Here is a 64,496-nt window from a genome sequence, read left to right on the forward strand (position 1 = left end):
CGACCTTCTGATCAGCAAGCCCTAGGCTCAGTGGTTTAACCCACAGCGCCACCTGGGTCCCTAATGCCTATTGCGTGTTTCCAGTTCCAAGAAAATAAAACGGTTCAAATTTATCATTCCCCTTGCAACTGCAACACACTGCTTTTATAAATTATCTGCTATGAAAGGACCATATCTCAGCAGTACAGCATGCAGAAGGTTTAAGAGTCAACACCAGGCATCTGCAGGGAGGGCTGTTCCCTCACTTTCAGGCACAATCTGGTGCTAGTCGACATTAAAAGGTTTGGGGTGTACGGTGTACCAACCTGAGTTAGCACAGCGGTATGTTCATCTCCACAGCTGACGTGAATCACATCAAGTTTCCTCAGAGCAGCTATTGAGTGCGGTTTGAAGATTTGCTCTGTTGGAGAGGCATATTTGCTTATCATAATGAAATGTGTTATGTCCATTTTTTAAAAAAAATGTCATTATGCTGCTTTCTGGTCAGATTTCAAATTCACTTCCTATCAAGGCAACCACCACCACTTTAGGCTAGATTAGAGCCAGAACAGCAAATTTTGGAAGACTTTTTATTTTAAAAACTTAATATGCTTTTGTTTTGGTTGTTTTTGTTTTTTTAGTGAAAAAACAGGGCCTCAAACAGAGACATAACTAAATAGGACAGATGTACAGTATACTATTTAAAGGTCTGGTGAAGTGGTTTGAACACTAATTTTAAAGGAAGCTTCCGTATAGGGGCTTAATATCACAAGGGAGTTGTTGCTAACAGGTTCTCTCAACCAGAATTGGGGAAATCTAGATTGAGGGAAAATATGGCTTGTCTTCTGATGCCAACAAGATTGTGTGGACACTGGAGCAGAGGGAGCCTTGCATGTGCACCTATCCTACAACCATCTTTTGAAGCACCCTAACTTGTTTATGCTCTGCAGGATGTTGTGGAATCATCAAAACTTCTTCCACTTCAGTTTTCCACCTCAATAGTCCTTGCTTCCTTGGGCAACCATTTCCCGAACCATTACACAACCCGCAAGTGGAAGCAACCAAGAGCTGGTCATCAAGGAAACAGGACTTTAAAGACCATGCTTACCTTTGGGGTCGGCCTGACTCAATCCCAGCTGGTGTGCGTTATTCTTTCCCCATCCATACACAACTCCGGAAAGGGACAGGGCAAAACTCTGTGACCCGCCGGCAGCCACTTGAGCCAACGGGATGCCGTCAAGAGCAGAAATTTGCTGTGGCCCAGCCTGGTACGTGACTCCTTTACCAAGACCAAGCTGGCCGTGAGTGTTCTGCCCCCACGAGAAAACTCTGCCATCTTCATTTGAGAAAGAAGGGGAGGAAGAAAACAGGTTGCGTATTTACATGGCAGCCTCCTCACAAGCTGGAAAGACTGGGAAACCTTTCTTCGTTGAGGGTATTTTCACACCAAGCTGCCTGCTGAAGAGCCCTTGGAAACACCGAGGATTTCAGGGTCTATTCCAGAGCAGCTTTTCCCAACCTTGACAATCCTTCACCTCCCTTTGGGCTAAAGCTGGAGCTGAGATATCTCTCATATGTGGGCCTGGTTAGTCCCACCAAGCCTCCCCACTTGGCCCCACAAAAGGTCATTTCAGCCATGCCACGCCCACCTATACTACATCAGGTTTGGGGCAGGTGGAAATAAGTGCCTGCAACGCCCTATGCCAGTGATGGCGAACCTATGACACGCGTGTCAGACGTGACACACAGAGCCCTCACTGCTGGCACACGCCCCATTGGCCGACGCGCTGTTGTTGTTGCCCCCCCAATTTGCTCTTCCGCTCCTCCAACAGCAGGCACCCCCAAACTTCGGCCCTCCAGATATTTTGGACTACAATTCCCATCTTCCCCGACCACTGGTTCTGTTAGCTAGGGATCATGGGAGGTGTAGGCCAAAACATCTGGAGGGCCGCAGTTTGGGGATGCTTGTCTCCGCTGTTGCTGGTAGCCAGAGATTGTTTTTTAACCCTTTCTGTGCTGTTTTTTCTGGCGCTTTGGCTTTTTAACCCGTTCTGTGCTGGGTTTTTTGGTGCTTTGGCAGACTATAGCAGTGCTGCGTGTTAGTTCCAGCGAAGGTATTATTCATCATTTATTTTTGTTCTCTTTCCCCCCAAAAAAGCGCAGCAGCTTTGGGGCACCCCCCCCAAAAAGCAACGCAACTTTTGCACCCCCCAAAAAAACCTCCAAAGGTTAGCAGCTCCCCCCCAAAAGCTCAACAACTCTGGGGTTTTTGGTTTCGTTTGGTTAAATAATTGGTTTTTGGTTTATTAAATACAGTTATATATTACAATTATACATTTTTGTTATTTAAACTATAAATATTGCGAAATTGTGGTTTTTTCCTCAAAGTGACACACCACCTGAGTTATGCTCGGTTTTTTGGCGAATATTGACACACCAAGCTCAAAAGGTTGCCCATCACTGCCCTAGGCAAAGCACTGGGCAAGACAGCAATATGAAAGAGGAGAAAAAGGTCGCCTGAAGTCATTGTAGTGTCAGGTGATTGATAGGTGGGAGGCTCCACCCACCTATCAAGCTCCACCCACAAAGGGTCAGGGAGGTAACTTTTTTGCCCACTAGTCATGGCCAGTTCCATACTCTGGGACTAAGGCCTGCCTAAGATACCATTGAAGCCATAGCTCTATTGGTTAGAGAGCATGGTGCTGATAACTCCAAGGTTGCAGGTTCGAATCCCTGTATGGGACAGCTGCATATTCCTGCATTGCAGAGGGTTGGATTAGATCAGGGGTCGGCAAAGTTTATCTTGCCTGGGCCGGATCGGTCCCACAGAGATCCCTCCATGGGCGGATTGTGTGTGTACTTGAGTGCGCCCGCCGGTGATTTCTGGTGAGTCCCCGCACTGCCCTGCGCTGGTTTAGCGCAGTGTGCAAGTGGGCATCTCATTTTGGGGCATCTCGTGGTCAAACAATCTCCGCGGGCCGCTTCCGGCCCATGGGCCTTAGATCGCTGACCCCTGGATTAGATGATCCTCAGGGTCCCTTCCAACTCTACAATTCTATGACATTTTGAGACTCTATTATTACAACCAAGCATTTGAAGCAAATCATAGAAATGGAGCAAAGTTTGAAGGGAATGGTTACCTTTCGCCAGGGCTACTGAGTGATAGTTCCCACAAGCAACTTGTATTATTTTGTATTTAGACAAACCATCTACCTTCCTGTAAAAGTTATGGAAAGATTAGTTTAGATTTTACAATTCAGAAAAAAAAAGTATTGAGAGAATAAATTTATGAAGTCAACATGCTTAGGGTTATATATTAATTCAGTTTATTTATTAAACATGCTTAGGGGAAGCAGTCTTATTGTAATTGACACTTTTAGAATGGGGGTTTAGGCAATTAAACAGGTTGATGTTGTTTTCTTTTTTAAAAAAAGGGTTGACCAATTGGCATGGCAAATAATGGTAAACTATTTTTAAAGCATTTTTTTAAAAAAGACAACCAGAAATTTGCTAATGTGCCAATGACAAAATAAATCATTGCTATTTTAAATCAATGATTATAACTGAATGTTATGCTAAATTTCCAGAAATGCAGATGACTCATTGAAGCAGTCGTTCTCTTTAGCTTGTAACCAAAACACCAGTTTGACTTCCAAAACGTTCAGAAACCAAGGCATGGCTTCCGAGCCGGACGTTCGGGTTCCAAAGAACGTTTGCAAACCAGAACACTCACTCCCGGGTTTGTGGCGTTTGGGAGCCAAAACGTTCGACTCGCAAGGCGTTTGTCAACCAAGGTACGACTGTACTCCCACATTTACTACACAGCTCTGTTTTGGCAAGCACTGAGAGTATTATTAGCTGCTTACTTTGGAATTAAACACTCTTTTAATTCTCCAGTGCCCAGCTGTCCAAAATCTCCAGCTCCCCACGAGAAAACTCTCCCATTGTTGCAAACGGCCAGTGAGTGCTCCTTCCCACAGCTTACGTGGACAATGGTTTGTGTTTCCAGTGCTTGGATTTGCTCTTTCAGAGGTGGACACATAAAAAAAGAATATTCATTTGTATAGCCAGAGGTGTCATTGACATATTTAAGCAGCCTAGAAAGGTAAATGGTGGGTTCATGAACTACCCCATTTGTGAGTCAAGATATCCAGTTTGATCTTGGTTTATTTTAGGTGACTATAGTTAGAACAAATTACAGTATAGGTCCTCAAGTTTGAAGGACACAAGTTATACCAAGAGTGGAGGACCCCAGGCTTGTTTCTATTAATGCTAAACCATGGTTTAACACCTGAACACGCCACTCAATGTGATTTTTAAAAAATGATTAGCAGCCTCATACCTGGTGTTGCTTGGTAATTCTAAGAACACCCCCCCCAAAAAAAACAACAACACCCAGTGCAGTTTTGAAGTAAGTGGTTAAATTCAAAAGCAATATTCAAAGGTTCAGTCTGGCATCTTCAATCAAAATGGCATCCAATTGCACCCAAATATAGACAAAATCCTCCTCCTCGACTTCAGAAACCATCATGCAAAGTTTGAAGCAACGAATTAGCAGGTGTCCGAGTGAATAGCAAACAGATGAATAAACAACTTTCCAAAATATATAAATCTATTATTTATTGCACGATCTATATAAACGACATTTGAAAATGGAAACAAAAGCAGCAGCAGCAGCAACAAAAGCATTCTAAAAGCGTTCTAAAAAAACAATGCCCATGTAAAGCACCTAAAAGCAGTTAAAAACATTATTCCTTTCACGGGATAAAATTGCAACAATAGATGAATGGCAGATTAAATTAGTAGAGTACATGAATCTAGCAAAGATGACAGCAGCAATTAGAAATATTCCAAAACGAAGAGTTAAAGCTGAGTGGAAATATGTGGAGGTCTATTTGAAAAAAGAAGGTATAAAAATTGAGTTGGTGATTTGTTTGGATTGAGATACACAAGGGGAAATATATATACATATGTACTAAAGAGTGATTTATGCTTTATTTTTATTCTTATTTGTGAGGAAGAGCATGTCTGGTTTAAGGGATGAGGGAAACAATATATAAACGATGGGAAGTTAATTTTAAATTGTGATGTTTTTCTTTTTTCCTTTTGTTATGATTTGTATTTTTTGTTTATGTTTGTTATTTGTATTTTTTTGTATGTTTGGGCGTTTGTATGAATGTATTTTAACAATCTAAATAAAGAATATTTGAATTCGGGGGGAAACAAAACAAAAACATTATTCCTTTCAGTGATCTCACAAGTTGACAGGTTCACTGAGACTGCAGTTTGGTGCAGGGAAATAAATCAGGGAATGGCCCATGGGGTATGTATGGGGTTAAAGAGATCCCCACCCGCTTCTCTAATGTGTGTGCAGGAAGGTAAGAAAGCAAACTTGAACCATGGCAGGTGAAAACAACCTTGCTTGTGCAGATTTGGTGAGAAGAAGAGAGAGGAAAATCTTCCTCTTCCTAAGAGATGAGGGCGTAACAAAAGTGATCAACAAGAAGTTGCATTTGTTCCAGACCCTTTCCTAAAGGATTACTGCTTCTGTGCTCCTTGTGAAAGCAATATTTCCCAGGAAACCTATTTGCTGAAAAGAGCGTCATGCGAAATGATGGCAAAGGATTATCAAGCCTCCACTTGCAGAGCCGTCTAGGTTGTGTGTGTCCCCCCCCCCGGAAGCCTAATTTCAGCTTGGACAAGTGCCCGGAGCAGACAAAAAAAACATCATTATCTCAAATAACAGGGAGATCAGCTGGTGGCAGAGCGCGCAGGAGAAAGAGAGAAAAGGAAACTGAAAGTGTCTTTGCAAAACGCGCCTCCCCACCAGAGGCTCTTTGAGAAGGATGGGAGTACTGTAAAGACAGAGAAGCGGAAACTGAAACTTAAAATAAAAAAAATTCCTTCAGTAGCACCTTAAAGACCAACTAAGTTTTTATTTTGGTATGAGCTTTCGTGTGCATGCACACTTCTTCTGAAGAATCTGAAGAAGTGTATCTGAAGAAGTGTGCATGCACACGAAAGCTCATACCAAAATAAAAACTTAGTTGGTCTTTAAGGTGCTACTGAAGGAATTTTTTTTATTTTACTTCGATCCAGACCAACACGGCTACCTACCTGTAACTGAAACTTAAAAGGCTTTCTCAGGTACAGCGGTGACTCATCTCTACGTGGCCGGGAAAGGGCTTAAATCTTTTCTCTCGGTGGGCGAGAAGAAATGCCCCACCCCACCCCAAACCACTTTAGAAGCAACCGAGTGGGGCAGCGGTAAAACTGCTAGCACATTTGCTAAGTAAGGTCCGGTATGGGTTCAAACTGGATGGGGTGAACCAGGAGTTGGAATAGATGGTCCTTGGGGATCCCTTCCGACTCTACTATTCTAGGATTCTATGTAATTTCAAGCCCCCAACCCCGAGGGTGGCCCCTGGTGGGAAGGGAATGGCTTGCGTTTTCCCACAACATCCAGATGTTTGCCCCCGTCGCAGGGAGGTGTGTGTGTGTGTGTTTCCAGTCTACAAACAGAAAAAGTTGGAAGGAAGGATCCTTGGGATCGAATATCCCACAAAGAGGGTTGAATATCCCAGCGGTTCGCAACATAAAGTGACAAAATGAAAACGCAAAATAAGACAAGAAAACAAAAGCAAAACAAACCAACCCCCCCCCCCTCGAAAAAGCAGCATTAAAAATAGTCTGTCTGGCTTCCTTGGGAAGGAAGTGCAAGGAGGAAGATGCTCCTGCGTTCACTCGACGGATCTCTTAAGATCGGGGCCTCCCCTCCTTCTCTCCCCTTTGTGATGGAAAGAGATTTCTCATACTGTATTTAGAAACTGCAAAGTGATAAGAGGGTTAGAGATGGTCGCTCGGGTAGAAAAAGACAGGCGCCCCCCGCCCCGCCCCTCCCCTTCGCGTAGTCCCTACCTGGCACGTGGGCGCGCCGCTGCCCCGGGGGGAGCCTCCTGCCCAGCTGCCCCTGGGCGTTGTCCCCGCAAGAAGCCACGCTGCCATCAGCCCGAAGCAGCAGCGAGTGCCGCTCCCCGCAGGCCACCAGCACCACCTCCGGCCCGCCGGGGGCTTCGGGGGCCAGACGGAAAGGCAGCGGCTCCGAGACCCCGTCCTCGCCCAGCCCCAGCTGCCCGAAGGAGCCGTTCCCCCAGCAGCACAGCGTCGTCGGCATCCTTGCTTGCTCCCTCCCTGCCCAACTTCGGTTCAACTTTCCTCCAGCTGACTGAGCGCCTCTTGCGCGCAACTGAGCTATGGGCCTGAATGGTGGCCAAACCGCCCCGCCTCTCCCAGACGGCCCCGCCCACAAAAATATTCGGAGGGTCGGAATCGGAGAGTGAAGCTTAGAATCACAGCATTGTGGAGTTGGAAGGGAACCCCAGGGTCATCTATTCCAACCCCCTTCATTGCATCCCTCTCCTTGCTGGAGGAGCAGGGAATTTCCTTTGTGCTTGTCACACAGCTCTTAAAACAACAGGAGGGAGGATAAGAAAGACCTTTAAAAAAACAAACGCAGGTATTGTTGTTGTGTCCCCCCCCCCCCCCCGTTGGCAAGCATACTGTATTTTTTAAAGCCCTGCACACTTTAGGTTGCAGTGTGTCAGTCCCCTGCTTTAATACTTGTTGCCGCGAGAAGTCACGCTAACTGATTTTCAGCCTGTTACGCAGGTGTTAAATGCGCAGGAGCCTTGTTGTTTTAAGAAGCAAAGCAGATGCAACTGAAAACTAATAAAAATGATTATCAAAAATTATTGCACTCAATTGAATACGTTGGTAGGATTGCAAGAAGCTTTGTAAGTTATGAAAAAGGAGAATCATTGTAATTTGGATTTTAGTAATAATTTAAGTCAGTGATTAATTAATGTATAGAAATTAGAGAGGAAAGTGAGAAAATCGTAAGAAGGGTTTGATGGAAGTCAATGGCCTTAAAAAGACCAAAGAGATAGAATATGGGAAATAATGTGATGAATGTTATTATTGTATTGATAAAAATTAATAAAAATTATATGGCAAAAAAATATTATCAAAAAAAGAAGCAACAAAGTGTTGTTTTCAAACTATAACCCCACTGTGCTCTCTGCAGCAACTTAGTGCCGTTTTGGGCAAAAGATTCCTACATTGGAGGGGGTTGGACTAGATGACCCCCCGGGTCACTTCCAACTCTAGAAATTCCCTTATTCCTTTCTCTGTTACACTCCCCCTTTTATCCTCCTTTCCCACCTCATATCTATTGGTCCCCTTTCCCCACATCTCTTAATTTCCCCTGTTCTTCCCACAGTCTTTTTTTTTTTTTGCCGTTTCAGTCATCATCCCTATCTCTTGCCTTATTTACTCTTTGCTGGATCCTGCAGCATAGCTAGCTGTCACATCTTGCCTGGCTGGCTGCCCCTGACTGTAAAATGAATGCCACCTCAGGATGGCCAGATATGGTTGGGGAAAGGGCAGGGCAAACTTGAATGGTAGCACAGAAGGAATTCAGCAGGAGCAGTTTGTCATGCAAAAGACATTTGATGAAATTCCCTCTTCCACACTCCTATTAGAGGTGCAGGAGACGTCTTTACTTTTCCATCTGGCTGCCGATGTGCTCCAGTTGGAGAACAGCCTTTACCAAAGGTGTCATGGACTTTGAGGACGCTCAAACTCAGGATGAAAGGGAGAAACATGCTAAGAGGAAGGCACTAGGGTGATGACTTTTTTACAACCTCATTTCCCTGTATCATAATTTGACGAGCTTTCATTAAAGATTAGATAAAATCTTACTTTCAAAGAGATTTGATTAAAAAAAACCTCACGCACAAAATAATTTTAAAAAATTTATTTATCAGTTTTTTGACCATTTTTGAAGTCACTGTAAGCAGATATAAAATTGAACCCAAGCTATAGAGTCACATATATACAACATTATATAGGGTCATCAAACACACAAGGAAGCTTTTTTTAGCTGCAGTAACAGTATAGACGCCGCTAGAGGACGATGTTTTGCTACCTCTCCTGTAGGATCTTTTCCCAGCATGTCCGGCAGGGTCTGCTGGCTGAGTTTTGAGGTCCCCAAAAGAGGCTTTTACCTTGCGCAGGTGTGACATTTGTATACCCTATGTTGCTAAGAACACTCCCCATTGTGGAATGTGGTGTTGTGTCCAAATTTAATACAAAATATATATAGAATTGTTAATACAGTTTTATGAAATGGTAAAACGGCATACAAGAAAAATTAAAAACAGTTTGTGCGTAAACTTTTTTTAAATATTTCAATGGAATATACCTCATTTTAGTCATTAATAGGCAAAAGTCCATCCATTTGTGCTACAGGAATTAATTTTTGAGAAAAAAAATGAAAAAGTCATCAGCCTAGAAGGCACATTTGGCAAACCCTCACCATGATCAGCTCCCTTCCAGATACCTATGTCTCCGCCATGGAAGGATCCAGAATTGGCCTCCACAGTCACTTACAGACTCACAGTTAAGAACGTGTTCATGGAAGACAATCTTACTCGGCTATGAGTGATCGCCAAAGAAGAACAAGAAAGAGGGGTGTGTGGGCAGGGGCAGCTGCCCCCCCCAAAATAAATAAAAATCAATAAAAATACATAACAAAGTGAGGTTCTGCCCCCCCCCAACAAAAGGCCTCCCCCCCAAAAAAATATTGGCTATGCCCATGGCAGTATGCCAACATTACTGCGGGTTGCGTACAACACGGGTTATGAACGTGCCGAACCCGGAAGTAACGGAACGGGTTACTTCCGGGTCCGGCGGTTCATGCATGCGCAGAAGCGTCGAATGACATCATGCGCATGTGTAGAAGCGCTGAATCGCAAACCGTGCATGCGCAGAAGTGCTGGCGTGGGTTGCGTACTGCTCATGTTGCGAACGGGGCTCTGGAATGGATCACCGTTCGCAACCAGGGGGAAAAGCCCTCTCAGAGTTAGCAGAGACAAAAGGACAGAGTTTCAGGAGGGAGGGGCAGAACTGCAGTGGACCATGAGGCTGTTGGCATCTGTCTCAAGAGACAATGGAGTGCGCCTCTGTGGGTGAAGTCAAACTGCTGTGTTAGCGGCACTGAAGTGCTGGCTCAAGCCTGGGCAATATGTATGGAGGCCCTGGACTGCCCAGATGACAAGATCCCCCCTTGGCCTCACTGAGGTGGTCCAAAGGAAAGCAGAGCAATGTGTTTGGCACCAGCTCGGCTGCAGGAGTTGCCAGGAGGAGGCCTACAAGGCACCACCCAACTGTTGGCTCCCAGTACGTTTCCGAGCACAATTCAAAGTGTTGGTGCTAACATTTAGAGCCCTAAATGGCCTCGGCCCTGAATACCTGAAGGAGCCTCTCCACCGCCATCATTCAGCCAGGACACTGAGCAACACCGAGGGCCTTCTGGCAGTTCCCACACTGTGAGAACTTCTTCTTCTTCTTCTTCTTCTTCTTCTTCTTCTTCTTCTTCTTCTTCAGCAATCACTCATAGCAGAGTAAGATTGTCTTCCATAAACACGGTTTTAAAAGTGAGTCCATAACTGACTGTGGAGGCCAACTGTGGATCCACACGTCCTTCCACAGTGGGGACATAGCTACAGGGAACCAGGCAGAGGGCCTTCTTGGTAGTGGCACCCACCCTTCCATTGGATGTTTAGGAGATGAGTAATTATATAACATTTAGGAAACATCTGAAGGCAGCCGGGTATAGGGAATCTGTTTAAGGTTTAATGTTCTACTATTTATATATATATATATATATACTGGAAGCTGCCCAGAGTGGCTGGGGCAACCCAGTCAGGTTGGTGGGGTACAAATAAATTATTATTATTATTATTATTATTATTATTATTATTATTATTATTATTATCCTGAAGATACCAAGGACTAAAGCAGGGACTTTTGGTGTGTAGAGCAGGTGAGACGCAACATGAGAGCGCCTCTATTCTGTTCAGGGCTGGCCGAGGCAAAAGACCAGGTTACAGCCCCTCACGCCAATTCAGATGCCAACCAAACCAGCCGCTGAACCTTCTTCAACATTGGAGATGGGACTGGATCCTCCATCCCATTCAATGGCAACAGGCTAGTTCGGGGTGCTGAGGCCTGGCAGCGTAGCACATTTGTGGCTGTCACCCAACAGAGTGGAATGCCTAGCAGATTCAGAAGGATCCACAAGCTGAGGCAGAATCCGGGCCTCTCTAATGGAAGGGCAAGTGCTGATTCTAGCATTAGACTAGCAGTGTTGTTTTTATCATTGCACAGTATTTAATGATGCATTGCTCCAGCAGAGGGCAGTGCACACCCAAAATATTTCAACGTGGTGGAAGTCTTACAACAAATTCAGCTACCGTGTTTCTCCTAAAATAAGACACGTCTTATATTTATTTTTCCTCCAAAAAAACACACCACGGCTTATTTTCAGGGGATGTCTTATTTTTTAATTAAGTATTTTTTATTAACCAGGCATTTTGTAAAGTAGGCAAGGCAAGAAAAGAAAGTAGGGTACCGTACCGGTAGTGTTTTGAAACTGGGCTTTGGGACTCGGCACGGTGCGCTGCACACTGTGGCTCTTGCCGTCGGGGCTTGGCGCTGCGCACGCTGCGGCTGTTGCCGGCTCCCGCTCGGTTGGGGCTCGGCTCTGTGATCGCTGGGCCTCTTGCCGGCTCCCCTCGGTCGGGGCTCGGTTCCGCGAGCGCTGCACCGCTTGCCGGCTTTTGCTCAGTCGGGGCGGGCTGTTGCTGGCTCTCACCAGGTCCTGGGTCTCACCGGCTCTCACCTCGGGGAGGCGCGCTGTTCAGGCTCCCGCTGAGTTCAAGTTAAATGCAAATGCATATTGAATTGTGGCTATAATCCTGGGGCACTAAAAAAACAGTTAAGCCAACTGAATTCTGTGGAATTTACTTCCAAGTAAATGTGCCTGCTAGTGGGCTGCACATAACTTAAGATGTGCATCATCACTTGTTTCCATCTTGCAGGAGGGAAATTGGGCTGAGAGAGTTCTTGTGCTTAGCAGGTGAGAAGGGAATCTTGACTGATGAGGTCATGGATGCTTTAGGTGAGATTCCTGCATGGTGTGAACAGCACCTATCACACACAGAGACCCATAGGCTGTGTGCTCATCACCACCGACTATACACCTGATGCTCTCACACTGCTAGTTTTTTAAAAAACCGCATACACATGACGTTAGCCACAATCCACATTGATCCTGTAGTTTCTTGAGAAACATTGCTATCTGATGTCTTTTATCCTCAACCCAGCTTCAGTCCGACTAGAAAACTTAAGACCACCTGTTTCTCAAAAGCCCCCTACTTATGAAAATGTTGTCTCTGATAGTTTTTGCTATGCAAATAGTGACACCTTACCCTCCAATATGTCCTAGCACAAAACTGAGACGCGCTGCAAGTCATGTGGTCCACGCATTTTTGGACACCATGCTCTCACGTGAAAACACAGCCTGCTAAAATGGGGTGTCCCGGACAGTTGGTGGGTATGTTCCACCCTCAGTGCTATTTTTCTAGAAAAAGAGGTGCCGGAACTCACCACAAATGCCTCCCTTGTTCTCTTATCATGGCAATAATGCCCACTTGAGAGGAGCCGGAATTGAGTTCCAGTGAGTTCTGGCTGAAAAAAAAAAAGCCCCAGTTAAACTCCATAGGATTTACTTTTGAGGAGGGTTTTTTTTTAAGATTGCACTGTCAGGTAATTTATTTCCTGTAACTCCAACCTGAATAAGATAAATCAGAATTAAATCCCACCAGATATAATCCTCTTTACTTCCAGGCAAGTATGCCTGGGGATGCAGCCACTTATGTGCATTTTGAAACCGAGGCAGGCTTTATTTTCGTCAGCGTGTACAACCCAGAACTTTCATACCATTGACTTGGTGGGCTAAAAGCTTATGTCATTTCGGCTGCTGATTTGATTTTTGCTTGTTTGCTTGTTTGTTGTTGTGTTTTTGTTTTTTTGCAGGGGTGTATTACTCTCTCTCCCAGGGACACTATTCCATTACTGACAAAACATCCCTTCAAATATGCAGCTGGTAAAAATAAACTTCCAAATAACTACCTAGAAAGAATCCTAGAAGGTTTGTGAGAGGGGGGTTGATTTCATCATGTTTCACACCCCTAATATCTTTATGTGGTTGACATGTGTCCTTCAGCTCTTGTTTGTGTTACAAGAATAAAAACTGCTCCTTTTCCCTTATGGGGTACCCAAGAGCCCATATAGAGTCCTTTTTTAGGTTCTCTGTCGGTAGGAGAAAATAACATTGGCAAACCTGAGAATAAAGGTAAAGGACCCCTGACCATTAGGTCCAGTCAGGGCCGGCTCTAAGGCAAGGCTGGGTGGCACAAGGTGCCAGGCCGCCGGGGGGGGGGGGCGCCGCACTGCTGTGCCCACCAGACAGCTGTACTGGGAAACAGGGTGGGGGCGGCGGAGGGATCTTCGCACCAGGGCGCCAGGTATGCTTAAGACAGCCCTGGGTCCAGTCGTGACTGACTCTGGGGTTGCGCGCTCATCTCGCATTATTGGCCGAGGGAGCCGGCATACAGCTTCCAGGTCATGTGGCCAGCATGACAAAGCCGCATCTGGCGAACCAGAGCAGCTCACGGAAACGCCGTTTACCTTCCCGCTGTACCTATTTATCTACTTGCACTTTGACGTGCTTTCAAACTGCTAGGTTGGCAGGAGTTGGGACTGAACAACGGGAGCTCACCCCGTCGCAGGAATTCGGACTACCTACCTTCTGATCAGCAAGCCCTAGGCTCTGTGGTTTAACCCACAGCACCACCTGCGTCTAAAACCAGAGAATACTAAGAAGCAAAGCAGCTAGTAAGCCTGAACTTTATTAAAGCTGTTGCAACAGGGTGCTCCCACACACACACAGGAGGGGGGGAGGGACCTCGAGCCCAGGCGCACAAGCGCTTATATAGACACTTGAAATTTCCCACCCTGGAGAACAAGACCACCCCCAGAAACATTATACATACATCACAGAAGGGGTATAGCCCAAGACCACCCCCTAGATACATCATACCTACTTCACAGAAAAGGCAGTCTACAACAGAAATATGAGTGTGTTGTTTTTCTCATGTCTGCCAGGTTACCTGTTAATGGTCACTGGACTGGATTACCTGGCGAGCCTGCCCATTCTTTTGTTATGAGAACTACTGGGCTCACACCCTATTCATATTGTAAACGTGCCCTTAAGACAGGATTTGTGAGCAAAGAGACAATGGGGAGATTTCCCATTTCCTTCAACCTGGCAGAGAAATATTTGAGGTCATTTTGGGAGAGAGAAAATGGTCTCAGGAGTTTTCTGTGGGTTTCAAACATATGGTTTACATATTTGTATGTGTTTGATTGGTACATTTATGAACATCATGTGTGTGTGTGTGTGTGTGTGTGTGTGTGTGTGTGTGTAGTTGTTGTTGTTTAGTCATTTAGTCGTGTCTGACTCTTCGTGACCCCATGGACCAGAGCACGCCAGGCACTCCTGTCTTCCACTGCCTCCCGCAGTTTGGTCAAACTCATGTTCGTAGCTTCGAGAACACTGTCCAACCATTTCATCCTCTGTCGTCCCCTTCTCCTTGTGCCCTCCAACTTTCCCAACATCAGGGTCTTTTCCAGGGAGTCTTCTCTTCTCATGAGGTGGCCAAAGTATTGGAGCCTCAGCTTCAGGATCTGTCCTTCCAGTGAGCACTCAGGGCTGATTTCCTTAAGAATCATAGCTGCCAAGTACCCCGTATTTCCCGGGAAACCCCCGTTTTTCCTTACCGTTTCCCGGAGTTCTCCCGCTGCAGCTCCTCTCCCGTTAATCTCCCTTATTTTGGTTCCTGTCGGCGGCCATTTTTCTGGTGTCGCTTTGCCCATCTATGGGCACAGAAAATGGCCAGCGCCAACACCGGACGTTGCATCTACGCACTTCCGGACATGCGTAGACGCAACTTCTGGTGCCAGCACCAGCCATTTTCGGTGCCCATAGATGGGCAAAGCGACACCGGAAGTTGCGCGGCTGCCGATCCCGGATTTCTCCACAAGAGACTTGGCAGGTATGTTAAGAATGGATAGGTTTGGTCTTCTTGCAGTCCATGGGACTCTCAAGTCTCCTCCAGCACTATATATATATATATATATATATATATATATATATATATATATATACACTATGTATATATATATACACCATATATACCATATATATACTGGTATATAGCACCATACATATACCTTAAAATTCTTATAACACTTTCCTTGTTGGATAATAGAGAATAGAGGGGAGGGGGTGACTCCATGTAGAAACTACACTACCGCACAAAAGTAAAATGTATATTTTTTCCTCTAGCCACCTTTGCTTCTGTGCCATTCACCCTAGGCGCATGGGCCTCAGAAGGTCACCCAGAAGGGTTAAAAGAAAAAACTCCCCCCTCCCCAGTTTACAGCATATCAAGACCCTCATCTATGCATACCACTACCAAAATCTCCCCTTCTTGCGTTTGTACCATGTCCAGCACCTGTTACTGATGTCACTTGCAAATTTATTGCGTATTCCCCCCCCCCCATCTCGTGCTTGTTGGCTGCAGTCAGTTATACGGAGGGTTATATGGGGACTAGGTCCTCCTCTGTGGCGATGTAATTTCAGCTTCAGACTACGCTTCACTCATGAGGCACTATGACAGCAAGGAACATAGAGCTGAAGATTCCACAGGGACAGCAGATTCCATAGTTTAACTCTGCGTTGTGCAAAGAACTTTCTCTCTCCTGAGCCTAGCGGCATTCAGCTTCATGGAAAGACCTGTATCTGTATTATTATGACAGAAGCAGGGGAAATAATAATTCTCTGCTTTCAATTCATATATGACCAGAGATTTAATTAAGGGGGGAGGGAGTGTGGTGTGCCTGCCTTGTATTATTTTTCCTGGTAGTCAGAAAAGCTCCCTGTTGTAATTAGATCTCCTCTCTCTCCTTCTCTGTGTCTAAAATCAACGTGTGATCTCCACAGACAGGACCAGCGAGGGACTTGGGTTGTCAGGGGCTGGCTGGATGAGGAGGAGGGGTGGGAGGCTCCAGCCAGGGAGCCCCCAAGTCGCTAAGGTGGTTGGACGGCGCCTTGTATGCTTCCTTATGTCAACTCCTGCAGCCAAGCTGGTGCCAAACATATTGCTCTGCTTTCCTTTGGACCACATCGGCAAGAACCAAAATGGGGGCTTTTCGTCTGGGCAACCCAGCACCTCCATAGACACTTGCACCCCGGGAAGGTCACTTCACTGCTGCTTATGCACACTGCATTGTCTCTTGAGACAGACGGATGCCAACAAGTTGTTTAGGGCATAGGTAATGAAATATATTCGGAGTCGAGAGTGAATTTGATGCTCTTTATTCAGCTTGTACTAGCAAAAGAAGAAGAAGAAGAAGAAGAAGAAGAAGAAGAAGAAGAAGAAGAAGAAGAAGAAGAAGAAGAAGAAGAAGAAGAAGAAGAGAGGAGGAGGAGGAGGAGGAGGAGGAGGAGGAGGAGGAGGAGGAGGAGGAGGAGGAGGAGGAGGAGAATGGCTCTTTCCCCAAAACGTCTGCTTATATACATTATTTACACAATGGGCCTTGTGTGATTGGCTACTTCAGGGCTGCACCTGTAGGCCAATCAGGTTGCGGATTCACTTCTGCCAGCAGCCTGATTGGCTGCTCCTACAGGCCAATCAGGTTGCCGATTCACTTCCACCTGGAGCTGGATTGGATGGCTCCTGCGGACCAATCAGACTGCTGCATTCTGGATCCTATTGTTCTAGGATTCAGCTCAGTACATAACAGGTAGGCAAACTAAGGCCCAGGGGCCGGATCCAGCCCAATCGCCTTCTAAATCCAGCCCGCGGACGGTCTGGGAAGCAGCGTGTTTTTACATGAGTAGAATGTGTACTTTTATTTGAAATGCATCTCTGGGTTATTTGTGGGGCATAGGAATTTGTTAATCCCCCCCCAATATAGTCTGGCCCCCCACAAGGTCTGAGGGACAGTGGACCGGCCCCCTGCTGAAAAAGTTTGCTGACCCCTGGTTTAGAGCTTTAAACACTAATGTAAGCACCTCGAATTGGGCCTGGAAACAAAGTGGCAACTAGCAACAGCTGTATCAAAAGAGAAGTTGTGTGGAATTCTGAATTTATCCTCAGTCTGTAATCTTGAGTGCTGCATTTCGGATTAGCTGAAGTTTCGGACCCAGAGTCTTTACATAAACACTGCCTTATCTTTATTAGCAAAGAATGAGGCGGTTTCAACATGACACGTCAGTGAGTCATCCACAGTTACTAGAGATTATGAGCAATTTAAGCTTTCACTGACAGCAAGACATGAGGAATGTAAACTCTCCTTTTCTCCTCAGTTGCTCATGTTTAATCTTTAAATCATATATTTACTGCTGCTCTATTGTAAGAGGTGTGGAGAGATCCGGCGGGGGGGGGGGAGGGGGACAACAGCTGGAGACACAACCTTCCCTGCTCTGTTTTTCAGTAAACAGGAATGCTTTGAATCTGTGCAAAACCAAAACAACCTTCTTATGCATGCTGAACAACTCTCTATAGAAAAGACATTCCGTGTGGAATTAAGCGGAATAAGTCCAAATTTATAGAAGACGGCAAACTGTATTACAGGTATCTGCCTTGTTGATGCAATTTTCAGGAGCAGCTGTTACAGAGAGAGGAAAGACTTTGTCATTGGGTAAAGAACTGGCCAATAGCAATCCATGCCAGTTGCTACACCCATTCTGTGCTCTGATATTCTATTTTCAGAAGAAAGGAGGCAATTATCTGTGTGAAGTAGAGTCCAGTAGGTACTGAAGGGTATTTATAAAACAGACAAACAAGGACACCTATTTACCTGGAGTATATTAAACATCACAATCTGGGCTGAAACCAAGCTGTATCAAAGAGGGATGCAAGTGTTAACTGCATATTGGACTGCAGCCTGGAGTTCAGCTTCCTTCTCTAAGGCTGAGAACTTGAGCCAAACAGCTTTATAAAGGAATTCTCTAAGGAGACATGCATGTTAAGTAAGATGACCAGAAGAGCTTAGCCTTCTCTGCTATTGCTTTTTAAAAATATTCTTCTTGGGCAGCATTCTTTGGCTTAGAAAACAAATCCAAAGTGCCCTCAATCATTAAATTGCTTACCGCACAGAAACCTATTACTTTACCGGTCCTGCCTGATAGTCAAGCATTGGGGACTTGTTGCCCTTGGCATGTTGTTGAATCATAGAATCATAGAGTTGGAAGAGACCACAAGGGCCATCCAGTCCAACCCCCTGCCAAGCAGGAAACACCATCAAAGCATTCCTGACATATGCCTGTCAAGCCTCTGCTTAAAGACCTCCAAAGAAGGAGACTCCACCACACTCCTTGGCAGCAAATTCCACTGCCGAACAGCTCTTACTGTCAGGAAGTTCTTCCTAATGTTTAGGTGGAATCTTCTTTCTTGTAGCTTGAATCCATTGCTCCGTGTCCGCTTCTCTGGAGCAGCAGAAAACAACCTTTCACCCTCCTCTATATGACATCCTTTTATATATTTGAACATGGCTATCATATCACCCCTTAACCTTCTCTTCTCCAGGCTAAACATGCCCAGCTCCCATAGCCGTTCCTCATAAGGCATCGTTTACAGGCATTTGACCATTTTGGTTGCCCTCCTCTGGACATGTCCCAGCTTGTCAGTATCCTTCTTGAACTGTGGTGCCCAGAACTGGACACAGTACTCCAGGTGAGGTCTGACCAGTACTATTACTTCCCTTGATCTACATAGATGCTATACTCCTATTGATGCAGCCCAGAATTGCATTGCCTTTTTAGCTGCTGCATCACACTGTTGACTCATGTCAAGTTTGTGGTCTACCAAGACTCCTAGATCCTTTTCACACGTACTGCTCTCAAGCCAGGTGTCACCCATCCTGTATTTGTGCCTTTAATATTTTTTTTTGCCCAAGTATAGTACTTTACGTTTCTCCCTGTTAAAATTCATCTGGTTTGCTTTGGCCCAGTTGTCTAATCTGACCCAGGAGAAAAGCTTTGGCAGGCATATATTAAAGAGTCCTGCCCTGAAATGGAATAAAAGATGAAAAAATGAAAGGCACAAATACAGGATGGGTGACACCTGGCGTGAGAGCAGTATATGTGGTCTCTTCCAACTCTTATGATTCCAGAGGTTCCCAAACTCTGGTCCATGGACCACCCATGGTCTGTGAGCTTCATGCTGGTGGTCCAGGGCATGTGTATGGATTTGGGGTTGAAGGTGGGAGGCGATGCATCCATTGCATTAAACATCCTTATTTTTAACTGTATTTTTATTGCATCTTCCATTTCTTATGTTCTATTTTATCGCATTACAGTTTGAATTCTATGCAATTTAAATTGTAATGCAAAAACATAAAATCCATAAGAAACAAAGGAAGCAAAAAGGTACAGTTAAAAATCATACGGCTCTCAAAAAGCCCAATACTGTACAATTGTTACAGCAGGTCAGGTGGAAACATCATTAAGTGGTCTACCAAGAACTTGAGCAATTTCCCAGTGTGCCATGGAACAAAAAGTATGGGAAGCACTGAGGTAGGCCCTGGGAAGACTGTGAAAGAGGAGTTGGGGTTATTTGGCAATGGTGCACAGTATTTCACTGTGCCTGATTGTATGTGGCCAATTTCCCATAAACCCTATACTGTATATGTACTGTCCTAAATTCAATGGAAGCAGAGATACATACATGTAGCCTTTTGGAGTAACATCAACCTCGTTTTTTTCTTACAGATAATTACTGCAGCTTGAACACTTCTTTGCATTTCTGCTTCAGGATCAGAGAAAAGAATCCCATGGAAACATATCATGTTACAGAACTGGGAGAGCCAAGCAAATAAGGAACAGAATGAATGGAAAATAGAGCGGTGCCGTTTCTATGGTAGTTTAAGAGATTAACCCCTAGAACATTGCTATGCACTCCTCACTTTCACAAGTGGACTGGAGATTTAAGTGCCTAGGTAATATTTGCTTGTTGTTGTTGTTTTTAATATACAAAGAGGCTGTAAGTAGAAGCAGATGACACTCCTCCACTGCAGCTGATCTGCTCTCATGTGCTTTAACTTTGTCAACTTACACCTGTCTTCAAAACTGCTTGCACAATCTGCTGAGCACTAGTCACAACCCTCTGTATTTGCAGGAAACATCCACAGCCATGAAGCTTAAGGAATGTTTAATTTCTGCCTCCAGGGTCCCAAAAGTTTAAACATACCCACTGTGATAGACCAGCTCTCAGTAACCAGGACAGCAAACATACCAATGTGTTGCTACTTGCTTGCATTTCAGTGGCAAGATCAGAGCACTATTGCATCAGGCCCTGTCTAAAATGGCACATAATTTGTACACCTTGTGGAGATGGTGATCGTCACTGCCTCTTGTAACAGCAAATTCTGTAGTTGAACTGTGCACTGTATGAAGTACAGTCGTACCTTGGAAGTCGAACGCCTTGCGACTCGAACGTTTTGGCTCCTGAACGCCGCAAACCCGGAAGTGAGTGTTTTGGTTTGTGGACGTTCTTTGGAACCCGAACAGGTTCCGTGGGTTCTGATTGGCTGCAGGAGCTTCCTGCAGCCAGTCAGAAGACATGCCTTGGTTTCTTCCTCTCTTGGTTCCAAAAATGCTAAACTAGACGGGCCATAGGCCTCATCCAGCAGAATATAATAACATAACATGAGCTGTGCTGGATCAGGCCAAAGACCCATCTGATCCAGGATCCCCTTTTTTCAGTGGCCAACCAAATGCCTATGAGAAACCCCAGGGCTGGCCCTAACATTAGGCAGAGTGTGGTGCTCAACCTCAGGCAGTAAGGGTGTCACAAAAGGGGATTAAGTTATTTAATTTATTGTTGTAATTTTTTACTGCCAAAAAGTGCACCTAGCAGGACATGGGTGCAACTGCACACCCCACACTCATGCCCCCTGGCAACCGATATTCAGAGGGCTACTGACTCCAATACTGGAGATAGGATGCAGCTATAATGACTTGTAGCCATTGATAGCCTTATCCTTCATCACTTTATCTAATCCCCTATAATAAATTTATCTAATCTCCTTTTAAAGTCCAGGTTGGTGGCCATGACTACATCTTGTGCTACTGCATTCCAAAGTTTAATTAAGTGCTGTGTGAAGAAATACTTCCTTTCATCCTTCTTTAACTCTTCCAACATTCAGGTTATCTGGATAATGCCTGAGCTTCTAGCATTATTCCATTATAAGAATTTTAAGGTCACACACACACACCATAGTTGTCAACCCTCCCTTATTCCAAGCCACAGCTGTCAACCTTCCCTTTTTTTGCTGGAAATTCCCTTATTCCAGCGCCGTTTCCCGCTGCTATCCTGGATTGTTAGATATACCGTAGACTGTCCCTGGGACAGGTCCCCGGGACAGGTGAGGCTGATGATCCCTTATTTTCAAATCTGAAAGTGGACAGCTATGGCACACACACATAAAATGTTCATAACTGTATATATAAACCACGTGTCTGAAACTCCATAGAAAAGGTCCTGAACAAATTGACCCATAGCTGCCAAGTTTTCGCTTTTCTCGCGAGGAAGCCTATTCAGCATAAGGGAAAATCCCTGTAAAAAAGGGATAACTTGGCAGCTATGAATTGACCTCAAATATTTCTCTGCAAGGTCAAAGTGGGAAACCACCCCATTGTCTCTTTCCTCGCAAATCCTGTCTTAAGGGCACATTCAAGATATGATTCAGGAATTAAAGGTAAAGGGAGCCCTGGCCATTAGGTCCAGTCGTGACCAACTCTGGGGTTGCGGCGCTCATCTCGCTTTATTGGCCGAGAGAGCCGGTGTACAGCTTCCAGGTCATGTGACCAGCATGACAAAGCAGCTTCTGGAGAACCAGAGCAGCACACGGAAACACCGTTTACCTTCCCGCCGGAGCGGTACCTATTTATCTACTTGCACTTTGACATGCTTTCGAAATGCAAAGGTTGGCAGGAGCAGGGACCGAGCAACGGGAGCTCACCCCGTCGCGGGGATTCGAACCGCCGGCCTTCTGATCGGCAAGCCCTAGGCTCTGTGGTTTAACCCACAGCGCCACCCGCGTCCCTAGATTCAGGAATTAAGTAGTTATATTAACAAAAGAGTGGCCAAAACCCAGATAATGCAATTAAGTAACTTGCCAGACAGGAGATAAACACACTCAGATTTCTGTTGTAGAAAAGTCGGTATGTTTCTTGAAGGCAAACATACTTGGTACACTTTGACCTGTGAATCTTTGCTGACGAAGAATAGTCGAAACAGGGCCTTGTCCTGATTTTTACTGGAATTTATCTTTATTTGCCTTCAACATTGGGATTGATTCCCATTTAAACTCTGCATCAAATCAATAAAACCTGGTGAAGATTTTTTTGAAATCCATCTTCTTTTGGCCTGAGTTCTTGCAATTTATCGTATGTTTCTGGGGGTGGTCTTGGACTACAGGGCGGTCTATACAAGGTCAGGCACACCTTTGTTCTGGGTCCTCCTCCTCTCTCCTGCGTGTGGGGGAGCACCCTGTTGCAACAGTTAATAAAGATCAGGCTTACTAGCTGCTTTGATTCTCAATATTCTCTGGTTGGTTTCTGTTATTTTCTCCTACCCATAGAGAACCTACAAAAGGCCTCTATATGGGCTCCTGGGTACCCCAAAAGGGGGAAAGAGCAGGGTTTGTTTTTTTTTACTTATATCATCCCTAAAGGAGAAAAAAACCCACAAGTGCTGTATCTTTTCTCAACCTCATGCACAATATTACACATTTCTATCATGCCCCTCTCCTTATTTGCTTTATTTCTAGACCGAAAAGCTCTAAGTGCTGCAGCTTTTCTTCACAGGGGAATTGTTCCAGATGCATAATAATAATAATAATACCCTGCCTATCTGGCTGGGTCGATCACTATGGTTGCTGTTTTCTGAACCTTTCAAAAGTTCTACAGTATCCCTCTTGGGGTGCTGCGATCAGAACTGTACACAGTACAGTATTATTCCAAGTGTGTTCACACTGTTGGAGAAATTTAAAAGGACGTTCCTAGACTGGAGGTTACCGACACAGAAACCCAAAAGGAAAGGATGCAGGCTTCAAGTGAAAAGATAGGCCTGCCCTCTACTGAAATACAAATGTGCACATGCACAGCCTCAAAAATAAGGAGGAGGCTGCTAAGAACCACATCCAAAGCAATGTTTTTTATACACTTCCAGATCAAACGCGTCATTTCATTTCACCGAAGGATCACACAGCAACCTTATATCAAATCGTTGCAACACACGCCATAGATCCGTAAAGGAAAAGCTTGCAAATTATCCTGCGGATCAAAACTCCAACGCGACGCAGCCCCCCCCCCCCGCCTTGGGTTGCTATTTCCCCGCGTCCTGCTGCTCACTTGGCAAGCGCAGCAGGCTTGCCGCTTCTGCGATGCTCACTCACACGTGGGAACGTTTCTAGCCCAAAGGAAGCTGGCTGTATAGCCGGCTTCTAGCTAGGATTTGCAAGCGAGCGCTTTAACCCTCCACCCCACCTCGCACCCCTCCTAAGTGGCATGCAAATAAATACTGTATCAGGAAAGAGAGGGAGAAAACTGCCCAACGCGCAAATGTAAGAGCTGCTACTATTGGCCTGTGCAGAGGGCGGAGAGGACCGGTGTCATTTTGCCGCGTTGCATCACGCGCCCCCGAGCCTCAAGCAAAAGAGCCCGCCTACTCCGAGGCGAATTTGGCCGGCAAAGGGAGGGAAGGAAGGAGGCTCGCTCGGCTCCGCGGCTTCGATTGGCTCCGGGAGGCGGGCTGGGCCCTGCCTTGATAGGGCAGGAGAGCTGTCACACTCCCCGCCGGATCGTGTTTCTCGCCTTTTACGCACGGCCATTGCGCGCAGGGAAATATTTGGAGAATTCGCCGGGGAGAAGCGTGTCGGCTGCTGGTTGCCACTGCTTTTCCTCCTCCTCCTCCTGGAGTGCTCTGGTCCGGCGGGAGAGGCAGCACCGGCCGCCTTGCTACGCATCTTTTCGAGGGCAAGCCTTGCCAGGTAACAAGAGAAAGCTCGCGCCTTCGCCAGCTGCTCGCTGGCTTCCCATTCATCTTTCTTGCATTGCTTCTGCTTCACAGGGAGCTACGGGAGGCGGCTAGAAGGTTGCAATCCTTCTCTGCCGCCGCCTCCTCCTCGCGTTGGCGCGCAGAAGGAACGTTTCCAAACCGCTGTTCGTCCTCTATGCTATGCATCTCTCAGGGCTTTCCGCCGAGGCGTCCTCTTCGTGCTGTTTTTGATGTAGACATGCCCTGCTAAGAGGATGGGTTTCCCCACTTCCCTTAATTTCTGGGTTTTGTTGCGCGCTCGGTTGACAGGTTTGGCTTGCAAGCCTTGAGCCATTTTCTCCAGGGTTGTCCCAATGCATATACTGTATGCAGATTACTCACTCCTGGAGTCGATGGGGTAGGGAGGGGCTGCAGCGAATTGCTTGCAGTCCGAATTTGAATACAGTACAGTACTTGCTTGTGGAAAAGAGCCCGGCTGAACAGTCAGTGAGGCCGCGTACAGTATATCGCAAGCAAATGTGCTTAGGACTGTATCTCTCGACAGCTACAGATGCTGCCGCCTAAAAATGTGGAGCGTTCCTCGATGGTCCAGTTTTAAAGTACCTAGGACGACCCTGTCAGGATCTGACTGGGGGCCGATCCAAGACTAATATTCTGTATCTTTCAGTTGTAAAAAAAAATACAATTATTTTTATATAGCATTTTCAAGTGTTCAGGGCCCTTTTGAATCACAGAGCTGTAAGGGAACCCCCCAAGGTCATCTAGACCAGCCCCCCTTCAATGCAGTTTGCACAACAACCCTGTGAGGTAAGTCAGCATTATTATTACCTAGAGAGAGCTGAGGTCGAGAAAGTGCCTTTGCCTAAATTCACGCCGCGAATACATGACAGCGGCGAAATTTGAACCGGATACCTCTTTTGCCACTATGATTCAGCTCCTCCGGCTGCTGGTTTCCATGGCAGCTGATAGGCAGAGAGATACATTGCCTTTGAACCTGGACTTTCCATTTTAGTTGTCACGAGTAATAATTGTTTATAAATCTCCATAAATTTTATCTGCTCACCCACTCTCACCTGGGCCACTAGTTTAAGTTCCATTTAGAGACGTGTGATCCAGTCCTTCACCTTGCAATCCTGTTTCCTAATTTTGTTTTTAAGGACACATCGTTCCCAGTTCGTTTGTTGCGCCTTTAAACCCGCAGGCTGCTCTGTTGCGCTTGCCTTAGAAAACGGGCTTGTGCTTCTTGCTGGCTTCTCTCTAGGGGAAACATATGTGGGCGTTTCCCTCCCCCCCCTTTATTTTGCAACGGGTTTTTTTTTTTTAACAAGTCCCCCTCCCCCCCGCTCCGCCTGCAATAGAAACGCACGAGGTGGAACTCGGGGCGGCCCTTCCCTCCGCGTCACGAGTTCACAGTCGCGTTTCTTCTGAAGGCGATGTTCGGTGCACACGAGGGTGCCTGTTTCTAGAAGAATCGCCTGGAAGGACGCCGGTGGCGGCGGCAGCAGCAGCAGCTTCCTCCAGCGCTCTTGGCTGGCTGCGGTGCAAATGGCGCTTGCTTGCCACTAGACTCGAACAGGAAGGCGGGCTGGGCTGGTGGACGGAGCTGCGCAACAGCGGCGGCGAATGTTGGGAACCGCCGGGTTCTAGAACGCGAGCCCGGGGAATTCCAATTTGGAACGCGGATTCAAATTTGGAACGCAGCTGAAGCCGCTGGAAGAACGCCTCCGTCCGCACTGTTCACCCCGCGGGGGAGGGAGGGAAGAGAGGCGTGGCTCGGCTTTCTCTTTCTCTTTTTGCCTTCTCTCTTTACACGCAAGGAGGCGGTGTCCTCGCTCTGGTGGAAGAGAAAAAATTTCATGGTGCCCTCCTAGTGGTGTAGCAAATAATAATACAGTAATAATAATAATTGCTAGCACATTTGCAAAACTAACCAAGATCCAGGGGATGTGTTCAAATTGGTTGGGGGACCGTGAGTTGAGATGCCTGCATTGGAGTAGATGACCCTCGGGGGTTTCTTCCGGGTCTGATTCCTTTTGCTATTCGTGGAAGCAGAGATACACCCTTGCGCTGAGGTCAGGAGTTGTGCCCGACTCAGGACGCCCTCTCCAATACTATCTCTCCCCAGAGACCCCTGGAGTTGCTCCTCCTTGTAGCCTATTGACCTGCTTTCTCCTAAATCTGTCAGTAGTGCGAAGGAGAAGGTGCAGTTGCTTCCATTTGCCATGCCCTTTCTTCCTGGGCAGCTTCGTGGACCGTGCTCAAAAGGAAGAGGTCTGATAAATGGTCTGGAAGGGATGATAGTAGTGAAGCCAGCCCTCTCAGGGAATGTGTTGCCTGCGCTCTCCCCCCCCCCCCCGCCCCGTTTGCATTTTATTTAAGGCATAGCTGTCAACTTTCGGATTTGAAAATAAGGGATCAGCAGCAGCCTCACCTCTCCCGGGGACAGTCTACTGTATATCTAACAATCCAGGATAGCAGCAGGAAACGGCGCTGGAATAAGGGAATTTCCAGCAAAAAAAAGGGAAGGCTGCCAGCTGTGGCTTGGAATAAGGGAGTTTCCCGCAAAAAAAGGGGAGGGTTGACAGCTATGATTTAAGGGCCCACCAAAATCTGGAACCAGCTCTGAATCTTTGCTTTGTTTGAGACCTCTTGTGTAGGGGATCCCAGCACTCAAAGGCAGTAATTGCCATTCCAAAGTGTTCTGGATTGACCTTTGAGACCCTGCTTGAAACTAGTATTAGATAGGGAGGGTTTTTTTTTTTACTAGGGTGGCTCCATGCTTTTCAAACTCTCTTTTCCTGGACAGGTAGGTATGGCTCCTATCTTTTTGCCATTTAATAAGACCTTGAGTGAGCTGGAATGGGAATTTGAGTCCAGGACATTCTGCGTTTCAGTTGGCATATATCAGAAAGTGTCAATAAGGTAGATTTGCCTTTAAATTCAAACTGAATCAAATTCCTCCCGCCTTCTTAAATGGATTGTAATCTCTTGTTGCCAGTTGGCATTGAATGCACTAACCCTGCTGGTCCCATTGCAGGGCTGAGAAAATAAAGTACCCACGAGCCAGCATTAGATGTGTTAGTGACGACTTTGTACAGGTTTGACTTTGAACAAATACACCCATGCAAGCATCACACAGGCAATTGTGACTTGCCCAGCCCATAAACCCTGTGCAAGGCATCCTATTGTTTGGCCGGTCTTGAATCAATACCCTGCAGCAGTGATAGGCAGGTAAATCCTTAGAAGTACATGAGTTGCGAGCATGTTCTTAACTTGGGGCTTAAAGGTGTAAATATCTTGCAGAATTCAATTTATTGAGAGAGTCTGAAAGCCTTTGCTGCCTTTCTGTATGGGGTAACTATGCAGATTATGTGTGTGTGTGTGTGGGGGGGGAACCGTGCTTGTGTAGTCAGCTATGTCTTTAAACGGGTGATGGGGCAAGGGGACTTCAAAGGGTAGTTACTTTGCACCTCTCCCTTCCCAGGAGTGCAGTTTTTCTTACAGCAGTTATCCACACATTTATACACTGTGTAGTCCAGCCTTTTCTCAGCTTTAAGCCCCCCCCTGATGTTCTTGGACTACAACTCCCATCATTCCTAGCTAGCAGGACCAGCAACCAGGGATGATGGGAGTTGTAGTCCTGCCATTGGGGGCCCAGGATTGAGAAGAGGCTGCTCCTAGCTACTGTGAGGTTTTTTTTTTTGAAGCTCGGAGGGAGTGATCCAAATTTCCGCACTGTAGAAATCTTCCGGGTTCCAAAGAAGTTACATAACCAATGCTTTGTAGCTTTTGGCAGCGCTCTGAATGAAGCAAGGTCATTCCTCTACAATCTCCCCACCTCAGCTTGTGTGAAAAAACTTCCGCTCAACCTGTTTTAACCCTTCAGACACTGCTGGGTGTTTGCACACCTTTGCCAAAGCATTCTTCTGAGCGGTAGGTGGAAAATTCCACCACCACCACCACCGAGCCAAAATTCCCAGTGGTAGGGATCAGCTTCCTCTTGAAATAGGTCAGAACACTTAAAGGTATAACTGTGGGGTTTTTTTATATTGGCTTTGATCACGTTGGTGGTCTTCTGGGACTCCGTAAAACCTTCTCCCCACCCTCCAAGTCATACTCGCTTTCTGCAACTTATTTCCCCTCTGCTACTGATTCCTGATCCTTGTGTCTTCCCTTCCTTTTGCTTGTTCCTAAGCAGCAGATAGGCAAATGTGCTCCTCCAGGAAGGCATGCCCCCCCCCAAATGAAAGCTGCTAAGATGGAGCAACTTCATTTTAAAATCAATATGTTTATATAGGCAACTTTTTCTTCCAGGGAGCCGATTCTTGTAGTCGGCGTTCAGCAACCTCTGGAGACGTGGCAGGTTACCTCTCCCAACGTTGAAGGCACCCTAGTGTCTGTATTGAGAATTATAGTGGCCGGGTGGGGATGAATGACTGAGTTCATATTTAGAATTTTCTCCAGCTGGAAAACTACCTGCGAGACCAGCTCAGATGGCTGCACTACCCGAAGAGGCAGAACTTTTGAAGAAGAAAGGTGCTTCTCCTTGGGAACTGTGTAGCCTGGTAACCTGGTACCATTACAGGTCCAGACCTTTATATGAATAAATTTTGGCACAGCAACAGCGCTGGCTGAGTTACCTCTTGCAGATCTCCACCTGCAATCATTATGAGTGTGGAGGTTGAGGTTTCTATTACCTTTTCATTCCGCCCTTGTAATTTAGAAAGTGACCAGCCCCAGGGCTGCTTACCAAATTCCGGGGGGGGGGGGATTCGAATCTGGGTCTTCCTGTGGAGATGACACAGAGAGTTGTAGCATTCCTGACCTAGAAAACACAGCACACATTTTTTTAAAAGGTGTTTGCTGGGGCTGAGGGTGGTATAACGTTGAGTTCCAAACTTGGATTGCTGTGTGAAATTATATTCTCTGAACCATACTGGCTAACTGAAATTGGAAGTCTTGATTGACTGCCACTAGTAGCCAGTGAAGCGGGCAGGGGGCTGGCCCCGTTTCAGAATCCAACAGATCCATTCCTGCTTTTAGCTTCAACCAGCTACAGCCAGGAACATGGCTCTTCAGAGCTGCTATCTAGCAGGCCCATAAATCATGCAGCCTGCACTCCTCACCGGGTCACTGCAGTAGCATCAGCAGCCTTACTCCAGTGCAAACGCTGCAGATCTGGCCCATAACCTGTTGTTAGCAAACACCATGGGAGACGCCAGGGCAGCGTGCCCTCCCGGCAGCGACTCCTCCACCCTCCGGTGTTGCACGAAGATAACGACCTAGGCTAGAGAGCCAGGGCACACTGTAGCAGCAGGATCCACTGTGCAGCAGGAAGAACAGGCAAGAGACAAACGTGGTATTTGCATAATTTGTTTAGTTGTTTAGTCGTGTCCAGCTCTTCGTGACCCCATGGACCAGAGCACACCAGGCACTCCTGTCTTCCACTACCTCCCGCAGTTTGGTTAGACTCATGTTGGTAGCTTCGAGAACACTGTCCAACCATCTCGTCCTCTGTCGTCCCCTTCTCCTAGTGCCCTCCATCTTTCCCAACATCAGGGTCTTTTCCAGGGAGTCTTCTCTTCTCATGAGGTGGCCAAAGTATTGGAGCCTTAACTTCAGGATCTGTCCTTCCAGTGAGCACTCGGGGCTGATTTCCTTCAGAATGGATAGGTTTGATCTTATTGCAGTCCATGGGACTCTCAAGAGTCTCCTCCTGCATAATTGGCATAATTGAAGGTAAAGGGACCCCTGACCATTCGGTCCAGTCGTGACTTGACTCTGGGGTTGCGGCGCTCATCTCGCGTTATTGGCCGAGGGAGCCGGCATACAGCTTCCAGGTCATGTGGCCAGCATGACAAAGCAGCTTCTGGAGAACCAGAGCAGCACACGGAAACACCGTTTACCTTCCCGCCGGAGCGGTACCTATTTATCTACTTGCACTTTGACATGCTTTCGAAATGCAAAGGTTGGCAGGAGCAGGGACCAAGCAACGGGAGCTCACCCCGTCGCGGGGATTCGAACCGCCGGCCTTCTGATCGGCAAGCCCTAGGCTCTGTGGTTTAACCCACAGCGCCACCCGCGTCCCTAGATTCAGGAATTAAGTAGTTATATTAACAAAAGAGTGGCCAAAACCCAGATAATGCAATTAAGTAACTTGCCAGACAGGAGATAAACACACTCAGATTTCTGTTGTAGAAAAGTAGGTATGTTTCTTGAAGGCAAACATACTTGGTACACTTTGACCTGTGAATCTTTGCTGACGAAGAATAGTCGAAACAGGGCCTTGTCCTGATTTTTACTGGAATTTATCTTTATTTGCCTTCAACATTGGGATTGATTCCCATTTAAACTCTGCATCAAATCAATAAAACCTGGTGAAGATTTTTTTGAAATCCATCTTCTTTTGGCCTGAGTTCTTGCAATTTATCATATGTTTCTGGGGGTGGTCTTGGACTACAGGGCGGTCTATACAAGGTCAGGCACACCTTTGTTCTGGGTCCTCCTCCACTCTCCTGCGTGTGGGGGAGCACCCTGTTGCAACAGTTAATAAAGATCAGGCTTACTAGCTGCTTTGATTCTCAATATTCTCTGGTTGGTTTCTGTTATTTTCTCCTACCCATAGAGAACCTACAAAAGGCCTCTATATGGGCTCCTGGGTACCCCAAAAGGGGGAAAGAGCAGGGTTTGTTTGTTTTTTTACTTATATCATCCCTAAAGGAGAAAAAAACCCACAAGTGCTGTATCTTTTCTCAACCTCATGCACAATATTACACATTTCTATCATGCCCCTCTCCTTATTTGCTTTATTTCTAGACCGAAAAGCTCTAAGTGCTGCAGCTTTTCTTCACAGGGGAATTGTTCCAGATGCATAATAATAATAATACCCTGCCTATTTGGCTGGGTTGATCACTATGGTTGCTGTTTTCTGAACCTGTCAAAAGTTCTACAGTATCCCTCTTGGGGTGCTGCACAGTATTATTCCAAGTGTGTTCACACTGTTGGAGAAATTTAAAAGGACGTTCCTAGACTGGAGGTTACCGACACAGAAAGCCAAAAGGATGCAGGCTTCAAGTGAAAAGATAGGCCCCTACTGAAATACAAATGTGCACAGGCGCCGCCTCAAAAATAAGGAGGAGGCTGCTAAGAACCACATCCAAAGCAATGTTTTTTATACACTTCCAGATCAAACGCGTCATTTCATTTCACCGAAGGATCACACAGCAACCTTATATCAAATCGTTGCAACACACGCCATAGATCCGTAAAGGAAAAGCTTGCAAATTATCCTGCGGATCAAAACTCCAACGCGACGCAGCCCCCCCCCCCGGGTTGCTATTTCCCCGCGTCCTGCTGCTCACTTGGCAAGCGCAGCAGGCTTGCCGCTTCTGCGATGCTCACTCACACGTGGGAACGTTTCTAGCCCAAAGGAAGCTGTTTGTATAGCCGGCTTCTGGCTAGGATTTGCAAGCGAGCGCTTTAACCCTCCACCCCACCTCGCACCCCTCCTAAGTGGCATGCAAATAAATACTGTATCAGGAAAGAGAGGGAGAAAACTGCCCAGCGCGCAAATGTAAGAGCTGCTACTATTGGCCTGTGCAGAGGGCGGAGAGGACCGGTGTCATTTTGCCGCGTTGCATCACGCGCCCCCGAGCCTCAAGCAAAAGAGCCCGCCTACTCCGAGGCGAATTTGGCCGGCAAAGGGAGGGAAGGAAGGAGGCTCGCTCGGCTCCGCGGCTTCGATTGGCTCCGGGAGGCGGGCTGGGCCCTGCCTTGATAGGGCAGGAGAGCTGTCACACTCCCCGCCGGATCGTGTTTCTCGCCTTTTACGCACGGCCATTGCGCGCAGGGAAATATTTGGAGAATTCGCCGGGGAGAAGCGTGTCGGCTGCTGGTTGCCACTGCTTTTCCTCCTCCTCCTGGAGTGCTCTGGTCCAGCGGGAGAGGCAGCACCGGCCGCCTTGCTACGCATCTTTTCGAGGGCAAGCCTTGCCAGGTAACAAGAGAAAGCTCGCGCCTTTGCCAGCTGCTCGCTGGCTTCCCATTCATCTTTCTTGCATTGCTTCTGCTACACAGGGAGCTACGGGAGGCGGCTAGAAGGTTGCAATCCTTCTCTGCCGCCGCCTCCTCCTCGCGTTGGCGCGCAGAAGGAACGTTTCCAAACCGCTGTTCGTCTATGTGCTATGCATCTCTCCAGGGCTTTCCGCCGAGGCGTCCTCTTCGTTCTCAGTTTTTGATGTAGACACGCCCTGCTAAGAGGGTGGGTTTTGTTGCGCGCTCGGTTGTCAGGTTTGGCTTGCAAGCCTCGAGCCATTTTCTCCAGGGTTGTCCCAAATTGCATATACTGTACTGTATGCAGATTACTCACTCCTGGAGTCGATGGAGTAGGGAGAGGCTGCAGCGAATTGCTTGCAGTCCGAATTGGAATACAGTACAGTACTTGCTTGTGGAAAAGAGCCCGGCTGAACAGTCAGTGAGGCCGCGTACAGTATATCGCAAGCAAATGTGCTTAGGACTGTATCTCTCGACAGCTACAGATGCTGCCGCCTAAAAATGTGGAGCGTTCCTCGATGGTCCAGTTTTAAAGTACCTAGGACGACCCTGTCAGGATCTGACTGGGGGCCGATCCAAGACTAATATTCTGTATTCTTCAGTTGTAAATATATATATATATATATACAATTATTTTTATATAGCATTTTCAAGTGTTCAGGGCCCTTTTGAATCACAGAGCTGTAAGGGAACCCCCCAAGGTCATCTAGACCAGCCCCTCTTCAATGCAGTTTGCACAACAACCCTGTGAGGTAAGTCAGCATTATTATTACCTAGAGAGAGCTGAGGTCGAGAAAGTGCCTTTGCCTAAATTCACGCCGCGAATACATGACAGCGGCGAAATTTGAACCGGTTACCTCTTTTGCCACTATGATTCAGCTCCTCCGGCTGCTGGTTTCCATGGCAGCTGATAGGCAGAGAGATACATTGCCTTTGAACCTGGACGTTCCATTTTAGTTGTCACGAGTAATAATTGTTTATAAATCTCCATAAATTTTATCTGCTCACCCCCCCCTCACCTGGGCCACTAGTTTAAGTTCCATTTAGAGACGTGTGATCCAGTCCTTCACCTTGCAATCCTGTTTCCTAATTTTGTTTTTAAGGACACATCGTTCCCAGTTCGTTTGTTGCGCCTTTAAACCCGCAGGCTGCTCTGTTGCGCTTGCCTTAGAAAACGGGCTTGTGCTTCTTGCTGGCTTCTCTCCAGGGGAAACATATGTGGGCGTTTCCCTCCCCCCCCTTTATTTTGCAACGGGTTTTTTTTTTAACAAGTCCCCCTCCCCCCCGCTCCGCCTGCAATAGAAACGCACGAGGTGGAACTCGGGACGGCCCTTCCCTCCGCGTCTCGAGTTCACAGTCGCGTTTCTTCTGAAGGCGATGTTCGGTGCACACGAGGGTGCCTGTTTCTAGAAGAATCGCCTGGAAGGACGCCGGTGGCGGCGGCAGCAGCAGCAGCAGCAGCTTCCTCCAGCGCTCTTGGCTGGCTGCGGTGCAAATGGCGCTTGCTTGCCACTGGAACTCGAACAGGAAGGCGGGCTGGGCTGGTGGACGGAGCTGCGCAACAGCGGCGGCGAATGTTGGGAACCGCCGGGTTCTAGAACGCGAGCCCGGGGAATTCCAATTTGGAACGCGGATTCAAATTTGGAACGCAGCTGAAGCCGCTGGAAGAACGCCTCCGTCCGCACTGTTCACCCCGCGGGGGAGGGAGGGAAGAGAGGCGTGGCTCGGCTTTCTCTTTCTCTTTTTGCCTTCTCTCTTTACACGCAAGGAGGCGGTGTCCTCGCTCTGGTGGAAGAGAAAAAATTTCATGGTGCCCTCCTAGTGGTGTAGCAAATAATAATACAGTAATAATAATAATTGCTAGCACATTTGCAAAACTAACCAAGATCCAGGGGATGTGTTCAAATTGGTTGGGGGACCGTGAGTTGAGATGCCTGCATTGGAGTAGATGACCCTCGGGGGTTTCTTCCGGGTCTGATTCCTTTTGCTATTCGTGGAAGCAGAGATACACCCTTGCGCTGAGGTCAGGAGTTGTGCCCGACTCAGGACGCCCTCTCCAATACTATCTCTCCCCAGAGACCCCTGGAGTTGCTCCTCCTTGTAGCCTATTGACCTGCTTTCTCCTAAATCTGTCAGTAGTGCGAAGGAGAAGGTGCAGTTGCTTCCATTTGCCATGCCCTTTCTTCCTGGGCAGCTTCGTGGACCGTGCTCAAAAGGAAGAGGTCAGATAAATGGTCTGGAAGGGATGATAGTAGTGAAGCCAGCCCTCTCAGGGAATGTGTTGCCTGCGCTCTCCCCCCCCCCCCCCGCCCCGTTTGCATTTTATTTAAGGCATAGCTGTCAACTTTCGGATTTGAAAATAAGGGATCAGCAGCAGCCTCACCTCTCCCGGGGACAGTCTACTGTATATCTAACAATCCAGGATAGCAGCAGGAAACGGCGCTGGAATAAGGGAATTTCCAGCAAAAAAAAGGGAAGGCTGCCAGCTGTGGCTTGGAATAAGGGAGTTTCCCGCAAAAAAAAGGGGAGGGTTGACAGCTATGATTTAAGGGCCCACCAAAATCTGGAACCAGCTCTGAATCTTTGCTTTGTTTGAGACCTCTTGTGTAGGGGATCCCAGCACTCAAAGGCAGTAATTGCCATTCCAAAGTGTTCTGGATTGACCTTTGAGACCCTGCTTGAAACTAGTATTAGATAGGGAGGGGTTTTTTTTTTACTAGGGTGGCTCCATGCTTTTCAAACTCTCTTTTCCTGGACAGGTAGGTATGGCTCCTATCTTTTTGCCATTTAATAAGACCTTGAGAATTCCCCACTTCTTCCCCCCCAATTGTTTTTACTTGGTATTTTAGTTGTTTGGCATTTTACTACTACTTTTTAAATTCTTTGTTTTGCTGCATTTTTACATTTATACTTTCCTGTGCTGATTTAATGTTTTATGCATGGGGTCACGAAGAGTCGGACACGACTAAACGACTAAACAACAAAAACCTTCTTAGATGTCTTAGTGTGGTTTTTTTATTTTATTGCACTTTTATGGCTTGCGAATTACCCTGTGGGTGAGTTTTGTGTTTTTATATCCTGTGAATCACCTTGGTTAATCCCGAAAGGCGGCTTGTATAAGAATCGAAACAAATTAAAGTTATTTCCCAAAGCTCAAAGGCAGGCTTCCTCAAACTCGGCCATCCAGATGTTTTTGGCCTACAACTCCCATGATCCCTAGCTAGCAGGACCCAGTGGTTAGGGATGATGGGAATTGTAGTCACAAAACATCTGGAGGGCTGAGGTTGAGGAAACCTGCTCAAAGGTCTCTTCTCTCCACCCTTCCCCATTTGATCCTTGCCAACAACTGGAAGGTAGGTTAGGCTGCAAGAGAGGAACTAACCGAAAATCACCGAGTGAGCTGGAATGGGAATTTGAGTCCAGGACATTCTGCGTTTCAGTTGGCATATATCAGAAAGTGTCAATAAGGTAGATTTGCCTTTAAATACAAACTGAATCAAATTCCTCCCGCCTTCTTAAATGGATTGTAATCTCTTGTTGCCAGTTGGCATTGAATGCACTAACCCTGCTGGTCCCATTGCAGGGCTGAGAAAATAAAGTACCCACGAGCCAGCATTAGATGTGTTAGTGACGACTTTGTACAGGTTTGACTTTGAACAAATACACCCATGCAAGCATCACACAGGCAATTGTGACTTGCCCAGCCCATAAACCCTGTGCAAGGCATCCTATTGTTTGGCCGGTCTTGAATCAAGACCCTGCAGCAGTGATAGGCAGGTAAATCCTTAGAAGTACATGAGTTGCGAGCATGTTCTTAACTTGGGGCTTAAAGGTGTAAATATCTTGCAGAATTCAATTTATTGAGAGAGTCTGAAAGCCTTTGCTGCCTTTCTGTATGGGGTAACTATGCAGATTATGTGTGTGGGGGGGGGGGACCGTGCTTGTGTAGTCAGCTATGTCTTTAAACGGGTGATGGGGCAAGGGGACTTCAAAGGGTAGTTACTTTGCACCTCTCCCTTCCCAGGAGTGCAGTTTTTCTTACAGCAGTTATCCACACATTTATACACTGTGTAGTCCAGCCTTTTCTCAGCTTTAAGCCCCCCCCTGATGTTCTTGGACTACAACTCCCATCATTCCTAGCTAGCAGGACCAGCAACCAGGGATGATGGGAGTTGTAGTCCTGCCATTGGGGGCCCAGGATTGAGAAGAGGCTGCTCCTAGCTACTGTGAGGGGTTTTTTTTGAAGCTCGGAGGGAGTGATCCAAATTTCCGCACTGTAGAAATCTTCCGGGTTCCAAAGAAGTTACATAACCAATGCTTTGTAGCTTTTGGCAGCGCTCTGAATGAAGCAAGGTCATTCCTCTACAATCTCCCCACCTCAGCTTGTGTGAAAAAACTTCCGCTCAACCTGTTTTAACCCTTCAGACACTGCTGGGTGTTTGCACACCTTTGCCAAAGCATTCTTCTGAGCGGTAGGTGGAAAATTCCACCACCACCACCGAGCCAAAATTCCCAGTGGTAGGGATCAGCTTCCTCTTGAAATAGGTCAGAACACTTAAAGGTATAACTGTGGGTTTATTTAATATTGGCTTTGATCACGTTGGTGGTCTTCTGGGACTCCGTAAAACCTTCTCCCCACCCTCCAAGTCATACTCGCTTTCTGCAACTTATTTCCCCTCTGCTACTGATTCCTGATCCTTGTGTCTTCCCTTCCTTTTGCTTGTTCCTAAGCAGCAGATAGGCAAATGTGCTCCTCCAGGAAGGCATGCCCCCCCCCAATGAAAGCTGCTAAGATGGAGCAACTTCATTTTAAAATCAATATGTTTATATTCTTCCAGGGAGCCGATTCTTGTAGTCGGCGTTCAGCAACCTCTGGAGACGTGGCAGGTTACCTCTCCCAACGTTGAAGGCACCCTAGTGTCTGTATTGAGAATTATAGTGGCCGGGTGGGGATGAATGACTGAGTTCATATTTAGAATTTTCTCCAGCTGGAAAACTACCTGCGAGACCAGCTCAGATGGCTGCACTACCTGAAGAGGCAGGACTTTTGAAGAAGAAAGGTGCTTCTCCTTGGGAACTGTGTAGTCTGGTAACCTGGTACCATTACAGGTCCAGACCTTTATATGAATAAATTTTGGCACAGCAACAGCGCTGGCTGAGTTACCTCTTGCCCTGTATCCAATGGAGAACAGATCTCCACCTGCAATCATTATGAGTGTGGAGGTTGAGGCTTCTATTACCTTTTCATTCTGCCCTTGTAATTTAGAAAGTGACCAGTCCCAGGGCTGCCTACCAAATTCCCGGGGGAGGGGGGGAGGATTTGAATCTGGGTCTTCCTGTGGAGATGACACAGAGAGTTGTAGCATTCCTGACCTAGAAAACACAGCACACATTTTTTAAAAAGGTGTTTGCTGGGGCTGAGGGTGGTATAACGTTGAGTTCCGAACTTGGATTCCTGTGTGAAATTATATTCTCTGAACCATACTGGCTAACTGAAATTGGAAGTCTTGATTGACTGCCACTAGTAGCCAGTGAAGCGGGCAGGGGGCTGGCCCCGTTTCAGAATCCAACAGATCCATTCCTGCTTTTAGCTTCAACCAGCTACAGCCAGGAACATGGCTCTTCAGAGCTGCTATCTAGCAGGCCCATAAATCATGCAGCCTGCACTCCTCACCGGGTCACTGCAGTAGCATCAGCAGCCTTACTCCAGTGCAAACGCTGCAGATCTGGCCCATAACCTGTTGTTAGCAAACACCATGGGAGACGCCAGGGCAGCGTGCCCTCCCAGCAGCGACTCCTCCACCCTCCGGTGTTGCACGAAGATAACGACCCAGGCTAGAAGCCAGGGCACACTGTAGCAGCAGGATCCACTGTGCAGCAGGAAGAACAGGCAAGAGACAAACGTGGTATTGGCATAATTTGTTGCTGTTTAGTCGTTTAGTCGTGTCCAACTCTTCGTGACCCCATGGACCAGAGCCCGCCAGGCACTCCTGTCTTCCACTACCTCCCGCAGTTTGGTTAGACTCATGTTGGTAGCTTCGAGAACACTGTCCAACCATCTCATCCTCTGTCGTCCCCTTCTCCTAGTGCCCTCCATCTTTCCCAACATCAGGGTCTTTTCCAGGGAGTCTTCTCTTCTCATGAGGTGGCCAAAGTATTGGAGCCTTAACTTCAAGATCTGTCCTTCCAGTGAGCACTCAGGGCTGATTTCCTTCAGAATGGATAGGTTTGATCTTATTGCAGTCCATGGGACTCTCAAGAGTCTCCTCCAGCATAATTGGCATAATTGAAGGTAAAGGGACCCCTGACCATTCGGTCCAGTCGTGACTTGACTCTGGGGTTGCGGCGCTCATCTCGCGTTATTGGCCGAGGGAGCCGGCATACAGCTTCCAGGTCATGTGACCAGCATGACAAAGCCGCTTCTGGCGAACCAGAGCAGCGCATGGAAACGCCGTTTACCTTCCCGCTGTAGCGGTACCTATTTATCTACTTGCACTTTGACGTGCTTTCAAACTGCTAGGTTGCAATTACAAGAAGAGAGAAAAACATGTCTGCTCTTCGTGGTCAGCGCAGAAGCTAAAGCTAAAGCTATACACAACGGAAGTTCACAGATGTCTGTAACTTAAAGTGGAACTGAATATCTCAACAGAGTTCAAGGTGGTGTTGTTCTTAGTACAGTATATAAAGCCTTTACCAACTTGGGCTCATTCTGTGGAACTTTGAATTCTACAAGTGTCACACAGCGTTAATTTTGCAGTGGTAAGGAGTTATTCTCTTAGCCTGGCAGCGCTGTACTTCTGGAACTCCCTGCCTATTGACATAAAGTAAGCTCCATCGCTGCATTTTACTAGATGCCTGCTGAAAATATTCTGTTTCAGCTGGCCTATCCAGAAACATAATCTGGTTCAAAGAATCATATGGAAGGGACCACTAGGGTCATCTAGGCCAGCCCCATGCAATGCAGGAATCTTTTACCCGGTGTGGGGCTTCAACCCATGACCCTGAGTCTACCAGCTGAGCAATTCCAGCAGTCAATATGGTTGCAATATGGTTTTATTGTTTTTAGATAAGTTTAATAGTCCTTAAACATTTTAAACAAGTTGTAAGTGTATTCTTAATTGTATTTTTTTTAAAAAATCACAGGTGTGTTTGCTGCCCTGGGCTCCTTTGGGAAGGAAAGGCAGGATATACATTTAATTAGCCAAAGAAAATTAAGTAAATAAACATAACATTCACCTGTCTTATTCTAACTATAGGCTCAATGTTGTTGATGTGAACGGAGTCTTATTTCAGTGCAAATGCTGAGCGTTTGCGGTCCTAAGTTCTTTTTGGTAAATGTGAGTTAAACATCAATGAGAATGAAAAGTGCTCAGCTGTGACCGGCTCATGCCTGTTGTACATTGGACTATCAAAACTCACAAGAGCAAACATGCATTTCATTAGCTGGGTGTTGACATTTGATAGGGTACACTGAAATGAGTTTTCCTTTGCTTTCATTCAGCTTTGATTGAAAAGAAAGGAAAGACACGTCTGGCACGCAGGAGTCTTAAAACTGGGTTGCTGAGTCACGGGACTGACCTGGCGCAGCAAGAAAACTGCTAGCACATTTGCAAAGCTAAGTAGGGTCCAGTGTTGTTTCAAGTTGGACGAGGGGCTGTGTGTTGAGATTGGGAAAGGACTAGACAACCCCCAGGCGTTGCACTTTCCCTCAGCTGCTAATATGTCCTAACACCTTAGAAAGTGTCCATTTGCAAACTTTCTTTTTTTGTTTCCCCTCCCTAGACCAGATCTCTTTATTTTGGGGATATTCCGAGACCTGCTTCCCACCGTTCTGTTCTCCGTCCCAACACCCGCGGATCCCAAGTTATGTCCACTGCTGCTCTAATTAATCTGGTTAGAAACGGAGGCCGCCAGGCGAGGAGGAGAGCGCTGCTGACATTGCGCCTGTTGCAAGACGACAAGCGGGTAGTCGCTATCTGCCCGAGCTCCACCAGCGTACGCCGAACGTCTCGCTTCGACTTGGACGGCAGCGGCCGCCCAGCCACATGGGACTCCTTCGGGATCTGGGACAACCGCATTGATGAGCCCATCCTCCTCCCGCCGAGCATAAAATATGGGAAGCCCATCCCCAAGGTCAGCCTGTCTAAGGTGGGCTGTGCCAGCCACATTGGGAAGCGGAAGGAAAATGAAGACCGCTTTGATTATGCCCAGCTGACCGACGAGGTCCTGTATTTTGCCGTTTACGATGGGCACGGAGGGGTGGCGGTAGCAGACTTCTGCCATAAGCACATGCAGGGATTCATCAAGTGAGTACATGAATTCTCCTTGGCTTTTATTTTTCTTAGCGGGGTGGAGGATATTGCACAGTTGAGGAGGAGAAGCATCTTGATGTATATAACCAGGCACCAAATGTCACCTTAAATTGAGAACGGGGCCTTCTCTGCAGTGACTCCCTGTCTGTGGAATGCTCTCCCCAGGGAAGCTGGCCTGGCACCTTCATTATACAGTGGTACCTCGGTTTATGAACACAATTGGTTCCGGAAGTCTGTTCATAAACTGAAGCGTTCATAAACTGAAGTGAACTTTCCCATTGAAAGTAATGGAAAGTGGATTAATCTGTTCCAGACGGTCCGCGGAGTACTTAAACTGAAGCGAACTTTCCCATTGAAAGTAATGGAAAGTGGATTAATCCGTTCTAGATGGGTCCGCGGAGTACTCAACCTGAAGCGTACTTAACCCGAAGCATGGGTGTAATTGGTTCCGGAAGTCTGTTCATAAACTGAAGCCTTCATAAACTAAAGCGAACTTTCCCATTGAAAGTAATGGAAAGTGAATTAATCCGTTCCAGATGGGTCCACGGTGTTCGTAAACCGAAAATTCGTAAACCGAGGTGTTCATAAACCGAGGTTCCACTGTACACCTTTAGGCGCCAGGCAAAAACGTTCCTTTTTAACCAGGCCTTGGGTTGATCTGATTTACATCCTATGCCAGGCATCCCCAAGCTTCGGCCCTCCAGATGTTTTGGACTACAATTCCCATCATCCCTGACCACTGGTCCTCTTAGCTAGGGATCATGGGAGTTGTAGGCCAAAACATCTGGAGGGCCGCAGTTTGGGGATACCTGTCCTATGCCCTTTTAAAATATGGCTCTTTTGAGGGGGTATTATTGGGTGGCTGTTTTTATTTTTATTATGTATTTTGTGGTTTTATATCTTGATTTTATTCTGTGAACCGCCCTGAGACCCCCGGGTATAGGGCGGTATATAAATTCTAATAATAATAATAATAATTAAACAACTGAGTTTACAGTCTCCTCAACAGAATGTCTTCGCCAGGTAGGTTGGATGAGATGCGCTCAGGGTCCCTTCCAACTCTTGATTCTACGATCTTGACTACATTGCTTGACTGTAGCTTGCTCTTAAAACAATTCACTTGTTCCACTATGCCAGAAGGATAAACACACACAGTGGAAATGGAAATGGAATTAACTATGCACTAAGGCAGTGGTTCTCACAACTCTGGTCTGAGTTCCGTTTGGGTGGCCTGTGGAACGGCTGCAGCACAGTCAAATAAGTATACCTATACTCAGCCCTGCACTTACTTTCCTTGATGGGATAATTGAGGACTAAGATGCCCAGCAAAGGGGTCCATGATTTGCACGAGTCACCTGGCTTGATGGAGATGTCAGTCGCCAACCTGGTGCTTAGAGATCTCCATGTAGTTGCAATTGGACCCGTGCCAGTAGCAAAAGGCACCAGGCGGCCTGGGGGATTTCAAACAGTGTTTCTGAGCAGTTCAACGGTGGGATCGGTTATCTGGGGTCTGAGGGCGTGTGAGTGCTTGTAGTAAGTAAGTAAAGGAAGTAAGTAAATTTTTATTTATACCCTGGCCAAGACCGGGCTCAGGGCGGCTAACATCAAATATCAAATACATTAAAACACAATCAAACAATTGATTAAAATACAGCTTCAAAATTAGAATCAGGATAAAATGACTGCCCATGAATTACCACCATAGGGGTTAGAAACCTCAAGTATTCATCAGGGCCAGCTATCCATGTTGGTCCCACATGAGCCGATAAAAGGGCCAAAGAGGTAACTTACAGGGTCCCATAGAGGGGGCTCAAACTGGGCCCAGACCAAAGGCCAGGCAGAACAGCTCCGTCTTGCAGGCCCTGCGGAAGGATGTCAAGTCCCGCAGGGCCCTGGTCTCCTGCGATAGAGCGCTCCACCAGGCTGGGGCCAAAGCCGAAAAGACCTTGGCCCTGGTTGAGGCCAGTTTAACCTCCTTGAGGCCCGGGACCTCCAAGATATTATTATTTGCGGACCATAAGGTCCTCCGTGGGGCGTACTAGGAGAGGCAGTCCCATAAGTACTAGGGTCCTAGGCCATATAGGGCTTTAAAGGCTAAAACCTCGTAGGAGGTCTTCAGACAAAGGCTGGACAGCCATCTACTGGGGTGGTCTAGCTCTGGATTTCCTCCAGTGAGCAGACAGTAGAGCTATTTATTTATTTATATATTGATTAAACATATACTCTGAGCTATTTATTTATATATATATTGATTAAACATATACTCTGCCCTTCATCCAAGGATCACAGGGCAGTTAACAGCATAAAAACCTAGCCTACGACAGCCTTCACCAACCTGGTGTCCTCATATGAACAGAGGAAGCTGCCTTATGCATCGGTCTATGTAGCCCTGCATCATTTCCACTGGCTAGCAGTGGCTCGCCACTGTTTCAGGTATACTTGTCTCTCCCAGCCCTACCTGGAGTTGCCAGGGATTGAACCTGGGACCTGCCCCATAGGCCTTCCAGCTCTGCTGAAGGAAGCTGTCCCAAACGTCTGAAGGACAGCTGATTGGTGAAGGCTGGTCTACAAGATTCCCTCCAGCTGTATATGATGACGCCAATCGCCTACCTTTGAGAAGGCCAGTGGGATGATATTGGTGTGTTTGAAACTACCGCCTCTATCTTGGATTGGTTTCTTGGATTGGAGCTTTTGCCCTGCCTTCCTTGGGGATAATTCTGAGACTCTCCCTTCCTTGTTTTTTCCCCAGAGGCTTTCTCGCTGAGGAGCAGAACATGGAATTGGTACTGATGAAAGCGTTTTTAGAAATAGACAAAGCATATGCCAGGCATGCCCAGTTGTCCGCGGATGGTAAGTAAGAAGCTTGTTTCCGTTCAGCCGTAAAAGAAAGACAGGAGAAAAAGAAATTCATGTGGCCACCCCTGTTTTTTCTATTGAAAGTTAAGGCTAGCAATTGTAGAGAGAAAACGCCAAGTAAAATATAGAAGGACTTGCTAAAATCCTGTTTTTACAAGGTTAGCATGACTTCATAAGCCTGTGCTGCTTAAAATAATGTTAAAAGAAATAATTTGAAATGTTACCTTCAAGCAGATTTGTCCGCTGCTGATTTTACACCGTGAGACTATACACGAGTTTATGTGTAACTCAGCGGGACTTAAGTTTTGAAAAGGTACGTTGAGCTAAAATGACTGGGATCTAGAAGGTTGCTATGAACAAAAAAGTCTTTCCGTTAGTTGCCACTGGATAAAGAAATATCAACCTCCACATAACAGCAAGGTCATGTTGGCTAACGTCACTGGCATGGACTTTCCTGCCTAAGCAATTTAAGGCTAGGCTATGGTCTTACTTAAAAGCAAGGGCCACTGATTTCCAGTACCTTCCAGGCCTGCAATGTTGTTGGCCTCATGTTATGGCTCAGGCTGTGTATAACTTGCTTGATTCTAAGATGACAAGAAGCACACATGCCAATGCACTTTTCTATCATTTAAGAACTGTCCCAAGCACAACATCTAGCTTTATGGTAGAACACATGCTTACATGTAGCAGTCTCTGGCTTTTCCCATAAGAATGGGGAAGTCTTCTGTCTGAGACCCTGGAGAGAGACTGCTGGCTTATAAGATAAGCCTTAGGTCTGATGTTCCAATACAGCTTCATAAGTTCATCCTTGGTGGTTCTTTGCATCCTGCTTTCTCATAAAATATAACATGCCTGCCAGCCCAATGCCTAATCTCGTTCTCTTGCTAATGTATTGTTTAGTCTTACATGGATTAATTATTATTACTCTCCAAATTAAGTAGATACTTCTTGATGCAAAAATATACTAAATGGCAGCAATTTTTGTCTCATGTATATCACTAAAAGCAATCTTAATGAAAGCATTTGTTTAGCTTAGTATCCTTTATTTCACATTTGGGTCGGTTCCATCTTTAGATGTAAGTGTCTTTTGGATGGAGGACATATTGCATAGCCAGCAAGGACACTTGTACAGACCTAGCCTACAATTTTGCCCATATTCTGTTGAGACCAAGCCCTTTGAACCCAATGTGACTTGCTTATGAGAAAGTGTGCTTGGGATTGGGCCACATGGTTACAATCATAGAATTGTAGTAGAGTTGGAAGGGACACTGAGGCCAACTGCTTGCAATGCAGGAATCTCAACATGTGGTCTCTCCTCCAGTTTGAAACCATACCGAACCCTGCTTAGCTTTGCAAATGTACTAGCAATTTTATTGCTCCCTATACATCAGTGATGGTGAACCTCTGGCCCACGGGGCCTAATTACACCTCGCAAGCAGTTTCGTTCAAACTATGCCTACCTGCCCCACACAATCAGAAGTTTAAAATATGTTGCTGGGCTGATGCTTTATTACAATCAGACTTGTAGTTAATGCGCTATTCGGGTACTCAGAGTCTTGTTTTATAATGTTGATTTAGTAATGACAGTATAGTTACTAGTAATGATAAAGGAGGTGTGGTGTACTTTTTGTTTCCTGGTCTTAAGACGTTGCCAATCAAAGCCATGATTTTTAAATTCTTTAATATGTTAACCTGCAACACTGAAGAAGTGAAAGAGCTGCAGAAACATGCCTGTTTTTATGTTCAAGTCCCTAATTGGGACACCTAACTTGGGTGCATTTGTTACATAATTATCTACCAGGCCATTGCTCTGGAGCAATTATACCTTTCATGTGTCCTATCCACCTTAGTGTGGCTATGCAACTAAATTCCCAGGGAATTGTACTTATAGGCTACTAGAGATGGTGGCCTTTTAAAGTTAAAATTGGTTGGAGCACAGTAGCTGCAGTGCCCTTTAAAGTATCCATCTTTTGCCTAATGCAAAGGGCTGGGACTTTTGGACAAATAGCAGCTAGGCAAATGCGTAAGTGGGTTTTACTCAGTTAAAAACTAGAAGCCAAAAAACTTCCTGACAAACAAACCCACCCACCCCAGTATTTTCCCCTCCCTGGTGATTGATTACATTTGCACAGTCAGATGTGCACAGTGCAACTAATAAAACTGCTTATTTGGCCAGTCTCCTTTGGGGACTTTATAAAATGTTCCTTTTAAACGCCTTTTTGTTGTTGTTGTTTAGTCGTTTAGTCGTGTCCGACTCTTCGTGACCCCATGGATCATAGCACGCCAGGCACTCCTGTCTTGCACTGCCTCCCGCAGTTTGGTCAAACTCATGTTCGTAGCTTCGAGAACACTGTCCAACCATCTTGTCCTCTGTCGTCCCCTTCTCCTAGTGCCCTCAATCTTTCCCAACATCAGGGTCTTTTCCAAGGATTCTTCTCTTCTCATGAGGTGGCCAAAGTATTGGAGCCTCAGCTTCACGATCTGTCCTTCCAGGGAGCACTCAGGGCTGATTTCCTTAAGAATGGATAGGTTTGATCTTCTTGCAGTCCATGGGACTCTCAAGAGTCTCCTCCAGCACCATAATTCAAAAGCATCACTTCTTCGGCGATCAGCCTTCTTTATGGTCCAGCTCTCACTTCCATACATCACTACTGGGAAAACCATAGCTTTAACTATACGGACCTTTGTCGGCAAAGTGATGTCTCTGCTTTTTAAGATGCTGTCTAGGTTTGTCATTGCTTTTCTCCCAAGAAGCAGGCGTCTTTTAATTTCGTGACTGCTGTCACCATCTGCAGTGATCAAGGAGCCCAAGAAAGTAAAATCTCTCACTGCCTCCATTTCTTCCCCTTCTAGAAGAAATTTTGCACGCCTTTTTAGAGCTGTGCAATTCCAAACTTCATAATCCCTCACCGAGTGTTTGAACAGCGGAAGGTGTGCAGATGGATTGGCTTAGTAACCAAGCCATCAAAGACGGATGCCTAATAAAACTAGGTGCAATAATATACCCCCATAACAGTTCTAAGCAGAGCCCTTGAGTTAAGAGGGAATGCTTTGCTCTCTTTTGCAGCTCTGACCATCCCAAGTGTTGCAGGTTTCCTCTTTATACTTTGAGCAAAATTCCTGGGTGAATTTCCTATTTGCCTCTGTGTACATGTTATTTATGGCAGACACTGTACCTGACCAACAGCTCTAGAATTGGAGGCCCGGGACTCTATGCTGGGCTTCAGTGGAAAGAGAGACCTGCTTAATGTGGTCCCAGGTGAAGGAGTCCGGCGGGTTCCTAGCCGGGACCAGCGGAAGGTTCCCACAACCACTTGTGTCACATTAGTTGTGATGACATGCTCTAAAAGGTGCCCAGTGAGTGTTAAGATACCTCTTGAAAGATTTCAGATGATTATATTTCTGTAGTAATGTAATTTCTGTAGCTGTCTAGGAAGCAAACAAATGTTTGTTTTGTTTTAAAATAAGTTAATTAACTTGTGTTCTGAGCCAATGTGTTTTTAGGCTGCTAGATACCTTTGGAATAAACAGTGGCAAACTGCTAGTGACTTTATAAATAAGTGTGATTCCTTGATTTTGGAACTGCAGCACCGCTTGCGGAACAAATCCACCTATTTGCATTTTTAACAAAATATTCTCCCGTCATTCCCGTGGGGCTTGGAAAGGACTCCTGTACAAACTTCAGTTGATATGAGTGTATTGCCCAGCTGGTGGCATTTAGGCAGAGGTGGGCAACCTATTGGCCATCAGGGATGTCGGACTCCAATTCTCATTCATGCCAGGAAACATGGCTAATGGTCAGGCATGATGGGAGTTGTGGTCTGGCATCATCTGACCCTAATGGTCCCTCCCATTATATACGTTACACTTTTAAAGCACATTCAAAACACGTTCTTTCCCTTAAAGAATTCTGGGTGCTGTAGTTTTCCACACGCAGAGTTAGTTCCCAGCAACCCTTGACAAACCACAGTGCCCAGAATTCTTTGAGGGAACGAATGTGCTTTACAGGTACGGTGTGTACACAGCTTAGTCCACTCATTGTTTTGATCACGGTCCTCTGGGCAGTTTGTCAACGTCCGCCTTAAAATGTGGCACCCACAACTGGGCATGGTAATCCTGGAAGCTGGAAGCAAAGTCTAGGAACAAAAAAACCATAGAGCTTCAACAAAGTTTCACTATTCATTTAGGACAGGCGTGTCCAAAGTCCGTTTCAGGGGCCTAATCCGGCCCTCTGGTCGATTGAATCCAGTCCCTGTGGCAAAATCCCCCTTCAATCCTAAAAAAGCTCAACAACTTTGGAATAATCTCCCAAAAAAGCTCAACAACTTTTGGGTGCTACGTTTCCGAGCACAATTCAAGGTGTTGGTGCTGACCTTTAAAGCCCTAAATGGCCTCGGTCCAGTATACCTGAAGGAGCATCTCCACCCCCATCGTTCTGCCCAGACACTGAGGTCCAGCACCGAGGGCCTTCTGGTGGTTCCCTCACTGCGAGAAGCCAAGTTACAGGGGATCAGGCAGAGGGCCGGTAGTGGCACTCACCCTGTGGAACGCCCTCCCACCAGATGTCAAAGAGAAAAACAACTACCAGACTTTTAGGAGACATCTCAAGGCAGCCCTGTTTAGGTAAGCTTTTAATGTTTAATAGATTATTGTATTTTAATGTTCTGTTGGAAGCCGCCCAGAGTGGCTGGGGAAACCCAGCCAGATGGGTGGGGTATAAATAATAAATTATTATTATTAATCGCAAAGAAAAAAAAGCTCAACAACTCCAATCCTAACTCAACAACTCCAATCAGCCCTCACCCATGTTCACTTCATCAATTCCAGCCCTCTTTGAAAAAAAATTGGGCACCCCTGAATTAGGAAGAGGAGAGATCCTTAAATCGAGGGCTGACTGTATTATTTCTTAGTGCTGAGTAGCTCAGGCTTTTAGGATCTACCTATCCAACAAGATAAGAGGTCAATGACTTTAACTCCTTTTGCAGAGGTTGTGCGCTCACTCCTGAGTGCTTTTAGTTATGACCCTGGGATTCGCTACAACACCCTTGGACCACCCATTGTGTGTGTGCATACACACAAATCTCAGTGTGATATTTGGAGAAGGGCTGTAGATTGCTCACCCCCAAAAAGCCAGGTTGTCAGGCTCTTAACACTGTGCAAGAGGAGCAAAGCTGTGCCAAACTCTTCCTACGGGGTTTCAGGGAATGGGTTGCCTTTTAGAGCAGTGCTGGTAAGGTAATGTTTGGTTACAGGTGCACATCCAAAAAATGTCCAACTTAACTTTCCTTAATTTTATGGGCGTAACAAAAAGAAAAGAAAAGCAACGTCTGATTATTCCCGTCCCAAATGAAGTCCAAAACGCCCCCCAAATTTAATCTGGATTTGCCCTTTTTCAGGGAAATCCAACAAGCTTTTCTTAAAAAAAGGCCTGTTGCAAACATAACCCCCCCTGCACTCGATGGTCCATTTGTCATATTAAATCCCCATCTAGAAGCACCCTGAATAGTCTCTTCCTGACGTGGCGTTGCAGTTCCAAAAGCAAGGAATTGGATTGGGGCGAGGGAGGTGGGGGAAGTAGAGGTGGCCTCCAGATCTGGCCTTCAAAATTTAGAGGGGAGTTGGGAAAGAAGCCAAAAGCTAGCTCAACCTTTTATGCCTTGCTGTGCTTTACTCCTATTGCTACTTAAAACAGGTATCTTACGAGCAATGCTGAAAAGTGTGGTTTGCCCATTTCGTGTGGATTGCTTCTCCTTCCCCACCATCTCCTTATTTAAGCACCTGCTTTGGAGTGCGCAGGAATGTCACACAGGCGGACCTAGAAGTAAGACGCACAGCCAAAGTCCATGAGGTGTACTTCCAAAACACAAAATAATACCAGGCCGAATGTGCTGTAATGTCATGGCCACATTCAGCTTTCTGTGGTTAGAGAGTTGGACTTAAGGCGTGAGACCAGGGACTTGGCTATACAGCTGAAAATGTAACGTTTTAAGTGCATTTTATTTGCATTATACAAATTCGACACTACGTGGTGATGGTGAACTCATGGCAAATTCAATATATTTTTCAATTTTTTTAAAAAAGGCATTTTTATATGTGTCTAGATTCCACCCAGGGACCTAGGTGGCGCTGTGGTTAAACCACTGAGCCTAGGGCTTGCTGATCAGAAGGTCGGCGGTTCGAATCCCTGTGACGGGGTGAGCTCCCGTTGCTTGGTCCCAGCTCCTGCCAACCTAGCAGTTCAAAAGCACGTCAAAAGTTCGAAAGCACGTCAAAATGCAAGTAGATAAATAGGAACCGCTACAGCGGGAAGGTAAACGGCATTTCCATGTGCTGCTTTGGTTTGCCAGAAGCAGCTTTGTCATGCTGGCCACATGACCTGGAAGCTATACGCCGGCTCCCTCGGCCAATAATGCAAGATGAACGTGCAACCCCAGAGTCGGTCACGACTGGACCTAATGGTCAGGGGTCCCTTTACCTTTTTACCTTTAGATTCCACCCAGGGCTCAAATCCCCACTCATCTATTAAGCTCCCTGGGTGACCTCAGGCCAGTCACTCACTTTCAGCCTGACCTACCTCACAGGGTTCTTGTGGGGATAAAATGGGGAGGAAGAAAAGCCACGTATGTCTCCTTGAGCTCTTTGGAGGAAAATAAATACATTTCCTAATGATACAAAACATCCAAGAAGTGATGGGAGGAAGGGGGGATTATTTCATCAAAAATTGTTGGGCAACCTTACAAGGCCAGTTTTCAACAGCTGGTCAGTGAGCTCTTTGCAGTAAGAATACCTGTTTTAATTCATGACAGTATTGCCTAGTTTAGATTCCTCTTCTGTTGCTGTCCTTTTGTTTTCCTATCTAACTTCTCCATTCTGTGGTGCTTCCACTTCACAACAAGGCTTGATGCATTTCTGCCCCTCCCCCCCACCCCTCAGGTGTTCAGTTCGTCTTTATTATTATTTTGTTTTATTAAATTTGCATGCCGCCCTTTCATCCGTAGATCTCAGGGTGGTTCACAACAAAGAAATACAATATAAAAACATTTTAAAGTTTGTGATTAAAAACAAGAACAAAAATACACAAACCAATAACTCTCCTCTCCCCCTTATTAAAAGATTGCTGTAGATTCTCTTGGCATTTCAGTTCAGGGGCAAAAATAGGCCTAACTCGGGACCTGGCGCCAGTGTTAGGAACTCAGGTCTATAAGCTGGGCACCATATGGCTCCTTAAACCAGGGTCACACTCACCCAACGGAATGCATGGCTGCCATTTTGGGGCCAGATGGCTTGAAAGTCCTATTTTTCAGTATGACTTTTTGGTTCCTGAAATTCTTTGACAGAATAGAACAGATAGTGGCAGATAGCCAGGTGCAAAATGTGTCTGGTGAATTTCAAACGCTGACCTGGCCTGATCCCCTTCCCTCACCTTCCCTGAAAGGCTTCTCATACCTTTCATAACTGGCTTTAGCTCTCCTGCATCTGTACCCCAAAAGGAAACTGTCAGAGAGTCGTCGTGGCTACTCTAGAGTAACTCCGCTTGAGTCTAGTTTGTCTTTAAAGACTTTTATTGTGCAAAGTATTTACAGTGCAGAGACAGCTTAAAACATGACCTCTCATTCCAAACCAGAATCCGGCAATGGCATGCGTCTGTTCCTAAACTAGCTAAGTAGTCGGGGCACCCCAAAACGCCTCCCCCTTGACCTGCGTCGCGGTGCTCTCCTTAACTCTTGCGCCGGAAGAAGCAATGCCCTCTCAGCCTCCTCCCGGTCAAGGCGGTGGAAGGGCTCTCCAGCATCCTTGAGCCCTTGCCTACATCTCTCCTCCCCTGAGCTTTCCCATCGTTCCGCACGCTGGCTTCTCTCTCCCTCCGAGTCTCTCCCCTCTCCCTTGGCTGCTTCAGACCCACTGCTGTTCCCTGTGCTTGGCGAGGTAGATGTTAGGATGATGGGGGCTGGCTCCCTGTAGGGAGTCACCCTTACAGAAACTGATACAGCACACAGCAGCTTGGTTACTGAGCACCCGGGAGTAAGGAGGAAGACTTTCCCACTACTCGTAGAACTGCAGCACCCGTAAAACACATGCCAGTTTAATTAAACTACTTCGGAAAGCTACTGTGTAATTAAGCGAGGGCATTTATTTAAGGCACCTATTTTACTAGTACGAGAATAGACGAGAACTCGCCACAGACCTCACCCAGCCCAAGCACCAACATGCCACATTTTCTCCCCACTGCATGGAGTCTTGTTGTCAAAATGTCACTGCTTCATGTGCATGCTCCCACGTTGCTTGTTTCCTCTCTTTGTACCTTTAGCTATAGAGCAGCAACTCTTTGCGGGTGGTTAAAGCTTTTTTTAAGTTGAGTGGCAGCTTCGTGTGTGGCGCTCAGGCCTTGACCGCCTCTCCTTGTGTGACGTTTTGTAGCCACCTTGATGAACGCCGGGACCACGGCGACGGTGGTCTTGTTGCGCGATGGGATCGAGCTGGTTGTGGCCAGTGTTGGAGACAGCCGCGCCCTTCTGTGTCGCAAGGGGAAAGCCATGAAACTGACCATCGACCACACTCCAGAAAGGAAGGATGAGAAAGAAAGGTACTTTGACAGATACCTTGGGCTGGAGTGGTTTGGGGTTTTTTTTTGGGGGGGGGGTTAGATGTAAAATTTGTATCCCTTGTAAAGACAAATGGTGGCTAACAGATTGAGATTGAATCCTGACAAGACAGAAGTACTGTTTGTGGGGGGCAGGAGGCGGGCAGGTGTGGAGGACTCCCTGGTCCTGAATGGGATAACTGTGCCCCTGAAGGACCAGGTGTGCAGCCTGGGAGTCATTTTGGACTCGCAGCTGTCCATGGAGGCGCAGGTCAACTCTGTCTCCAGGGCAGCTGTTTATCAGCTCCATCTGGTACGCAGGCTGAGACCCTACCTGCCCGCGGACTGTCTTCCCAGGGTGGTGCATGCTCTAGTTATCTCTCGCTTGGACTACTGCAATGCGCTCTATGTGGGGCTACCTTTGAAGGTGACCCGGAAACTACAACTAACCCAGAATGCGGCAGCTAGACTGGTGACTGGGAGCAGCTGCCGAGACCACATAACACCGGTCCTGAAAGACCTACATTGGCTCCCAGTACGTTTCCAAGCACAATTCAAAGAGTTGGTGCTGACCTTTAAAGCCCTAAACGGCCTTGGACGGTGGCACCCACCCTGTGGAATGCCCTCCCACCAGAGGTCAAAGAAAACAACAATTACCAGACCTTTAGAAGGCATCTCAAGGCCGCCCTGTTTAGGGAAGCTTTTAATGTTTGATGGATTTCTGTATTTTAATATTTTGTTGGAAGCCGCCCAGAGTGGCTGGGGGAACCCGGCCAGATGGGCGGGGTATAAATAATAAATTATTTATTTATTTATTTATTTATTACTAAGGAATGAAAACGAGCGGCTGTGGGGAAATAGCTCTTTCACATAGCCAAGCTGTGGTTGGCGTTGCTTGCATAAATAAATCGTGCTGATGGCTTGGATATGTACGACCGTAGTGAACGTTCCATCCTCTCTTCCTCTCCTACTTTTGTGTGTGTGTGTGTGTGTGTGTGTGTGTGTGTGTGTGTGTGTGTGTTTGCACATGCGAAGAATCAAGAAAACCGGTGGTTTCATAGCCTGGAACAGCCTGGGACAGCCCCACGTAAACGGCAGACTTGCAATGACCCGCAGCATAGGAGATTTGGACCTTAAGAAATATGGTGTCATAGCAGAACCAGAGACAAAACGGGTTCAGGTAAGAGGCTGAGCATCTTCCTTTTCTACACCCTGACCTCATTTTCTTGTAAAGATGGTAAAAGGACCCCTGACCATTAGGTCCAGTCGTGACCGACTCTGGGGTTGTGGCGCTCATCTCGCGTTATTGGCCAAGGGAGCCGGCGTACAGCTTCCAGGTCATGTGGCCAGCATCACAAAGCCGCTTCTGGCGAACCAGAGCAGCACATGTAAACGCCGTTTACCTTCCCGCTTTAGCGGTACCATTTTATCTACTTGCACTTTGACGTGCTTTCGAACTGCTAGGTTGGCAGGAGCAGGGACCGAGCAACAGGAGCTCATCCCGTCATGGGGATTCGAACCACTGACCTTTCTGATCGGTAAGCCCTAGGCTCAGTGGTTTAACCCACAGCGCCACCCGCATCCCTTGTAAAGATGACATAGCACTAAATACCGGTAGCTGGCACTGCTACCATTCCTTAGAAGTGTTTTCCACTATCACTGTACTTTCAGACTGTGGTACCCAGGCTGACCCTGCTATTGCCTGGTCTATACAGTATTTGGAACTTTGGGGGGGGGGTCCTGCCTAATCCCCCCCCCAACAATGCATGCTGAAAGAGCATGTGTGCGTTGGATAGCATACATAATGTGTGTGGCAATGAAGCCACTTTTGCAGAGTTGCCAAGTGCCAGGGTGATGCATTTTTGGATATTTATCTATGCATCTTGGAATCTTTTCTTCCCTTGAGGCCCAGCTGGCTTTGAGAGGCAGGTGGGAGAGCCACTACTGACGTCTGTTCCTGGCCAGTATTACTCACTTTGCCTTAATAGGGTTAATGAGGGTGAGCCAGAGAGAGAGAGAGAGAGAGAGATCGGAATGCTATGTATATTTAAAGTATTTGCCCTCCCTCTAATAATGGTTAACTTGGCAGGTGAGGGCCGCCAGGATTATAGTGTAACTGGGGCCGCTGAGAAGGAAGCTCTAAATTTTGCGGTAGTATAAGAAAATATACTAGATGCCCCCATCCCAAAACAAAATAGCCCTATGAAGACGCAAACATGGTTGACCACAGAATGCAATGTGTGGGTTTCTTTGTGGGGGGAAGGGGTAATATAAAACTAGAGGGAAGGGTAATGAAATTGAGGTTCATGGAAGGGGGGGGGCTGATGGAACCCTGAAGAGGATCACGCCACACTGCAACACTTTGTTGCAGCTCTCACTTGTGGAATAGGTATGTTTACGTTTGTATCACTACTGAAATCTGGGCATTTGGTCCACTTTTGTTTGTGTGACGTATCATTTCAGTTGCACCATGCAAGCGACAGCTTCCTGGTCCTTACCACAGACGGTATCAACTTCATGGTGAACAGCCAAGAAATCTGTGACTTTGTTAGCCAGTGTCACGATCCCACGGAAGCAGCACACCTTGTTACCGAGCAGGTAAGCGTTTCTGCCTTTCCAACACAGAAAACACCACCACCACCGACCAGTTTTGAGCACAGCCAGTTAAGTCCGCTTGATTCTTTTCCGGTGGAACAGCCTCCTACAAACTAGCGATGAGACAAGCACAGTTTGTTAAAAGTATATATGGCGGTTGTGTTCCCGCAAGGAAAATTTCCCAGTAGATTTTCTTGTCTTCAGCAGCTAAATGGAAGTTGCTGGTGTCCTTGCTCAAGGACAGCAGGGACCCATATATTCTTGCTTCACTTCCCTCTGTCGGATATAAAGAGTGGCTTTTGGAAAGCAAATGCTGAAAAAGTCAACAGAATTACTGCTGCAACTATTTTACCTGCTGGGAACTGTTCTCTTACTCAAACCGAGAAGATACTAATTTTGAACAATGGAGGCAGTCAATGGATGTATTTTCTACCATATCTAGTCAGCTGGAATCCAAAAAATAAATCCATACATGACTGCGTTGTGTATTTCCCCCCAAAATCTGAAGATCACTGTTCTCTTGGATGCTGTTAGCTCCCATTAGCCCCAGCCAGCATTGCCAATGGTCAGAGGTTGTAGGAATTGCAGCTGTGTTAAGCCAGGTATTCAATGTGGTGGCAACCAGATGATGATGAACAAAAGTTGTATATATATATTTTTACCATTATGATGATTGTTATTAAATAGTATCCACCCAGTGTTAAAACTTCTGTGGGCTATTATCTCTCCTCCTACACCACCCTGTGATGCTATTGTCCCATGCTGAAATTCACAGAATTGGTGGGTAGCTTTGTATCAACACCCTTATCATTCTGTTCATGTTTATGAATAGTCACAGATTTCAGTTTCCAGAAAGTGTGTACTGATAACAAGATTAGGTTCACATCCTGATTTTAGTAGTTTGTAAAACAAGCCACCTCAGCGCAAGGTACTTTATGGATTGTCCAGTTTGACTGATCCATTTAAGCCCATTTTATTTCTTTCCTGCTCTTCATTCACAATTGGGAAATCAAGAAACTTGTATGCATATGCATACATTTCCTCTTTTGACAGAAGTGGATAAAATTTGAAGGCAGGTTAAGCCCTTCACTGTAGGCAAAGTCTGTCAAACCACAGGCAAAAAGGTCCAGTGGCTTTTGTGCTGGACACTTGGGGAGCATAGCTGCCAAGTACCCCGTTTTTCCCGGGAAACCCCCGTTTTTACTTACCTTTTCCCGGTGCTCCCCCGTATCACTTCGTCTCCCGTTTTTCTCCATTATTTTCTCCTGCCGGCGGCCATTTTTTTTCTGATTTGCCCTTCTATGGGCACAAAAAATGGACGCCGCCGGCTTCAAAAGTAGCTTCTACGCATGACCGGAAGTGCGGCGACACAACTTCTGGGGTCGCCCCGCCCATCTATGGGCACCAAAAATGGCCGCCGCCAACACCCGAAGTCGCGTCGACGCACTTCTGGTCATGCGTAGAAGCTACTTTTGAAGGTCATAGTTTCCCCCATCCCTTATTTTGGTAAGATTTCCAAAGTCCAGATTGCCTGCATCAATTTGTAGTTGAAAGAATACAGCAGAACAGGGTGAAGGGCTAAAGCTTTGTGCCTCTTGCAATCTCTCCCTCAGGCCATACAGTATGGAACGGAAGATAACAGCACTGCCATTGTCGTGCCGTTTGGAGCCTGGGGCAAATACAAGAACTCTGACGTCAACTTCTCATTCAGCCGGAGCTTCGCCTCGAGCGGGAGATGGGCCTGAGTCGCTGCTGCTGCTGCTACGAGGAGATGTGGAGTGAACTGTCCTGTAGGAGGCCTCGCAAGGCAGAGAGCAGATCTGTAGATAGTTGCGTCCATCTCTCTCTCCCAGCACCTTGTGCTTTCTGCCTGGGTAGAAAACCATCGTTAACGTGATGTTGCCTCTTTAACAAACATGTCTGCTACTGCTTAATCTCAGAGCCAGCGATTTTCGCCCCCTCCGTCCAACGTAGATAATTCTGTCTGGTTCTTTGGCACAGACAAGACGCTGGCTCTTTGCACCTGGCCGACACACCCTCTTAAGGGGTTTTAACCAAGTGTTTCTTATGCACAGCGTATGTTTTTAGAGGATGAGAGAGAGAGAGAGAGCAAAGAGGCCAAAAGGGCTCTCTTAATTTGCACAGTGCAAAAGGGAGCAAGCGCACAAGGAGAGAAAAGGTGGCATTTCATCTTTTCTGCTCTCACAAGTCTTTCCTTCCGCATTTGAACAGAAGTAAGAGAAAGCAAGGAGATTTAGAGGCGGTGTGGCTGGCTGGCTGTGCTTTGCTTAGCCCGCTGGCAGCAGCTTAACCACCAAAGCTGACTTTTGGTTTTGGTTAGTCCAGTTCCGGAGAGAAAGGGATCTTGGTTTCGGGGCTAAGACTCCATGCAGTGGAAGTCAAACAGCAAATATCACCAGCTGTGTGTAGGTGTGTAATGTCCCGTCCTTAAGGCCAATTTCTCATAAGCAGAATGTGACTTTTACACTTGGGTTGAAGCCCATGTCTAGTCCTCTGTTTGTGGGTTATTGGCCAGTTTATAATTGGAGAACCACGCCATAACCCTCGAGGCAGAAGTGGACACAACACTAACAGGGATAGTGGCAATCGTCACATTCCTTCCGAAAGACGGAAGCAATGTATGTTTTCTGTATTTATTTGTTTTTTCTTTAAATATACCAATACTAAGAAACCCCCCCCTTTTTTTTAAAAGAAATACTGCTTTTCAGGAGCTAAACTCTTTCAAAGAACATCTTGTTCTTCAGTTCCTTTTTAGATGTTCCTTCTCTTTCAGAGCCACTTAAAAACGCTGTCCGAGACGCACAAAGTTAACTTGGGTGGGGACATGTTGCCCAGTGGGTGTTCAGTGTTCAATTGCACAATGGTTGAAGTTCCCAAGGGATTTCTCCCCCCTCTCCCCAAGTTAGCAAGAAGTTGAGGATACACTTTGGAAGGGAGAATTTTTGTAAGGGAACGGGTAGGGTTATATTTGGATTTGCCAATTTCACTTTAGAAGCAAATGCTGGAGGGAAGCAAAAGGTTTAAACGAGAGTTTCTCCGGGAAATTCTACACACACACACACACACACACACACACACTTCAAATGTAACACGGGGGGGGGGGTGGACCAAGGGAACAATCGGCATTCCTTGGCAGGGCTTCAATAGGTTGCATGTAATCGAGAAATTCCGCTGGCCAAGAATATGATCCAGAGTGTTGTGTCACAGAGACCATTCACACATCTAGATCATGGGTAGCCAACATGCAGGTTTTGTGGACTACCGATCCCATAGTCGTGACAATTGGCCATGCTGGCTGGGACTGCTGGAAGATGGAGCCCCCAAACCACCTGGTTTTTACTGCTATATACTGTGGGTACTGGAGGCTGTCAACAATAGTTCTTCATTTCTGACATAGATGCTTTGAACACAGATACTTGGAATTGAAAACAACCACCCCAAAACAGTAAGAGCTGTTTCACCACAGTGGGACGTTCTCCCCGGAAAGGTGGTGACGTTCTCCCTCATTAGAGGTTTTCAAGCAGAAGTTGGATGGCCTTCAGACATGGGTGCTTGAGTTGAGATTCCTGCATTGCAGGGGTTTGGACTATAGATGACCCTCAAGGTCCCTTCCAACTCTACAGTTCTGTGATTCTATGAAAACCCAGAATTAAGCCGCTATAAAGTTACCTGGCACTGAGGTGTAGCAGTGCTGAGCTCTTTTAGCTGAACCCTGATCGCAATGTGAACCCCTGGACTCGCTGCTTGATGCCAGTACTAATTAGAGCCACGCCTTTTGCAGAAATCATTCCAGTTTCACTTCTGCACAGCTGTTCATAAAGCTTTCTTTGGCCACGTACCTGTTGGAAAATCACAAAGTACTTTGGAAACAGTGCCCCGGGCCCTGTGCTGGTGTTACCTTGTGTGTATTCTACATGTTTGTATGTATGATATATCGAGAGAAATGATATATCTACTTTATAAGTAAAAGAATATGTTAAAAATGTTTGCACCCAGTGCTGTTTCGCTTAGCCGCTGCAATGGCACATACGAAAACCGTTTTCCTCTGCTACTTCCCAGATTGTTGGGACCTGGGCTGAGAAAGGGCTAAAGCGTATGTCCCTATAGAGTCGGGGTGATGCATTATCCCATGTGAGGAGAACATTGACCTCTCTCTCTGTTGCCCTTGGAGATCTTGTTGTATAAAAACAGCAGCCTTCTTGTGCGCGTCCAATTGATGCACAGCCGCTGAAGCGTGGGTCATTTGGGATCCAGAAGGGTGGGCTCATGCTCGCTCTATCGACACGCACGGGGGCCAGGAACAGAGAGCTCCCCCCACACACACAAAATGGTCACTGCCTGTCTCCAAATTTGGCTACCTAGTTCTGTAGTGTTGTGTTAATCAGATGATCCCTCATTGGCTGGGATTGTTCCATTTGCTCAAAGGCTGCATTGGAAGAAATATTTGTCACAGTCCTAACAAAGCTTCTGCCACCAGCACTTAACAATCTTCTAGCCCACTAATGTGTACTGGCACTTCACGGAATAAATGCAGTAGTAGCATTTCCCAAACTGCTTGCGCAGAAATAACCACCGGGGGCTACCTGCAGAGAGGCATTGATGGTGCTGTATGCAAACTGTGCCCCAGGCTTCGTTTTTGCCTTTTCTTTCATGGGGTGCCGGAAGAATTTTGCCTGTATTTTGCACAAAACTTGGAGCTTTGTAAGGGAATGGGTGGTTGATTTGGTTACAAGGGATTTGATCAAACTAAATGTTGGCAGTGGGGAGCAAACTTAAGAATTCAACCAAACCGAATTAAGAGGTGCTAGTTTTTAGGGTGGGTGATTGGGTTTCTGAGACTGGGAATGGGGGAAGTTCAGTTGCTTTCGATATTACTAAGCCATATATTATTTTATCATGTTGCTGATTGTACTGGAGAGAGGGAGACCCTCTCCTGGGGTGTCAAAGTTGGGAAAGGCGAGGTGATAATGTAAGGAAATTCCTGAAGATGTAGAGTGACTTGGCAGCTTCATGGATCATAACTGACTTGTTAGAAGTACTGAAGTGCACTTGTGTAAATTGTGTTGCTTGCTTTTTGCCTTGGCAAGAATGTAGATATTTGAATGTTGATTGTTCTGGGGGAGCATGCAAACTTGTTGGGTGGTCCAAATACATGGTTCCCCCCCCCCCTGTTGCATTTTTGCAGAGGCTATTGGCAGATCATGGTTAACCGTTTCCACACTGGGGCTTAATGAGAAACACAGCGACCCCCTTGCTCTCTGTCAGGAATGTCTACCGAAGGCAACACCACGGTCTGCTAGCATGTATGTTTAAAAAACCACAACAGTGTGTACGATATAATTAAAGTTTTGTAATGGTCGCTGTGGTTGGGTGTGCCCATTTCTGTTGTGGATTCTGTGGCCCAGCTGCTACATCATTTAAACAGTTGCTTTGTTTAAAAAAAAAAGTGGAAGCAGGTTGGAGATGGAAGAGTATTTTAATAAACAGCTTGCTCCTAAGGACATTTGCCTCCTTTCTTTTTCTTCACCTGCATGTCCTTTGATTCGAATTACAAGGAATGGTAGGATTTTTCTGGGACATCGCCATCTGGGAGTTGGTCTGGAATGTTCATTGGACCTTTCAGGGAAAGACAAATCGGCCTACGCAAGTTCCTGGAGAACGTATTCACATGTCTTTTTAGGGTGCCAAGGAATGGGTAGAAGGCACAGTTGGTTGTGGGTTCTTGTAGGCCTTGAGCTACTTTCCCTTCCAGCTGTCAGAATGGAAGGCATCCTTGTGAAATGGAAGCTGCTAATGTCATGTAGGCCAGTATGAGCCAGTATCATTCCCAGGGTACTTGTGTGCTTGGGAGGGTGCCATATCTTAGTTGTGGAGCATGCAGAAATCTCCAGTTAAAAAAGATGGGTGGAATCGGCCCTTTGCCTGAAGTCTTCATGATCTGCTTGGGAGATTTATAGAAAATTCTGGACTTTTATTTATTAGGTTTATATACTGCATTTCTTCGTAAGATCTCAGGGTATTTCACAGAATAAAAAACAAGTAAACGAGTAGAACAAAACAAAACAATACCCTTCCCACAGACACATTTAAAATGCTGTAGAATATTAATCGGCCCAAATCCTGGCTGAAGAGGAACGTTTGTGCCTGGCTCCTAAAAATATATATGAAGGCGCCAGGTGAACCTCCCTGGGGAGAGCATTCCACAAGCAGGGAGCCACTACAGGAAAACAGCCTGTTCTCGTATTGCCACCCTCTGGACCTCACATAGAGGAGACACATGAAGAAAAGCCTCGGAGGATGAACGCACAGTCTGGGACAATTTATATGGGGAGAGGCAGTCCTTCAGGCTAGGCGGACCAAGTCAAACGATTGGCTCAACTCTGGTTCCTATGACATTGGACACCTCTTGAATAAATCATGTGTGTCTTCAGTTAACAAATCCTTTCTGGGAAAGTCTGGCAGAGCTGTGCAAGTTTCAGCCTGGAGGAGAAGAAGACAGAATATGTTTGCAATCTTTTAGGCAAGAGGATCCATTATCTAGAGGGGTGGTAGGTTGAGCAGCTGAGGCAAATAGCCGAGTCCATTGCGAGTCTCGGCAGCAAATGTTATACTGGATGTTTAACCACAAATCCCTTGCCAGGACTATTTTTTTCTGCGCCAGCCAGAAGTGTCAGCCAAATGGGCCTGTAATTGAAGTCAACAGTCTTCAGAAGCATGTCTTGGTGACCTGTATCACCCATGGGATACAGCCAGGGAAACTGGGCTGCACTTCATTGCTTTTGGAATGAACTCAAGTTTATGCAACGTGGGTTTCAGGAGTTGCAGTGAAAAGTTCAGACCCAACAGCGTTGGCACGGAAGCCAAATTGCTCTTGCTCTCGAGGCAGGTGCAGTGACCCATAAATGGATCTGTATCCTTTCCAAAATGCTCCTGTCAGAAGACACCACTGGCTATGACACGCTTGGAAAAGCACCTGCCCCATCATGTCACACGCAATTTAGTAAGGCGGTTTTTCCAGGCAAGGCGGAAGGCAATCATTTCTTGCAATGTGGATTTATTGGCTGAACTTGAATGAGGGGTCTTATGTGCCGTGAGTCCAAAAGGGATATGTTGCTTCTGCTCTGGAAGTGCAAAATATCAAAGCACAGGCATATAATAGTTCTCTACTAATCTCCTTGATAAACTTTTTGACTGAAAAGGAAAACTAATGAAACCTGCGACAAAGTTCTGGCCGTTCAAAGACACTGCGGCGGGGAGGGAGTGATTGTCTTAATGTTTATTCCACTGGCAAGAATTTCCATTTTCACAGAAACACCCATGGTTCTTAATGTTATTAACAACAGTAACGTTAAAAAATAGCATGGCCCATTGGTATGAGGCGATTTCCTATGTTCCTACGATTTGAGCAAGGCTTCATGGGCCTCATCCTTACTGAGGTAAGATGGTCAGCCTGCATTTAGACCACACCACTGGACTGCAGGAAGGCTCTCACATGACGGAATACAAAATACAAACAGATAAATAAAACCTGCCATGTTGAAACTCCTCTCAGGAAAAAGGCTAGGCTTGAACTTCCTCCTTAGCATCTAATTTCCTATGTGGAGAGATTTTTGTATGGAGGGGGCTTCAGGTAGGCTACTTTGGATTCTTAAGATACGACTTTTTTTTTTAAATGCAGGGCTTTTTTCTGACTAAAACAGCTCCTAGGCATCCTTGAAACTGCATTGTGCCACGTGAGGAACAAAAATATTGCAGCAAACACTTGTTTCCATATAAATAATAGCCCACAAGGGCTTTATTTTGGGTAAACAGACTGTTTAGTAAAATACCAAATCCTAAAACAGCCCATATATTCAAAGTACGACAGAAGTGAGAAGAAAAAGGGAAGTCTCGAATGTAAGAATATTTTTATTTGTTTGCAAACAAGCACTTGCATCGCTGTGTGCACTTTAGGGGAAAGGGACTATGGCTCTGGTAGAATCATCTGCTCTGCACACTCTCCATGCTCATAAGCGCACTGGCCTAGGTCATGTGAGCCGGCAGGGAAAAGCTGGAGGACAGATAACCATATCCTAAGCACTGCAGAGCTGGAATAGATGGCCCTTCCCTCCGGGCATTGACAAGCATTCCTCTCAGAATACTATCTGAGCTGCTGAGGTGGAACAGAGCCAAATGCAAACAGACCAGTGCTTCACCAGCAAGGACTCTTAAGTATACTTATCTGACTGTCAACACTGGTCAGCCACCACCGAGGGAGGTGAGGGGTCTCCTGTCCAGTCAGAGCTTTTGACGCCTGCCCTGCCTCTTTCCTCCATCCCAAGCTTCACGTGCCAAGCATACGGCTGCCTCCAGCCAAAATATACTTGATAGGAGGAATGATGGAGAACACATCTCCATATTAGCACGTTGTTGTTGTTGTTTAGTCGTTTAGTCGTGTCCGACTCTTCGTGACCCCATGGACCAGAGCACGCCAGGCACTCCTGTCTTGCACTGCCTCCCGCAGTTTGGTCAAACTCATGTTCGTAGCTTCGAGAACACTGTCCAACCATCTTGTCCTCTGTCGTCCCCTTCTCCTAGTGCCCTCCATCTTTCCCAACATCAGGGTCTTTTCCAAGGATTCTTCTCTTCTCATGAGGTGGCCAAAGTATTGGAGCCTCAGCTTCACGATCTGTCCTTCCAGTGAGCACTCAGGGCTGATTTCCTTAAGAATGGATAGGTTTGATCTTCTTGCAGTCCATGGGACACTCAAGAGTCTCCTCCAGCACCATAATTCAAAAGCATCAATTCTTCGGCGATCAGCCTTCTTTATGGTCCAGCTCTCACTTCCATACATCACTACTGGGAAAACCATAGCTTTAACTATACGGACCTTTGTCGGCAAGGTGATGTCTCTGCTTTTTAAGATGCTGTCTAGGTTTGTCATTGCTTTTCTCCCAAGAAGCAGGCGTCTTTTAATTTCGTGACTGCTGTCACCATCTGCAGTGATCAAGGAGCCCAAGAAAGTAAAATCTCTCACTGCCTCCATTTCTTCCCCTTCTATTTGCCAGGAGGTGATGGGACCAGTGGCCATGATCTTGGTTTTTTTGATGTTGAGCTTCATATTAGCACACATGGGCCTTTATCCCCCCCCTTTTTAAAAAGAAATCCATCGGATTCCTTTAAACTTTTTATTTCTTAGAAGAGTAAAGGGAAAGGGATGTCTTTGGTAATTCATATTATTATTATTATTATTATTATTATTATTATTATTATTATTATATTTATTACAGGCAACTCCCAAATTATGTATGTGGGGGTTACGTTCTAAGGCACCGTGTGTTTAAGTGAAATTGCGTATACTGTACCTGAAAACCTGAAACACCATTGAAAAAGCCTGCAAGCACACCGCCTCGCCCCCTCCACGTCCCAACCCTTTCTGTGACGTTTTGGGGTCATTTCTGGGTTTGGCCTGATGCGTGGGTCTGTGGTCGCACACATATTGGAAGCGCCTAAAATGGTCACTGCCCATATTATTATTTATTAAGATTTGTATAACTTCCCTTCATCCATAGATCTCAGGGTGGTTCACAACATAAAAATAAAACACGAGTAGCAACAGCACACAGTTCCAACAGGAGATAAAGCCTGCATGTAGTAGAAATGTGGGTTATCCAGAGAAAGTTAAGTCACAGATACGTTCACAGAAAGCAGTCAAATTCCTATGCATTTTATAATCACCTTTATTTTTTTTAATTTCATTGGGACCAAGGGAGAGTTAGCTTTTCATTCACATGGATATAGCTCCCTCCGACAGGAAACATACCTTCTCTTGTGCTCAGGATCTGTACTAAGCAATAGTGTAGAAGGGAGAGGAAAACCCATCCCTTGTTCAAAGTTCTCATGGTACAGCACAATAATCTTCCAACTCTCAGCAATATAAGAATAGATGCTTCCATCTAGCGGCTATAATGGGAACTGGGAGTTTTGAGTTTCAGTCTTCAGCAGCTGAAGGCGACGATAACATCAGGCTTTCCGACTCTGGTGAGGGTCGCATTCCCTGTGTATACACTAGGTCAGGGGCCAGCA

At 46.4% G+C, this 64,496-nt stretch overlaps 2 protein-coding genes across 5 annotated transcripts in view; one reads left to right on the forward strand and one right to left on the reverse strand.

The window, feature by feature from the left end:
* LOC118083330 (putative E3 ISG15--protein ligase HERC6) overlaps positions 1–7,238 on the reverse strand; it is a 37,068-nt gene extending 29,830 nt beyond the window's left edge. The window contains exons 1-5 of one of the 2 annotated variants that reach the window (XM_088660526.1): positions 6,898–7,238; positions 3,846–4,002; positions 3,120–3,196; positions 1,088–1,315; positions 306–400 (exon numbers count right to left, since the gene is read on the reverse strand). In XM_088660526.1, coding sequence (XP_088516652.1) covers positions 306–400; positions 1,088–1,315; positions 3,120–3,196; positions 3,846–4,002; positions 6,898–7,153 — 813 coding nt within the window. In that variant the 5' untranslated portion in view covers positions 7,154–7,238. The remainder of the gene's footprint in view (positions 1–305; positions 401–1,087; positions 1,316–3,119; positions 3,197–3,845; positions 4,003–6,897) is intronic. The other variant, XM_088660525.1, reaches the window with a different exon arrangement.
* Positions 7,239–23,872: 16,634 nt separating this feature from the next.
* Positions 23,873–59,932, forward strand: PPM1K (protein phosphatase, Mg2+/Mn2+ dependent 1K). 3 transcript variants are annotated; one of them, XM_088660529.1, is made up of 7 exons: positions 23,873–24,006; positions 39,849–40,372; positions 43,128–43,228; positions 51,653–51,818; positions 52,851–52,995; positions 54,279–54,413; positions 56,024–59,932. In XM_088660529.1, exons 2-7 carry the CDS (start codon positions 39,933–39,935, stop codon positions 56,153–56,155), a joined length of 1,119 nt encoding a protein of 372 aa, XP_088516655.1. In that variant the 5' UTR covers positions 23,873–24,006; positions 39,849–39,932; the 3' UTR covers positions 56,156–59,932. The 3 variants fall into 3 exon arrangements, with proteins under 3 accessions (XP_088516655.1, XP_088516653.1, XP_088516654.1); XM_088660527.1 differs by lacking the exon at positions 23,873–24,006 and adding an exon at positions 31,701–32,010; XM_088660528.1 differs by lacking the exon at positions 23,873–24,006 and adding an exon at positions 36,374–37,126.
* Positions 59,933–64,496: the final 4,564 nt, after the last annotated feature.

This window comes from Zootoca vivipara, chromosome Z1 (genome assembly GCF_965207765.1).
Source record: "Zootoca vivipara chromosome Z1, rZooViv2.hap1.1, whole genome shotgun sequence".
Taxonomy (NCBI): Eukaryota; Metazoa; Chordata; class Lepidosauria; order Squamata; family Lacertidae; genus Zootoca; species Zootoca vivipara.

Bases quoted from the DNA above. Each gene is read 5' to 3' on its own strand.
- PPM1K (XM_088660529.1), top strand. From the start codon at position 39,933: ATGTCCACTGCTGCTCTAATTAATCTGGTTAGAAACGGAGGCCGCCAG. The intron at 40,373-43,127 runs GTGAGTACATGA...TTTTTTCCCCAG, and splicing joins CACATGCAGGGATTCATCAA to AGGCTTTCTCGCTGAGGAGC. The intron at 54,414-56,023 runs GTAAGCGTTTCT...TCTCTCCCTCAG, and splicing joins CACACCTTGTTACCGAGCAG to GCCATACAGTATGGAACGGA.